The 72,089-nt window shown below is 38.0% G+C and overlaps 1 protein-coding gene across 4 annotated transcripts; it reads left to right on the top strand.

Moving 5' to 3' along the window:
- The first annotated feature begins 2,500 nt into the window (after positions 1 to 2,500).
- On the top strand, positions 2,501 to 59,048 carry HECTD2 (HECT domain E3 ubiquitin protein ligase 2). Of its 4 annotated transcripts, none has more exons than XM_084904325.1 (21): positions 2,501 to 2,687; positions 16,861 to 16,990; positions 26,354 to 26,489; positions 27,438 to 27,540; positions 28,119 to 28,208; positions 31,177 to 31,241; positions 34,256 to 34,301; positions 35,419 to 35,528; positions 37,765 to 37,913; positions 38,522 to 38,645; positions 40,995 to 41,091; positions 44,290 to 44,397; positions 45,281 to 45,413; positions 46,303 to 46,391; positions 50,945 to 51,103; positions 53,111 to 53,185; positions 53,704 to 53,791; positions 53,877 to 53,983; positions 55,303 to 55,418; positions 56,756 to 56,899; positions 58,805 to 59,048. In XM_084904325.1, exons 1-21 carry the CDS (start codon positions 2,541 to 2,543, stop codon positions 58,923 to 58,925), a joined length of 2,337 nt encoding a protein of 778 aa, XP_084760451.1. In that variant the 5' UTR covers positions 2,501 to 2,540; the 3' UTR covers positions 58,926 to 59,048. The 4 variants fall into 4 exon arrangements, 3 of the variants coding, with proteins under 3 accessions (XP_084760451.1, XP_084760452.1, XP_084760453.1); XM_084904326.1 differs by having other exon boundaries at positions 44,290 to 44,376; XR_014796813.1 differs by lacking the exons at positions 53,877 to 53,983; positions 58,805 to 59,048 and having other exon boundaries at positions 56,756 to 56,896.
- The last annotated feature ends 13,041 nt before the right edge of the window (positions 59,049 to 72,089 follow it).

A 72,089-nucleotide genomic window follows, 5' to 3' on the forward strand; every position in this document is an offset into this window, starting at 1 on the left:
CTGTATGTCCTGCTCTCTCTCCCATCTGGGCTGCCAGAAGCATGTTGGTGGTGGTTGGGAATGTGTTTCTCAAGCCCACTGGTTCCCCTGGAACCTTCACTGCAGCTTTCCAGGGCCCTGTCCTCTCCCCCTCCCCCCACTCAACCCCCACCTCAGAATGCAAGCCCACGAAGGAAGGATGGGGTGGTGCACTGAGAGCAAGCTATGTAATAAAAAGCAGAAGAAAACATCAACAAATTAAAATTTCTGACTTGCCTTATTCTGCCAATATTTAAGCATTTTTTCTATTGAATGTGACTGAGTGTACAGACATACACACTTCTATTTAGTCTCACACATGAAAAGAGAAAGCATAAGGCATGCAATTCTCATCCAAACATTTTAATCACAAATTTCTAAATCCAGTTGAAAACAATAGAAAAGGAACACTTTCCCCCTAGTATTCTATCAACCTTGCTTGGTAGCACAAAATATATTGAATTGTAGTTAAAATAAAAGCTTCCATTTGTAAAATAGCATTTAAGTTATTGCTGTACCAAAAGGTCATACTGACTTGCTAAAAGTATGAAATAAGTGTAGGTTTCTTTAGCAGGTCATACTGACTTGCTAAAAGTATGAAATAAGTATAGGTGTCTTTTTATAGGATAAGTATTTCAGAGGCTTAATAAGGAAAGAAAATACTGGAAAATAATTTTTTAAAAATATTTTAAGTCCTAACTGGTTTGGCTCAGGGGATAGAGTGTTGGCCTGCGGACTCAAGGGTCCCAGGTTCGATGCTGGTCAAGGGCATGTACCTTGGTTGCAGGCACATCCCCAGTTGGGAGTATGCAGGAGGCAGCTGGTCGATGTTTCTCTCTCATCGATGTTTCTAACTCTCTATCTCTCTCCCTTCCTCTCTGTAAAAAATCAATGAAATATATTTTTAAAATATTTTAAGAAGAATGCTTCAAAGTAATGTATTTATACATAATTTCCCTCCAAGCCTAATTAGCAATGAAATACTTTTTACTGACTATACAGCATGTACTCCATACCTTTTGCTAATATTTTAAAAAGATTACTGCAACTATATTAAAACTAGAAGGTCTTTTTCTAAATGAAAGTTATAATTTAATATTTATAAGGCAGTATTGAATATTATCGGTTATTGTTATATTCATTACATTTTTGCCTCAGATCTGCTTGTTACAAACTTTGGGTTTGAAAAACATGCAACTTCATCTCATGATGCACTGTAACTTAGTTAAGCTAATAAATGAAATATGTAAAAAAAAAAAATAGATAAACACCATCCCATCCTTCGGTTTCAGAGGTATTTTTGGTTCTTATATTTGCATTTGGGTATCCTTGATCTGAAAATTCAGTCATCCTCGAAACAAATAAGAAAGCCACAATCTAAAACCCCGAAGACCCGAATGCCCAGGAATTCCCTATTTTCAATAGGGGATACAGCATTTTCTAACTCTCCTTTCCTCTGGTCAGCAGGTGTCTCCGCCCCAGCTTCGCCCCCCACCCCACCCCCCTCAAACCCCCATTCCCAGAAAAGGAAAAGGAGGGGGCAATAAGAAAGGAAATTGTCTTGGTGGCTTGGTGGTGGGGATAACGGGTGTTTTCATTTCACGACTGAAAGCTTTCCTCTCCAGTTTTAAAGTTCTTAGCCATAGTAATGATCTGACATTTTATGGATTACGCAGCAGAGTTTGGGTCTGCCCATCTGTAACTTATAAAAGGAAAGGAACACGGAAGGGATAGAAGGATTGGAGGCAGTAAAAGGATGCAGGGAGAGAGCAAGATGCAGGCGTGGGAGCGGGAAGGGAGAGGCGGACTTGGCAGTGAAAGGGGTTAGGAAAGAACAGGAATGGAAAGTGTGGCCTGGCCCTGCGCTGGCGAAGGTGGAGCCTTTGACGTCTCACTCCCCCCTTCCTCGGGCTTTTTCTTCATAGATGGGGGTCCTCAGGACATCTAGAAAGGACCGGCCACATGGAGAAGAAAGGCTGTCTCCTGAGGATGCGCAGGCCTCTCTTGGGACGAGGAGGGGGCAGCAGGGGTGGCAGGGATCAGCAGCGGTCCGGGACAGCCTGGTGGGCGCAGGGGAGGGGAAGGCCCCAGCCCACACCCTGAGGGTCTGGGCGTCCCCAGCCGGGCGGTCCCCGCGCTACAGGCGCCCTTGGGCGCTCTCCATCCATCGCCAACCGAGTGAGACCCTCGGGTAGGGACCCTCCACGCCGCCTCGCCAACACTCCGCAAACGTGGCATCCTGGCGTAGGCGGCGCACCGCCACCCCCGGGGCCTGGGGCTGAGGGGGTGGGCGGGATGGCGCGGCTGGCGCCCCAGACTTCCGAGTCCGGAGCCCAGGCAGCGGGGGCGGCGCGGGGCTCGGGCGGCGGAGCGGCGGGCGCGCGGGGGCGGCGGGCGGGGCCTCGGGCGCGGGGCGGGGCGGCGGGGGCGGCGGGGAAGCGGGACCGGAGCCCTCTCGCGGCCGCGGCGGCAGCAGCGCCAGCCCAGCCGCAGCCCGGACTCGCTCCCGCCGCCGAGCCGACATGAGCGAGGCGGATCGGGATCGGGTGCCCTCGCCCGCCGCGCCGCCGGCGGTGGCGGCGGCGGATGAGAGGAAAGGGAAGAAGGAGAAGGAGCCGGAGCGCGAGAAGCTGCCGCCCATCGCGTCGGCGGGCGCCAGCGCGACTGCGGTAGGTGCCTGGCGGCGGCCCCGGGACACCCCGATGACGGGCATGGGGAGGGAGGACCAGGGCACCGGGGGCCGTGTCTCCTCGGGGATCCCCGGGCAGATGCGCCCAGGTCCCCTTCCTGGGGCCGAGTGCGAGTTATTGCCCCCATCTCTTGGCCAGCCGCACCTTCCACCCTCGGGAAATGGGGTGCCCGGGTCCGCGGGCCGTTCTCCGTTATTTTCTGGGTGGAAAGGTGCATTTTCTCTAAGGACCAGCACCTTGGAGTGGGCGTTATCTGTTGGATGTGCTAAGGTGCCAGGCAGGCGGGAGTGGGTTTTCCACTGAGCTGCCTGCCTGCCTACCTCTGAGAAGCGGAGATTTGCTCCTTTTCTTGGCTTTTCTTTCCTTCCTCCTCCCGACTGAAGGGCTGTGCGGCGAGTTTCCACTTCAGTGAGACAGACCTCCGCGCGGCTGTCAGGGAGGTGGGAGGCAGATGCCCGGGTGATGGTTTTCTTTTTCCTGCGGTGCAGACCTGTGGGGGGAGAGTGCGGAGGCCTTTTTAACCTGTCTGTTTAAACTGAAGTTGCCTAAACTCGGCAGAGATGATTTCCCAGCTGGATTTTCTTACGGTTTATGTGATGAGCGCTCTCAGGCTGCAAATGCATTTTGCCGGATGATGTAATGGCACAGCCCCCCTCCCCTGTTTTCACCCGTGGCTATGACTCTGTTACTTGGGAGCACACAAAAATATCTCTGATTTTTAAGATTTTTATTTGAAATCATATTTATACACTTTGAGAGTTTGCTTCGGTCCATTTAAAGATCAACACTTGTCATGCAGCTGCCAGGGACAAATAGGAAAAGTTTGGAGAGCAGGACACATTTTTTTAATTCCTCCTTGCAATTCGTTCCTTAAACCCTCCCTCTTTCGTGACTAAAAACTTAAAATAACTCATTCTTCTTTACAGTACTGGGAATGATGTTTTGATTTGGTAGGTTTTACAAACATGTCTAAGGGTCATGCTGACTGGAAATTGTTAGAATGAGCTCTTTACGTGAAAGCAGTGCAGCCAAGTGGGCAGTAATAAACGACACGTTTTAAAATGCAGGTCCAGCTGATCGGTAGATTGGAGTTGGTTAGGAATCACTTGGGGAAATGCTTTGAAGGAATATGTCACCCATCTGCCGGCAAACCCAGTTCCTTCTGTTAGTACCCCGGCTTCCAGAGCGGATCTAGGGAGTTATTAACTTGCAAATAGCTTGTGTTTCCACAGGAGCTGTTCCAAATTGATTAAAACAATGCATGCATGTGCTTTCAGAAACAGGTATCTGAATTGATGTAGGTCCTCAAGTGATCACCCTCCCCAAAATATTCATTTATCTCAGTTTAACTGAAAACTTGCCGGTTTGGAATAAAAACTTGGAGAAATTGATTCAGTGTGGATTCAGGTTACAGACTGTTATCTGAAACCCTGGGGCTTTGGGATTCAGAGTTTTTCAGATTCTAGAAAGGGAATGCAGTACATATATAATATCCAATATTCATCATAATCAAGCATATTAAGATAAGAGCTCTTCAGTGAAATATAAGTGTGTTTATGCTAAATGAAGTGAAGTCAGAGTATAAGTAGCTTAATATCAGTTCAGATCAGGTTGAATTGTCAGAGCTCAACTAAGGTCTCTCTTGTCACCAAATGAGTTACAAAAACCTTTTATTTTCAAGAGCTTATAGGATTTTGAAAATGTTAACAGATTATGGATTTGTACTACTAGTGAAACAAAAGAAGAGTTCAAGTTTTTTTAAAAAAAATTTTGACTTAAGCTCTGAAAAAGATAGACTAAATTAGGAAATAATCAGGATAAGTAGAAAAACTAGAGATTCTGAGGGCAATTTCTGGTACTTTACAAGGTCTTTCAGGGATGGTAGCATTTTTTTCCTTTTTTTTTTTTTTTTAATGCATTTAGAATTTATGGGTCTTTGAATTGACAAGTTTGCCATTAGCACCGATGTTTCGAATCATCACAGGAGGGAAAATGACTTTTCTCAGGTTTTGCAGCAAAAGTTACAGGAGCAAGGGGAAGATGAGGAATTTGATGAGGAGGAGGAAAAGGAAGAGGAGGAGGAGGAGGAGATGTGTGTATGTGTATATGTATTTGTCAAAGAGAGATTTCTAGAGCACGAATTCTGAGTTACAGCAGTGAAAAGCCTAAGTCAAGAAAAGATGTGCTTGGTCCTCTAGGGCGAGGGGCCAGGACAGCTGGGTTGGTGACCGAGTTCACCAGCAGGTGAGGAAGCCTGGGTGTAAGGGCAAGGAAAGGCAACTAGTGTCTGGTTTGGTTTTCAGCCTTCACATGATTAAACAAGAGCTTCTTGGAGTTTGCTTAGGAACCTGATTGCTATTAATAACTTTTTCTTTGAGTCATTTTATTTTTAAATATATACTTAAACTTTTAGAAATGTATGTTTTTATTGATTTCAGAGAGGAAGGGAGAGGTAGAGAGGGTTAGAAACATCAATGATGAGAGAGAATCATTGATCAGCTGCCTCCTGCAGGCCCCTTCTGGGGATCGAGTCTGCAACTCAGGCAAGTGCCCTTGACCAGAATCAAACCCGGGACCCTTCTGACACTTTATCCACTAAGCCAAACCAACTAGGGCTAAAAATATATTTTAATTGATTTCAGAGAGATAGAAACATCAATGATGAGAGAGAATAACTGATCTGCTGCCTCCTGCACACCCTCTACTAGGGAGCAAGCCCACAAACCTGACCAGGAATTGAACCATGACCTCGTGGTTTGTAGGTCAATACTCAACCACTGAGCCACACCGGCCGGGTTCTTTGAGACATTTTAGTGATTCTTTCTTTTTACTCCAGGTTAATAGCTCTGTTTATGTAGATTGTGTTTATGACTCAAATAATGTAGTCCTGAAGTACTAGCTTTTTCCCAAAAATTATGTCATGTTTTAATGAAAGTTTGGAAATAATTTAGAGTGGTAGTGCCCTAAAATAATTAGAAGGTCAGGTTGTGATGAGCCTAATTGAGCCTGAAGAGTTGAAATTTAAAAACAGGTGCAGGGGTGGGATTGATGGTATTGGCAAGAGGAGACCTAAAGTGATTGATCCTAAGATCACCAAAGTGTGAAGAAGTCCATTCTGGTCAGGAAGTACCTAACACAACAGTCTTAAAACTGATGGACCATAGAGTTACCTTGGTAGGATGTTAAAGTACTAATATACAGATCTTGTGCTAGAGTACCTTATTTCAACCTTTGATGCACAGTAAAATAACTAGGGGAATTTTTAAAGCCATATTTGTCCAGGCCCAAATGTAGGCCAATTATATCACTTTCCGGGCATGGGACTCAGGCATTTTTAAAATTTTTTCCAGGTGTTGCTAAGATGGAAAATTGACGCTTCATGTACTGAATTAGCAGCTCTATGAAATCTGTATTTTAAACAGATCTCCCCAAGTCTACATGGTTTGGGGAGCAGCATTTGGACTGGTGAAAGGTATGGAAGCACAGCAGAAATCAGGTGTGGTGGGGGAATGGCGAGAATTAAATCAGTCTGAGTTAGAGATTCCCAAGAGGCTCAAAATAGAGCCCTCACAGGACTGTCAGTGTCAGGGTTGGCCTTGCAGCTGTGGGGAGATGATGCCAGTCCACTGAGTGGAGAATATGGAATTTGAAGTAGTGCATGGGAATGAAGGTCTGATGGCGTAAATATTGAATCTACTGAGGTTGACAGCTTCGAGTGGAGCCAAATATTGTAAACTAGTTGCTGATGTAACACAGAAGTTAAAAATATTGGTGGATGGGAAATGAGAAAATGGTCAAAGGAGGAACAGAAATAATAGTGACAAGTGAGGATGAGTTTGTCTACTTCAACATTTACATCAGGTAAACAGGGAAGGGAGGTTTTCCACAGGATGGGGTAGCAAAGAATGAAGTCATTTTCAAGAAAGAGCTCAATTTTACTTAGGTCAGGAAGGTCAAGGGCAATGGAGGAAACCAGTTTGGGCTTTTAAAGTGAAGTTTCCCACATGAAGACCAGGAGATGTGTCAAGTATGTGGACGGTGAGGGGAAGAATTTGAGGGAAAGAAGAAGGGTGTGGAGAGGTATTGATGGGAAGTCGGTAATAAGAATGAGAAGTCTGTATATGTTGTGTTGGATATACATCAATGGGCTGTGGAGCCACTGTGCCAAAATGTGGCTACCAGTTACCATCTATTGTTCAGCTTCTGGGTAGATGTTACAGAAAACACAAAAAGAGGGGACGTTTTGTTTTCCTTTTCTTCTGTTTTTCAAAAAATGTTCAACTTCAGGGTGGGCAGGGCCAATACATGACATCACAAAGCAGTGTGTGAAAGCCATAGAAACAATCTGAGCCACAGAAACAGTTTGCAGTAGAGGAAATCAGAGAGAGGGCACTGTGCACAGCTGTGCAGAAAGGCCTGATGTAAAGGTAGTTATTAAGCTGCTGGCCATCAAAGGGTGATAGGACTCAGATGGGCAAAAGAAAGTGGGGAAAAGCAACCCAGTAGGGAAAGCCACATGAACAAGGCTTAAAGGGGAGAACTGGGGAGTGATAAAGCAAGCCCAATGGAAGCATGCTGGGACTGTGTGGGCGGTGGGTAGGACTGCATGGGGGCTGGAGCCAGATCACCAGGCAGAGAAATTTGGACATTTTTTTCCTGTGGTTAGTGGGAAGCCACTGGAGTTTCTTAAATAAAGGAACAGCATAATGAAACCAGTGGTAATGGTTGGTACTTAGACTGGAGGGGGGAGGAGGAAGGGTGTGAAAGAAAGAGCTTTGTAGTTAATTCCTGACTTAGTTGATGGGTACATCCACTAGGGTGGTAGCGATGTGATCAAGTGTGAAGGATAAAAGAATCTTTATGATGTGGAACCTAGCTAGATAACAGGAATGAAAGAGAAGGAAGCTTAATGAAAAGATGCTAGAGTTTCTAGATGAGTTCTGTTTGAGAAAAATGTTTACATAAAAAGGCAATCCAGCCAACATCACTACAAATAAACATATGTATGTGTGAACTTACATAAACCATTCCCATCTAGGTGTCTGAAACAATCTCATATATCGAAAATCTTATGCCTTTCGTCCATTATTTTCTAAACAGGCACGATGACAAAGACTGAAAGTTATAGGGGTGAAGGTGTTTTAAACAATTTAGTAAGCCATGGATATTGTAAAAATGTGTCATGTATGATATAAGAATATGCCATATTTTATTATAAAATCATATAAATATATATTATATATTTATTATATACTAGAGGCGTGATACACAAAGATTCTTGTAAGAATGGGCCTTCCTTTCCCTGGCTGCCGGCACCACCTTAGCTCTGGCCGGAGCCGTCTTTCCACTTTCCCACGCTGCCCAGAGGCCCTGAGCAGCTGGGTGGTGTGGAATGCCCCCTGCCACTTGGTGCCTGTGTATGCAAATTGACCTGCCATCTTTGTTGGGTTTATTTGCATACTCACTCCTGATGGGCAGGTGAGTATTGCGAAGGTATGGTCAATTAGCATGTTTCCCTTTTATTAGTATAGATTATAAAAAGTATATCATTCCTTACTACCCTATTCTGTGGAAAACCTCCCTTCCATGTTTATCCAATTTCAAAAATATTTCTCTGCTTTTTCTCCCATTTTTTCCTAGTATTATAGTTTACTCTTGGGTGAAGGGTCCTTTCTTGCATTGCAGAAATGTTAGACTCCTAAGCCTTATATGAATAACTAGATGTTCCTGAGTTAATATTTGTACCTTGGTGATATTTTGTAAGCACTCAGTAAACATTTGGGGAGGGGGGGTTTGAGTGTCTCTTAAAAATAATCACTGAGCCGAAACCGGTTTGGCTCAGTGGATAGAGCGTCGCCCTGCGGACTGAAAGGTCCCAGGTTCAATTCCGGTCAAGGGCATGTACCTTGTTTGCGGGCACATCTCCAGTAGGGGGTGTGCAAGAGGCAGCTGATTGATGATTCTTTCTCATCGATGTTTCTAGCTCTCTATCCCTCTCTCTTCCTCTCTGTAAAAAAATTAAAAAATATATATTTTTTTAAAAAATAATAATCACTGAAATTTTACTAATTCAGTTGAATTGCATTCCATCTGAAGTTTGAGCCTAGTCACTAAAGAAAACTATATTTCAAATTAGCTTGGTTTTGATCCAGATTTTTCTATTAAAGAACAAGAAATTGGTCAAGGAATGGTGACTACATCAAAATGTATGTTTTAAAAGTATTTTATCGCATATGGTAATCTATTGATGCAGTTTCTTCTTTTCCTGTTATAAATTAAGTGAATAAAACCTCTCATGCCACTTTGCCTTCCTGTTAAGTCCTGAAATTTCTGGGTTTCAGGACCAACATTTCTTTTATATCAACATTTATTTTCAGTTATCTATAAGATTGTTTGTATTGGGATGTTTTTGGTGTCAGAATTTTGTTTCAGAATCCACATCCTTATCTCAGCTTAGTCTCCTGTGAAAGATGTGGTTTCTATCACCTAAAGAAAGCAATTCCTCTTGGGCTGGCATTATTTAGATTGGGAGGGAAGTTCTCACCTTGAAAGTAGCTAACTTTTCACATCTTACTAGAAGGATGTAAAATAAAGCCCCAGCATCTTAATAGGGAACTGTGAAAACACATACAAAAAAGAAAAACAAAACAACTTGAGCCAGCAACAGGGCCTAAAAATAGTCTCCTTTATAGACTCTAAAGGAGACTTCTCATCTGATGTGGCCCCAACTGGTAGCTTAGGTAAGTTAGTTTAAAAAGTTGGTAAAGCAGAGTTTCTTATGTGCTTTTTATTTTAACCTAAAACATAAAAATATTTTTTCACCAATCTTTTAACACAATAACCTTTGGGTATCTCAGGAAGCCAGTCACTTCTTTAAGAATTGATTTGGGGGGGGGGGGGGGAGAGAGAGAGAGAGAGAGAGAGAGAGAGAGAGAGAGAGAGAGAGAGATTTGTTGTTCCATTTATTTATGCATTCATTTGTTGATTCTTGTATGTGCCTGACCGGGAATTGAATCCTCAACCTTGGTATATTGAGACTAGAGGCCCTGTACATGGAATTCATGCACAGGGCGAGGGAGGGGGTGTCCCTCACCCCAGCCTGCACCTTCTCCAATTTGAAACCCCTCAAGGGATGTCCGACTGTCCGTGTAGGCCCGATCCCACCAGGACATCCCTCTCACAATCCAGGACTGCTGGCTCCCAACTGCTCCCCTGCCTGCCTTCCTGATTGCCCCTGTTTCTGCCTGCCAGCCTGATCACCCCCTAACCACTCCCCTGCCAGCTTGATTGATGCCTAACTGCTCCCCTGCCAGCCTGATTGATGTCTTAATTGCTCCCCTGCCAGCCTGTTTGCCCCCAACTTCCCTCCTCTGCCAGCCTGGTCACCTCTAACTGCCCTCCCCTTCAGGGTTGATTGCCTCCAACTGCCCTCCTCTGCAGGCCTGGTGCCTCTCAACTGCCCTCCCCTGCTAGCCATCTTGTGGTGGCCATCTTGTGGTGGCCATCTTGTGTCCACATAGGGGCAGGACCTTTGACCACATGGAGGCAGCCATATTGTGTGTTGGAGTGATGGTGAATCTGCATATTACTCTTTTATTAGATAGGATGATGCTCTAATCCAGGGGTCTTCAAACTACGGCCCACATGCGGCCCGCAGAGGAGTCTGATCCGGCCCGCCAGGTTTTTTGGGCAGTGAGCGCAGCCGAGGTGTTACAGTAGGAATTAGTAGTTCATATAGTCCGGCCCTCCAGCTCTCTGAGGGACTGTGATCTGGCCCCCACTTTAAAAAGTTTGAGGACCCCTGCTCTAATCAACTGAGCTACTGGGACAGAGCCTACTCTTTTATAAAGTAGTTTTTCCGTGCATCCCAGATAGTCCCTGGACTCATTGGGATGGAAGCAAGTAACTTATTGCTAAAATATTCATCTTTGGATTTGAAAACTAAATTTCACTGAGGTGTGGCCAAAGTGTTCAGAATGCCATTGTCTCTATGTACATATCAGAAATTGCCAATGCAGGAAACTGAGTTCTTTTTCACTCAGACATCTTTTATTCTTTGTCTATAAAGTATTTTATACTATATTTAAATTTGTTACCTTTCCAGTGAATCTCTTGTTCCAAAATAATGCAGGAAATTGTGAATCAGAATATTTATTCTGTTCTTTTTTCCTAAGGGTATATGTTGGGTTGGATCTAGTTTAGGAAAATCTATCTAGATCAGCTCTGTCCAGTTACAGTAATGTGAACCACAAGTGTATTTTCTAATAGCCAGCCCTGGCCAATGTGGCTCAGTGTTGGAGCATGGTCCCATGCACCAAAGGGTCTTGGGTTTGATTCCTGGTCAAGGCATATACCTACGTTTTGGGGTTTGATGTTGGGAGGGGCAAGTATGGGAGTCAACTAATCAATGTTTTTCACATTATTGTTTCTCTCTCTCCCCTATCCTCTCTAAAAACCAATTTAAGGAAAAAAATGTAATAAATTTTTTTCTGGTAACCACATTAAGAGGAATAACAATAAAGAGGTAAAATGATTTTAATAATGTATTTTTTAATCCAACATATCCATAAATTTACCATTTCAACACTTGATTATTATAGATGCATAGTGAGGTATTTTACCTCTTTTTATACTAAGTCCTTGAACACTGTGTATTTTACACTTACTAGTTATCTCACTTTGCACTAGCACATTTCAAGTGTCACATGTGGCAAATGGCTACATTGCACAGTGCATATTTAAATCATATCTTCTTCCCAAGATTTCTTAGATTAATTCTTAGTCCTATTTACCCTTTATCCTTATTGTGGCAGTCCTCAAAGTGTGGCATTCCACATCCTATATAATAAAAGCCTAATATGCTAAGTTTCTGGTCGACTGGTCGGTCATTCAACCAAAGTGAAATGTGCTAATGATATGCTAAGGCTGCTCAACGCTTGCTATGATGCGCACTGACCACCAGGGGGCAGACAGTTGACCAGTCAATCAGTCGCTATCACATGCACTGAACAAGAGCGGGTAGATGCTCCAACTGGTAGGTTAGCTTCCGCTGGGGTCTGGCTGATCAGGACTGAGCAAGACCGGCCAGACATGCCCTGGAGCCCTCCTGTGGTCCCTACCCAGCTGGCCAACCTCCCATGTCTCTTCCCCAGCCCAGCTGTGCACTGGTGGGCTCCCTCAGCCTGGCCTGTGCCCTCTTGCAATCTGGGGGCCTTCAGGGGATGTTGGAGAGCTGGTTTTAGCCTGATCTTAAAGGGGAAGTGCCACTCAACCAGAAGCCAGGCTCAAGGCTAGCGAGCACAGCGGTGGTTGGCGTGACAGCTCGAAGAATGCCTGATTGCTGACTTCTGGGGGAAGCGGGCCTACCCCATCAGTTGGACATCCTCCAAGGGCTCACAGACTGCAAGAGGGCGCAGGCTGAGCTGAGGGACCCCTCCCTCCCGAGTGCATGAATTTTGTGCACCAGACCTCTAGTCCTTTTATAAATACTTGAGGTCAAACTACTTTTACAAAGATACAGAGAGGCTATTTGTCTTGTCTTATTCCTGCTCATTCTTTCAGGAGTTGACAGAGTAGTTTTCTAGAGGCTATATGACTCATGATATTGCAAAACTGAGTGCAGAAGCAGATGTAAGAATCCAGCTATCTTCTATTAAACCAGGTGTTAATAATTCTTCTGAAATTGAACATGTCCTGGTGACTCAATCCCCTTTGACACCTGGCATGCAGACAGCTGAGCCAGTGCAGTCCATCTCCCTATTCATTTGTTACATGCTGTCTCTTCAGTAAATAAAACCTCCAGTCTGACCGGTCTAAATAGCTAGACTGCAACAATAATTTTCCTTGTTATAATTTAAAATGCAAGCATTTCCAGCTTGTGTGCAAAACTAGTAGTTTAAAATATTATAATTAATGTATTTTGTAGACACAGAAATTCAATTTAAAATATCTTAATTCACAGACTCTAATATAATGAGATATTATGACTTTTAAAAGTTTCACTAGGGAACAGAACCAGCAATTGTTCCTATTTCAGATTATTAGAGAATGTGAACAGAGGCCTGGCCGGTGTGGCTTGAAGAGAAATGTTTTATCTCCTAAGGCAGTTTTTGAGGGTAGAAGATGAACAAAGTAAATTATACTAAAATTTTGAATATAATAGAGCTTGGTGTTCAATACAAAAGCTATTGTGGAAAACCATTAATTACCTTATTGGTGTCTGATAGAAAAATATAAAATTTAACTCAAATATAATCTGTTCCAAAGTAAAGGTTGAAAATAGGAACTCGTGTATCAAAATAAAACGTTATATAAGGCTGACAGTACTCAATTATGTGTTAGCAGGGGCAGAACTGGTACTCTAAGTATTTAATTTTTTGAAATTATATTATAATCTCACCTATATACTGTGTGATTATATTAGTCAGAAAGACCATTCAGGTCTATGTTAGGTACTTGTGAAATATGAACATGAAATTTTTCTGCTGTTTATTAAACTCGTGGTCAGCCCTTGCTTAGAGAGTCATTTACTATGCCTGGTTCAAATAGTTTGCGGTTTTTCCCTCAATTAATTCTTAGAGTGTTTTCCCCCCTGTGTCCCTTGTTTGTACTTATCTTCAGTCTATAAAAGCTGGTTGGGTATCTCGTTACCCTCTGTTCTTCAGCACATTCAGCCCTTACTTGTAGACTGCCCACATTCCAGGACTTCATGGGAGTGCTCTCCTGCTGAGAGCTGAAGAACACTTCCAAACCCCCAGGAAACCAGATGTAATAATTGTGGTAGATGCAATTCTTAGAAGACTTGTAATGTTCTCTAATGTTTAATTTAGTCTGAGGTTTGAGGTAATGTTAATACCAAATAACTTCTTGATTTTATTCTCTAATTTTTAATTATTCAGTTTACCGTTGCGCAACATACTGCCCTGCTTTTCCTCATGAAAGTCTTGGGTTATGTGTAAGATTTCTCTTGTGCAAGCTAGTATGGAGAACTGCCATTGTGAGGGTCTTCTTTTATTAATCTATAGTGCACTGTCAACCTAAGAAACTGCATAATTAATTTCATGCCATCTCAAGTATAAAGAGACAGTCACCTTACAAACAAGAGACTTATTGGGCCAAGGATTTTGTTTCATGTTGTCTAAGATTTTTTATTACAAGGAACAGGAAATCAGGCCATTTATGCCTCCTTTTGGGACAAAAAAGAGAGAGAGATTTAATGGAATGATGATGTGGATTGGGACCATAAAGCAATAGGAACAAAAACAGGCTGATCTCTGTGCTTCTGCTAGTCTCTCACTCTTGGTTGATCACTTATTCCCATGTCCCTCCATCTAAAATTTAGAAGAAGAAAAAAACCTCTTCTGACATCCCAGGAAGTATCAGTGTCCTTTGTGCCGGGCTCCCTATGTGTGGCCCACAGAGGACGCCTTTCAGTTGAGTGCCTATCTGCTCCAGCCCATGGCCACTGCTGCACAGAGGACAGCAGTGATGCTATGGGGACCAGAGAAGCAAACACTGCACTTGGCAACTGTGTCTCTTCCCTCAAACCTTTGTACCTTCCAGCCACTGGCCATTCTCTCCTTCCATAAAGCTTCTGTACAGAGCAACCCTGCTCAATGCTTTTGTCTTCTAAGGTCCCATTCATTTGTCCATCCATTTCATAATAGTTTCTGACACCCCATCACCCTGAACCTGTTGACTGTCCCCATGATTTCATAGTTGCTCATTCTTGAGACCTAACCACTCTTCATCTTGTGACACTATTGACCACTTTTTTCTTAAAACTTTATCCTTTCCTAGTTTTTAGTACCATGCCTTCTTGAATATCTTATCTCTTTGGCCATTCATTCTTAATCTTATCAGCCCAGATTATACATCCCCATATTTCTCATGGTTCTGACCTTGTATTCGTTTTGCATAACAGTTGCTACACAGTAGCATAATGATGATCCTATCAATTAGAAATATATCATTATTTTGGTGGGAGAAGCATGCTTTTGCCTAGTGAGCATTAGTTCCTTTTCTAGCCATTTATAAATCATCATATATAATAAAAGCCTAATATGCAAATTGACCAAACGGTGGAATGACAGGTTGCTATGATACGCACTGACCACCAAGGGGCAGACATTCAATGCAGAGCTGCCCCCTGATGGTCACTACGCTCCCACAGGGGGAGCTCTGCTCACCCAGAAGCCAGGCTCATGGTTGGCAAGTACAGCTGTGGTGGCGGGAGCTTCTCCTGCCTCTGCTGCAGGCGGGCAATAAGGTGTGAGGGGTTCTGACTGCAAAAGCCCCAAGCTGTGAGAGTAATGTCCTGAGGGGTCCTGGACTGCAAGAGGGCTCAGGCCGGGATGAGGGACACCCCCACTCCCCACCAGTGCATGAATCTCGTGTACCGGGCCTCTAATATTTATATAAACTAGTCTAGAATTTTCTCCAAGTTTTTACATATTCTTAAATTATATGCCTTCTTTATGGTGAGATGTCAAAATATGTCTAGTCTTCTGAAATCTGAAATAAAGCATCTTACTTTGTTTATTCCTTTTTAAAAAAAAATGTATGGATAGGTTCTCTGATTCTCATTATTACTTTACATTCAGACCTGAACTAGCTATTACCATTTTGCCAGCTTTGGCCCAGGCTGCTGCTGTTGTCTTCATTCTCTGTTACTACTGTCTCAGTTCAGACTTCATTTCTTCCGATAGGTCTGGTCTAGCTTCTTGTATTAACTCCTCTTCAGTCTATTCCCTACACCCCTGCCAGAGTGGTTTTTCTAAGGTATGGATATGATTATGTCATGCCCTGCCTCTAAGTTCTTACTGATTTTTCTCTGTCCCCTTCCAGGGTAAATCTGTATTCCACAGCCTATCAATAAAAGCTCCAGGATAAAGTCCCTGCCTACCTTTCCAGTCTCATCTCACTGAGCCATTCTCTGTTCCGTATTCTATATTCTAACTACATTGCTTTCTAAATATTATACTATTACTGCTCAGCTTTAAGTAACTAACACCCATGACAGTTATCAATGAAGAAAACATCCTTGATATATTAAGTTATTGTGGATATTTATAGCTGTTAACAAAGGGATTACTGAGGGGCCATTCACTGACCTCATTTTTCCAAATGTGTTATTTTTATTAAATAGTGTGTATAAATGAAGTCTGCATTGAATCAAATTTGGTATTTGTTTCCACTATTATTTAAGATGTTCTGATAGAACAAAACATACAAATGAGCAATGGCCCAGTAGTTAAAAATCCTTACTTAAGTATTCCAATATTTATATCAAGGAAAGATTTCCTTTTTCAAATATATAGTTTATTTTGGTTTTTTTTTTCTAATTAACATACTAATTCTGTGAACTTGAGCATATTGCTTCAATTTATCAAGATTATGCAAATAATGTTATTTACCAAGTTTATCTTTTTACCTGAACTTTTAAAATTGCATCAGCCGAAACCCATTTGGCTTAATGAATAGAGCATGGCTTTTGGACTGAAAGGTCCCGGGTTTGGTACCTGTCAAGGGCATATACCTTGGTTGTGAGCACATCCCCAGTATGGGGTATGCAAAAGGCAGCTGATCGATGATTCTCTCTCATTGATGTCTCTAACTCTCTATCCCTCTCTCTTCCTCTCTGTAAAAAATCAATATGTTTGGGTTGTTTTTTTTTTTTTTTTTAATAAAATAAGATAAAATTGTATCAATGGACAAGAAAACCTTCAATGAATTGACCTGTGAAGTATGGCTTGCGTGTTAACTATTGAAAATATTTGTGGAGGTCAGAAAAACTGTTACCTAAATACAAAGTTAAAATAGCAGTTAACATAAATGGAGTGTGTACTTTGTGCTAATTATTTTATACGCATTTTCTCAGTTTATCTTCAGAATAACCCTGAGAAAAGTACTATTATTATCCCTATTTCTAAACTTTATTAATTTATAAGCATCTCATTTTATACCTAAATTTTCATTTTATACCTAAAACAATTTGGTGCCAGAAAAGGTAAGTCAATGATATATACATGTTTTGTCTATCTATCCCATATCATCAGAATAAAATCTCTATTATAAATGTTTATGATTTCTGTAATGAAATAAATATAGCTAGTAGGAATTTTGATGCAATGTTACCTTTTTTGGTTTTTAGGGTTTGGACAGAGGATCCAAAGGCCAAATTTCAACTTTCAGCAGTTCTGTTTCAACTGTCAGCCAGAAGCAAGAAGCTGCTGAAAACAGAAATTCACCCACACACCCTGTTTTCCCTAACATCAAGAACGGTAAAATAAATAAACAAATTTTGTAATTATTATTATTCATAGTATACATAATCTGAGTACCCTGGATGATAGTATACTTTTAAACTATTGAAAGAATAGTTTTTAATTACCCAGCATTGTTCTGATAGGTCTAGGTAATTAATACAATGAAAAAAAGATATAAACTGTGTAAATATTTACAGAAAGGAGCAAAATCATTACTTTTGAGTGGTTGTTATATAGAATAAGAGAGTGAAATACAAAGCTTATGAATAATAAGAAAGTTTGATAAGGAAGCCAGACACAATGCAAATATATAAAAACTCAACAGATTTCCTTTATTTGAGCAGTAATCAATTAGAAGACTTGACAGAAATCATATTGAATACTTCAAAATAAACCTAAAAGAAAGGAAAAATTTAACATAAATATTACAGCAATGTCAGGTACACCCAATGTGCTCTCTATGTTTAGTAAATTTTTCAATAGTTTTTTTTGGGGGGGAAACTTAGGAAAATTATGCACAATTTGATCTATCAGAATAAATATCTGGGAGGATGCAAGAAAAAACGAGGGGGGAGCTCAACCGTCCATCGAACCATATAGTATAGAGCTTTGCTACTGATGACACCATCACTAAGATAGCCAACCAGATGGAAATAGATCATAAAGATTGTTAAGCACAAATTGTATTGAATTATTTTAAAACTAAAATGAGGTCGCCGAAACCGGTTTGACTCAGTGGATAGAGCGTCGGCCTGCGGACTCAAGGATCCCAGGTTTGATTCCGGCCAAGGGCATGTACCTTGGTTGCAGGCACATCCCCAGTAGGGGGTGTGCAGGAGGCAGCTGGTGGATGTCTCTCTCTCATTGATGTTTCTAACTCTCTATCCCTCTCCTTTCCCCTCTGTAAGAAATCAATAAAATATTTTTTTTTAAATGAAATGAGGTCAATGGGCTAAGCTGTTGAAAAAAATAACTTTAGATTAAAAAAATACATATATACTAGAACACAGGACATTGTTTTTATAATAAAATTCTTGGGATGACAACAATGCCAACAGCCATAAAACAAAAAATTGGTAAGTGTGAAAACATACGAAAATTTAAAACTTCTATAGGAATTTTAAAATTTTCATGAAGTTAGTCCGGCCAGTGTGCTCAGTGGTTAAGCGTCTACTCACGAGGTCACAGTTCAATTCCCAGTCAAGGCACATGCCTGAGTTTTGGGCTCAATCCCCAATAAGAGGTGTGCGGGAGGCAGCTGGTCAACGACTCTCTCTCATCACTGTTATTTCTATCGCACTTTCTCTCTTCCTCTCTGAAGTCGGTAAAAATACATATATTTTTTAAAGTCATAATTTAAGTTCAAGCATTTCAGTCAGTGAAAAACATATTCTTGACTCATAAAGATCATGAATATATCTGTAAAATGAGCATTCCATTAGAAAAAAAGTCAAAGGGTAGGAACAGAATAATCAAAGCAGGAAATACGGACAGTTCATATATATGTGCAAGGATGCTCAGTCTCACCAGTATTTAAAGAAGTACAAATTAAAACAAGGATTCATAGTTCCCAACTCATTTGCAGAGAATGAAAGTATTTATATCTGTATTATTGTCTGAAGAGCATGAAAATTGGCACTTTTATGAGTGGATGGCTTAAGAATGGATAAAAACCTTTCTGGAAGGCAAATTATTGACCTTATAGCCCTGCATGACGTAAAGTGCAGTTTAAAATGTTCATATACTCACTGACTCCGTAATTCCATTTCTAGGAATTTATTTTAAGGAAATAGCATAACATGGAAAGAATGTACATTATTTATAATAGTTATATTTAAAGCAATCTAAGTGAATGGGCTAACTAAATTATGGTAATCCGTACTGTAAACACTATGCTTCTATCAAGAAAAATGTGGTATGTATATGAAGTATCAAGGAGAAATGCTTTCAGTACATTGTAAAATGAAAAATGCAAATTATACATTAACAGGTGGAATATGACTCCAATTTTTTCAAGATTTTGAGCATATAAAAGAGGTAACAGAAACCATTCCATTAGTGGCTTCCTCAGAAAAAGTGGGATTGTGTGCATATTATTAATATGTTCTATTTCTATGTACAACTCTGTATTGTTTTATCACAGAAAATGTATCTCAAGACAAAACAAATCTGCAAAAAGTTTAAATGTCCCTCACACCTGAGCAGAACAAAACAAACCTAGAAATGATTAAGGACATATTGTAGTTTCCGGTAAACTGGCTGTATCCATAAACTGCATGTGGTGTTGATTACTTCTGCACAGGTTTTTTGTTGACACCTCAAGTTGGTACTGAACCTATTCTACACTCTTTCAGGGTAGTATTTACATTATCCCATAACCTTCTTTGTGTGGACTTTTGGTTCAGATTTCCTAGCCCCTGATTCCACACTGATTCCTATAATCTGTTCTGTCTGTACTGGTATCTTGGTATCTGAACACAACTTGCTAACTTGTATGCCCACACGCTGCCTGCCACCTCCTTGGGTGGAAGTATTTTTAAAAATATATATTTTACTTATTTTTTACAGAGAGGAAGAGAGAGGAATAGAAAGTTAGAAACATCGAAGAGAGAGAAACATCAATAAGCTGCCTCTTACATACTTCCTACTTGGGATGTGCCCGCAATCAAGGTACATGCCCTTGACTGGGATCGAACCTGGGACCTTTCAGTCTGCAGGCCGACACTCTTTCCACTGAGCCAAACCAGTTTCGGTGGAAGTATTGACTGAATATGTCCACTTACTTGAGCTCCCACCACATGTGGGCTTTCCTCTCCACTCTCATCTGCACCAGTCTTGTGGAGTGTTGACGCAGCCCCAACAGAAACTGGAGTGTTTGTACCTGCCAGTCTAGAGGAATAGATCTCTTAGCAGACTTTCTTTACCGTCTTGGAGCTCCTAGCTGTTCTGTCCGGATGCCACCTGAATTCTGGTGAGGCATGTGGTTAGTATGTCAGGGCTACTGCAGAAAGAATTCTTTCACTGAAAGGGAATTAGACTAAGTCTTCCAATGTAAACATGTTTATAATCCCTTGATCTTTTGGGAAGCCTCTCTTACTTGCCAGTAGCGTTCTCTCAATGATGCATCATTCCTGGCAGTTAGTACAGCTTTCTTCTCTCTTCTCTGATAGCAAGACCTGTGCCGGTATTTTCTAACAGCTTGTCGCCCAGTCTGATCTTCAAGTGGGATGAGAGAAGCTGCAAAAGCCCAGCGTGGGCTCGCCCAGCAGCTGAGGGATGCCTTTCCTCCTGTAGACTGCATGACGTGGTATGCCTGTGGAGTTGGCTGTCCTTTTCAAGATCAGCAAGTGTGGGAGTTTTACCTACTATAACAGCTGCCGGGATGATACATCTTTAGAGAAGTAATCTACATGAGAAGTGATGGGGGAAGGGGGTAGCACTAATTTCTCTCTTACTCTTTTGCATCCTCCTTTCTAAAGTGATTATGCCCCTTTCAGACTTATTTAAAACTTCTTTAAACAGCACAGAACATCTTTAAAAGAAATGAATCCATTTCTCCCCAAATCTTTAAAAATACTTTTGCACTCCTAGGTCATTCAGTAAAGAGTAGACACGAACTCTGACATTCATGTCAGGGGCCCGGCTCCTCTCCCCACTCAGTCTACCTCGTGAGCTGACTCTAAAAGAGCCCTGCATGACATAGAGTGCAGTTCACACACTCTGCAGAAAGGCCTCTGGTGACCTCTGCCACGCTGAAATAGCCAAGGGAGGACAGAGTGGTCTTCGGCTCAAACGGTGATCGGATCTGTGATTGGGGCCTTCGCAGGTGAAGTACCACAAAGTTTCACAGTTTCTCCAAGAGCAACTTGAGAGGCAGGTGGGGAAGCAAGCTGTTAGAAGAGAGCCTGCACAGGATGTGCCATCTGGGGAAAGAACGGGACTTGCAATACAGCAGTTGCTTTCAGATTCCTGTCCAAGACCTCACATGACCCCATCTCCAGGTCTCCCTGGAGAATGAATGGATTTGGGACTAAATCTCTTAGATCCTTCCCTAGGTCAGAGTGAGTACCTTGCACATGGCTTTGCTTACCCCAGGCCCTGGGAGAGATGTACCTATCAAGAACTCCGAATACCTTGCTGCATTTTGTTATTTACTTGTCTGTCTCTTTACCGGTCTGTAAGTGCCCTAAGCTTTTCTTTTGAAGAGGGAAAGGGCCATCCTTTTTAATTTTTTATATTAAAGTTAATTATTTTGAATAAGTAACACATTTATGTGTTTCAAAAATCAAAACCATAAAAATAGGTGTTTCAGATGGCTCACTTTCATGCTCTTCTCTGCTGTCTTTTGTATTCTTTCCTGTGTTTTTTGTAAAAATGAGAACATGTAAATATATACTCTCATTTTCCACCTTTTCTTAATGAAACAGTAACTACATACACATTGTCCAGCACCTTGTTTTTGCGGGATTTTTTAGTTATTGTATCCTGGATATCTTTCCATATCAGGATATAAGGAGCTTCCTTATTCTTTTTTACAACCATATTGCATTAACACATTAAAACTTATTTAATAAGATCTTATTAAAAGAAATTAGTTGTGTTCATTCTTTTGCTATTGTAAACAATGCCACAATGAATGACTCTATACATGTCATTTTGTTCACATACAGTTATATCTATTAGATATTCCTACAAGTCGGATTGTTGGGTTTGAAAGTAAATGCATTTACATCTACTTGAGTTTTGAATTCACCTGTGTAGCTCCAGGATCCAGATCCCCTGGTACATGGAGTCTTTACTTAGTACTATAAATTACTTATTCGGTGAGGAAGTATATGGGAGGCACTTTTTCTGGGTTTCTGGTCATTTTGCCCTGTTGGAATGTCAAACCCATCTAAGGCTATAATTAATTCTCTAAGTTATGCCAGAGTAAGGCATCTATTCATCAGAGATGACCTTCTATGAAGAGGACTTTGGATATTTTCATAACTAGACCCATACAAGAACATTTCACCTATGCTTTTGTTGTGGTTTTGCAAACACATCATTTAGCTTAGTAAAAATTATATCTCCCCAAACCAGTGAATGTACCGTTTTATTTGGCTCTGATGGCTAACATGCTGTGAGTCAGAGTCTTATCCCCCTCTTCCTTCCTTTCTCTCTCCCACCTCAATTTTATTTCTTTCCAAATGTTCAGAAAACCCATGCTATAGAGTGATATAAACATCAACTGTGATGAGTAATCCACTCTGGTCTCCCCGGCTTCAGTTCCCTGCCACTAGTAAGTAGTCAAAAGCAAAACCAAAGTATTGAACTACCTACTCCCAGTAACTGGCACTGTGACCTGAGACAAACTTAATTCTTGTGAGCCTTCATTTACAGAAAGAGGAAATGGGGCAATAAGAGTTATAAAATACCTTCTATAATTTAGAGGATTAATTTTCCAACATACTGATTTTTTTTCTCCCTGTTAAGTTTTGTTTTGACATTTCTTAATTCACTAGTGCCTACTTCCATGTAAAGGTAGGGCTCAGTTTTGCTACTTGTTTTTATTTTATTTATTTTTTATTTTAAAATTTTTTTATTAAATTATTATCTTTGTACATATACCATTGCCCCCCACAGACATGCCTCCCTCCCCAGAGTTTTGTGTCCATTGGTTGTACTTATATGCATGTATACAAGTCCTTCAGTTGATCTCTTATCTACCCCAGATGCTACTTGTTTTTAGACATGATGGAAGGCTTCACATTACTTGATAGTGGGAATAACATGGGTTTTGTAACGTAACAGAGTGGTTTGAATCCTGGCTCTGCTATAACTTACCAGCTGTATGTAACCTCTCTGTGCCAGTTTTCCCATCTATAAAATAGGCTATTGAGGAGCGACCTCATAAGGTGTAAAGATACATGAGAAACAGCATTTGTAAGTGTTGGGTTCCCTGCCTTATGGAGTTTAGTAAACGTGAGCAGCTGTGTTGTGGGGAAAGGAGTGTAATGGGCGGAGCCGCTGTGGGTGAACACGTTCATGCAGCCCCACTTCCTTGAGGTGGCCCTTGAAGTCTCCAGAACTTTGGGAACAACTGATTTAAGTCATCTCTTTCAAAATGTCAAAATTGATACCTAAGCAGTTTCAATGGCTTGTGAACGTTGTGAAAGTTAGTAACTGTCTAGTAGTAGGACCTTGTCCCTACTGGTGTTTTCTCCATTATTATCAATTACAAATTATTTGAAAAGAAACTTAGGGTGTAGCACTTTGCAACAGTGTGTCACCAGCAGCAAACCTTTTCCATCAGCCTCTCCCCTCCAGCAGTAGGGGAATAAGGAACCCCAAGGCCCAGGTTCCTCCTACAAAACACCCAACCTACACAGACTCCTGTTTCCCTCGGAAAATGCTGCTGCCATTTGTCTGGCTGGCCAGGAACAATCTTCCATCTCTTAATCATAGGGCCAATTTCAAATGTCTGTCTTCATTTTGGTGGCTACAGTTACGGAAAGCCACGTTACTAGTTTTCAATGAGAGTCAGCCTATGATAGCACCTTGAAAACACTGAGCTGGCAAAATATGCCTGATAATCTCATGCCCTTCTACATAGTTGTATTATGATCTTTACATTTTTAAAAATATACTGCCAGCCTCCACCATGACTTTGACTCTTCTTGCACTGGCTTCAAGTGTTTTACTGAATGTCTCTAAGCAACCAACTAAAATTGGCAACACTATTAAAAGAAAGGGGAAATGATTACTGCTTATCCTTTTAGCACAGAGCGTTCCCAGCTATTGGCTGAATGAAACCTAAATGACAGGTTTTCACTGATAAGTATATTTTTGCCTTTTTCAGTGTATTACAGTATTCTGCACTGCAGAAAAAGCTCCATCTGATAGAACAAAGATTCGCCTGTTCTATTTATAATATCAGTTTGAGATTTAATTAATCTTATCACCACAGTTATTGATTTTCTCTCTTGAATTAGACTATAATAACCATCTGGGAGAACAAGCTGAAAGCCTGTCTCTGGAGACAATGCCTTGATATTCGGGAACATGAGAGCAGCTGCAAGCTTTTATACCTCCTTTTTTAATAGCTGAATGTCACATCCTGTAGTTTGGCTCTCATTCACTAATGTGAGCAAAGGATTCTGCTTTTATTTCTGACTCAAGTTCCATTAACATAGTACGCTACATTTCACATTACTCTTCAGTCCACATTACCTTTGGAACTAAAAATAACGCCCAACTGGGCCTCTGGTTCAGACCTCATCCTGTAATTCTCTTGGCCTTGGCATTACTAGTTCTCCTACGTAAGAATCTCACCACTCTTGGCTTTGCCAAAATCCAGTTCTCTTCCTAATTAAATTGCACTCTTCCACCTCAGCATGGTCTTAATAAAAATTACTGGGTATAGAAATGTGCATATATGTTCTGTGAGTGAATAAGTTAATTTATTTTTGAAATCAGAGTCTGTTTGTATCTAATAGTGGGTGTTTGCAGCCAGGTTGGGAAAGGTGTGTGTGGGAAGGAGCAGGAAAGAATGCTATCTGGTGAAGAGGAAGAGAAACTGTAGGAACCTCAAAAGGTAATAGTAACAATACTGGTTGGTGTTGGAGAGAGGAGACTATGTATCATCTATTTCTTTCCCATTAGGAAAGTTTTCTGAACATAAGAAATCAGTTGTTGAGATAACCTAATTTTACTTTGCTACTAAACTGAGCTTCTGTCCAATTTGTACTTAAAGTACAAATTATTAGAAGTTGGATATTTCCATATGTAGTAAAGAATATAAAAACCAGTTATAGACCTGAATGAAATAAGTTTAGTCACGTGTTTTATATTGTCAGCATCACTGCTCTCCTAAAGCTGATGAGCAGTGTTTCTCGGTGTGACCCTCAGACCAGCAGCATCGGCAGCATCTGGGAACATGTTAGAAATGCCCCAACCAGAGCTACTCAATCACACACTTTGGGGAAGGACCTCATAATCTGTGTTTTAACAGGCTCTCCAGGTGATTCTGTTACACAGTAAGTTCACAAACCATTACTGTTGAGTATAAGAAAATGTACTATCTTCTGTACTACCTTCTAATATGAAATTTACTTTATTATAGACCTTAACACTAATGAAATGTATCATAGTCTGCTGAGGTCAGTGGCAGACCCCAAGGATAGGTGCTTGTTTGGGAGAGTGGATAAGAGAGGCAGGAAGACAGCAGAGCTATGTTAGCGTAGCAATAAGTGATACGGCTGTTTGCTTACTTGAAAATATATCCTGATTATATTAAAGGAAAATTAAATTCCTTATTGTATAATTTAGAGTCTATAAGATACTAATCTATTCTATTGGCTTGGAAATATTAATACTTGAGAAAATATAATAACCAATATAAAATGCTTAGAGGATGGGCTCAACAGCACAATGAAAGAACAGGAATTAATGAGATGGAATATAGAGCAATGCAAATTACCCAGTCTAAACAACAGAGAGAAAATAGACTGGAAAGAAAAAAAAAATTGTTCAAGAGACCTGTGGGACTATAACAAAAGATTACATCCTTGTCATAGGAGTCTTGGAAGGAGAGAAAAAAGAGCATAGGCTGAAAAGTACTCAAATGAAGGCTTCCTACATTTGTCCAAGAGACATAAGCCTAGAGGTTCAAGAAGCTGAGCAAACCGTGCACAGGCCAGAGGTCTTCAAACTATGGCCCGCGGGCCACATGCGGCCCGCCAGGTTTTTTGGGCAGTGAGCGCAGCCGAGGTGTTACAGTAGGAATTAGTAGTTCATATAGTCCGGCCCTCCAGCTCTCTGAGGGACCGTGATCTGGCCCCCACTTTAAAAAGTTTGAGGACCCCTGGGATAAACCCAACAAAATCCACATTAGGACATATAATTAAATCTCTAAAAGTAAAGAGAAAAAAAATGTTGAAAAGCAGCCAGAGAAACATGACAACCTACCTAGAAAGGGGAAAATCATTCGGATAACAGCAGATTTATCATGGTAACCATGGAGACCAGAAGGAATTGCTGAGAATGCAAATAAATGATTTGGGCATATTCAAAGAACTAAGAAACACTTAAAACACCGAATCTCACTGAAATATTCCCTGAAAGACAACTTTTGGGGAAAGAGCAGGGGAAAGAAACTGTTTTACATCTGTAGATAACTTTTAATGTAAGATACAGCCCAATATCTGGAATGGGTGAAGTTGGGGTAGGGCAATAGACATACTGTAAGTGCCCTTCCCTATGGTAGGACTTTCTGTCATATGACCCCAAGGTGAATGCAACACAAAATAATTCATTTGTTTTCTGTTCATGTTAAGTTTATAATGTGGAGAAATTTTTATGATTAAATTACACTGAATACTTTTTTATGCTTCACAGCGACAGACCCACCACCAGTTTGCCTTGATGTTAGACAGAAGCAGCGTATCTCTACAGACGCATCATCGGAAATAAAGGCCGCAGTTCCTCCAGAGTCTGCCCTTCCTGTCCAGCCCAGAACTATGAAAGACTTTCAGTAAGCTGCAGCTCACTATTATATTAGACATATAGTTATCTGCATATCAGTACTTTATATCATTTAATAGGTTTGTGTGAGCAATTGATCTTGTGGATCATGATAAGGTATTAGCCAAGAGTGTAGTCACAGAAGACTAGATGTCTCAAGAGGAAGGTGAAAACAAATATGTAAGAAACAGGAGGGGTAGATGTCGTCGCAACAAAAGAAACACTAAATGAGAGAATATGAGTCAAAACAGGCAAAGCAGAAGACAAAGGTAGTAATAAAATAATAGAATGTTTCATTTTTTAAAAGTAAGATTTTGTATGCTAGGTAACACATGAACTATTAAAGCTATGTCACTACTAAAAAAATTCAACTGAATATTTGAAGGAGCAAAGGAATAATGAGAAAGTAGAGACAATATAAACAATCTCTCTCAAGACGTTAGGCTCTGAAGTGAAGAGTGTTATAATACTTGTATAATAAGCATGTCAAGAATGAACTTTTCAAAAAGCAAGTAAATGGGAAAACTAAAGCCAGATTAATATCTCAATCTAGCCAAAACCGGTTTGGCTCAATGGATAGAGAGTCGGCTTGGGGACTGAAGTGCCCCAGGTTCGATTCCGGTCAAGGGCATGTTACCTTGGTTGCGGGCATTTCCCTAGTAGGGGGTGTGCAAGAGGCAGCTGATTGATGACTCTCTCTCATAGATGTTTTTAGCTCTCTATCTCTCTCCCTTCCTCTCTGTACAAAATCAATAAAATATATATCTTTTTAAAATATCTCAATCTAATTAAGGATTACCGATCCATAAATCATATTTACATTAACTGGAACATGTTTCTGTATTCAGCTTCATTATATCAAGTTGCATGTTTGGTGACATTTATGTGTAAAGAAGTAATGCTATTTTATCTGAATAATATTTCCTTCTATTATAGTTAGTGTATGTTTTCATTTTAGGGAAGATGTAGAAAAATCTAAGTCGTCAGGAGATTGGAAAGCAGTACATGATTTTTATCTAACAACATTTGATTCTTTCCCAGAACTAAATGCTGCATTTAAGGTAATAATACATAAAACACATTTTCCATTTTAAATTTAAAAAAATAGACAACTTTACCCCTTTTTTCTACCTAATATTGACTTAAACTGTTTAAAAAATATACATGTATTAATTTCTGAAATTACTTGTATCACAAATATTACTTAAGTGATATCTTAATTTGTATTAAATGTTAATATTTGTTTCCATTCTTTCAGTTTTAAGTTAAAATGATTCTTATATATTCATTTTTTTGGGGGGGAGGATTACTTCTTTTTTTCATTTTTTCATTAAGGTATTATATGTGCACATATCTTACCATTGCTCCCCCCACCCCACTCCCATACATGCCCTCACCGCCCAGAGTTTTGCGTCCATTGGTTATGCTTATATGCATGCACACAAGTCTTTCAGCTGATCTCTTATCTCCCCCACCTCTCCCTTCATTTTTTATTTTAGCAGTTTTGCCCTGAATGTTCTTTATTATCATACTAGGAAATATTAAAAATTATGAAGGAACTATAATATTATGATTCAAATATGACTAAGAACAGTCCTTAAAATTTTATATACACTTAATTCTTTAATTGAATTTGCAGAAAGATACTACCACCTCATTTAATACCATTGAAGACTCTGGGATTAATGCTAAATTTGTGAATGCTGTATATGATACCTTACTTAATACTGTAAGTATTATTTATGAACATATGCAAGTAGTATAATTCTTTGTCTCTTCTGTATTTCAAAAGCAGCTACACAAATATTGTAAAAATAACTCTGGAGTAATTTTATTGTAAATTTAGTTGGAATTCTCAGAAAGTTAAATTGTTTTTATTTTTACAACTAAATGAGAATTAAGCAGAAAATGCATTTATGTCCAGTCCTTGTATTAGGGAGGCTTACTAACGTAAAATTGTGCTTCACTTAAGCAAAAGGATGTCAGTTATTGGATTGTATAGGCACTGAATTGAACCTCAGATGAGTGGTTTTCAAACTTTATCATATATCAGAGTCACAGGAAGGGTTTCTTAAAATGCAGACTTTCAGATTCAGAATGTCCGGGTTAGAGCCCAAGAATCTGTGTTCCTAACAAGTTCCCAGGATATGTTGATGATCCTGATCCAGGGATCACATTTAGAGAATCCCACGCTATAGATCAGTATGTGAGGAACTGACATCCTTTCAATCCATGAGCATGGTATATCCCTCCAATTATTTAAATCTTATTTAAATTTCTCTTGGTAATACTTAAGCTTTCTGAGTAAAGGTCTTACATATCTTATGACATTTATTTCTAGGTACTTGATTTTTTTTTTATCCTATTGTAATTTCATTTTCTAATTGTTACTATATGGAAATAACTTCATATATTTATCTTCATTTACCATGCTAAATTTATTCATTAATTCTCACAGTACATCAGATTTATGTGGATACTCTCTGTAGACAATCAAGTTGTTTGTGAAAAATGAGTTTTATTTCTTTCCAATCCTTGTATCTATGTATGCATGCATAGTTGTATTTGCCTTTTTATATAATTTTAAATAAAATAAGTTATAGCAGACATTCTTGCTTATTGCTAACCTCAGTACTTCACAATTAAATATATGAAAGGGTACTTAATAACATTTGTCATTAGAGAAATGAAGATAAGATTATATATCCAGTCAAAATTAGTAAAAAATAAAAATTTAAAAAAAATTAAGAATCTTACCAAGAATAGGCAATATTGTGGAGCACTTAGAACTTCTGTAGCCTGATTGGGTAAGTATAAACAAACACTTTGGAAAACTGCTGGGCATTATTGCTAACACATTTTGCTTATGCATACATTGTGACCCAAAAGTTTCACTCCTGGGACACTTCTCTGACTTTTTCTGACTTGGAATAATATTAGTATTTTATAGGCATTTAAAAAATTAAAAATATACAACATGAGGGAAAAATCCTTTAAAATGTAATATAAACAGAAAAAAAAACCACCTAGCTATACTTTGAATATTATAATCATGCCTTTAAAAAACTAAGCCAAGTAACTTTTATACACAGTATTGTATATATCTTCAGCCTACAGATTTTTTTAAAATATGTAAACAAATTTTTAGTTTTTCTTAGTTTTTGGCATTAAGACATAATAATGAACTCATGGATTTTAATAGGTGGATATGGATGTGTGTGTGTGTGTGTGTGTGTGTGTGTGTGTGTGTACATGTGTGTGTTTCCTAACCCTATTCTCTGAAAGGGCCTAGAAGTAGTAACATCCAGTAGCAATGAGCACTTTAGTATGCATGGTTTCTACCAGAGCTCCCTGAAAAAAATGGCTAATTCCAGGACTGAGAAAGGGAAAATACAAGATGAACCTATCAATTTTTCACCATTAAAACTATGTTGACTCAAGGATTTTTGTAGATGTTCTTTACCAAATTGAGGAAATTTCCCTCCATTCCTAGTTTGCTGAGGCTTTATCATGAATTGGTGTTAGACTTTATCAAATGCTTTCAATGCTATTGATATGATATGATATTTTCTTCTTCAGCTTATTGATGTGATGAGTTACATTAATTGATTTTCAAGTGTTGAGCCAGCCTTGCATACCTGGAATAAATCCCACTTGATTATGGTGTATAATTATTTATATACATTGTTGGATTTGATTTGCTAATACTTTGTTGAGGATTTTTACATATGTGTTCAGAAGAGATATTGATCTGTAATTTTTTTCTTGTAATATCTTTAAGTTGGTATTAGGATAATGCTGACATCATAGAATAAGTTAGGAAGTATTTTCTCTTCTGTTTTTGGAAGAAATTGTAAAGAATTGGTATCCTTCCTTTCTTAAATTTTCAGTAGAACTCACCAGTTAAATCTTCTGGGCCTGGTTGTTTGTTTTGCGAAGTTATCAGTCATTAATTCAGTTTCTTTAATAAATATAGGTCCATTCAAATTATCGCTGTCTCTCTGTGTGACCTCTGGGAGATTGTATCTCCCAAAGACTAGGTCTATTTTATCTAGGTTTTAAACTGTGGGCACAGAGTTGTTCACAATATTTCTCTGATATCCTTTCAGTGTCCAGGTATCAGTAGTGATGATCCTGCTTTCAGTTCTGATATGAGTAATTACTCTCTTTAATCTTCCTTTCTTGGTTAGTCTGGCTAAAGGTTCATCAACTTTATTTTTTCCAAAAACTAGTATTTGGTTTTATTGCTTTTTCTCTATTAGTTCCTGTTTTTAATTATATTGATTTCTCTTCTAACCTTTATTATGTATTTTCTTCTGATTGCTTGGACTTGATTTCCAGTTTTAATTTCCCAAGATTGACAGCTTAAATCACTTATTTTAGATCTTTTTGTCTTATACATTCATTCACTACTTTTGCTGTATCCCACAAATTTCAATAAGTTATATTTTCATTTTCTTACACAGCTAAACAAGTTTACAATATGACCCAGAAGTCGTGCCCTAGTTGTCTACCCAAATGATTCAAAACGTATGTCCACCCAAAAACCTCACACAAATTTTATAGCAACCTTATTCAAAATTGCTGAAAATTGGAAGTAACCCAGATATCCTTTAATAGGTGAATGGATAAACAATGTTTAAAAAGTCACTCTAGTAGCTAATCCTAATTATTTTATGGTTTTCTTTTGCCTACAGCCTCAAGACATTCAGAAGACAGTATTAAAGGGAATCATTAACAGCTTGTTACGAGAATGGAAAGGGTAATTGTAATTAATACCTAGCTAGTCAGTACAGATGGTTAGTTTATACATCTCATTCATCATATGTTATATAAGTATGTATTTTACCCTGAGTCAATTTTAGTTGTAATAAAAACAAAGATGAGAAAGAAGTTATAAACAATTTACAACAAAGTTTTTAAACTTGAGATTTGTGACTTCCCAGGAGGGTCTATGGGCGGGCTTCAAAAGATCTCTGAATCCTTTAACATCGTATGTAAAATTTGTTGCGTACAGACATGAGTGCTATATAAATATGGGATGAGTAGGTACCTGTAATGTAGGATGAAATAATATGGGCATTAAATTTAGCCTTGGACTTTTTCATAGCCAAAGCAAAATTTTTTTTATTTTTAATATAAGGAAATGTAAGTTTAACAGCTAAAATGTTTTTTCTTAGAACCAAATATAGAATCATTATTTAAGGAGTGATGGGCAATGCAATTGATAATGTTTTGAACTAAGAATATGTAGAATATAAAAAATATGCTTTCAAAAGTACATATTTAAATTGATATTGTTTAAACAGCACTGTGATTTCAATAATAGCTTCTATAAAGCCATAAGAATACCATAATATTATAATTTACATGTTTATATTAAGCCCAGTCTAAACATATTACCAAACTAGAATTCTTAAATATAATGTCAAATGTACCTTATATATTTTAAAAACATTGTTCAAAATTTAATAAATTTTCAAAGAGATGCCTAGTTATTATAGAAAATTTTTAAAAGCCAGAGTAGTGTAAAAAAAAAAGCAAAAATATTTACATTTTGCTATTTTTGTCTAGTCCTCTTTAAAATAATTAAAATAATAATATATAATTTCATATGATTTTTTAACTTAAAGTGTTTTTCCTAATTTATCATTCTACTAATATATTTGCATTTTCCTTGAATTTTGTATTTTTGGTTGAACACATAATGCTTCATTAAAAATGAAGAGAAAATTAGACTGTAAAGAGCATTTGTAGGAGAATGAGAAAGTACAGTGGTCTGAAACTGCTGGGATCTCAGTCCCCTCTAATAAGCTTCCCCTCTCTGCTCTTGAAAGGAGTGTCCAATACAGATTAAAATGACAATGTGATAGGACTCATGTTTCAGAGGAATGTGTGTTCAGTACCTAAAAATCTTGTTTTATTTTGGATTTATTATAACAACAACAAAATATAGTTTATTGACTATTATGGGCTAAGTACCCTCCTAACAATTTTACATGTGTTTCTCATTGAATCTTTACTACAATTCTATAAAATAGGTAATATGATTATTTTCATTTTACAGTTGAGAAAATTTGCCGAGAAAATTGCCCAAAATAACCCAGTAAGTCAGGATTAGAAGCCAGGCAGTTTGTCAAAGAGCCTGTGATCTTAACCACAATTTCTATAGCCCAAACTGTATACTGTACTGAAATACTAGTGCATAGGCCAGAGAACTGGAAATCACAATGGTGCAGCTATAAAATGGGAAAAAGTAGGACTCTCCTATCACCAGAAATTTTAATATTTATGAATTGCCTTGTGTGTTTTAAAATATTTTCAAATATAATTTCTAAAACATTAGTCCATTGAGAAAATAGTCTGAAAATTATGTAGAATATTAGACAGAAATGGTTTCTATTTGACTTAAACCTAAAATAATATAAATCATTATTTCGTTGAGATAATTCTCCTACAAAGAAATATTACTAATTTTAAAATGTTATATATGCAAGCATATACATATTTATTTCTAATTTTTATTTATATATATATATATATATATATATATATATATATGAAATACATAGTTATATTTCAGATTATGTGGCTTTAATTTTGAAAAGGTCATCTAGTACATTTTGGGCAATGATTTATATTTTCATACTTAATTTATAACTATAACAGAAAAGTAAATCATTATTTCATCATTTTATTTTCTTAAAGGAAATTTAAGGAGACACTTGGAGGTGAACCATTTTCCCCCCAACATTGAATTTTGAAAAATTTCAAATTACAGAAAAGTTAAAGATAGTGAAAACTCATTCACCATCACCTGAATTCACGAGTTGTTCACTTTTTGCCACATTTGCTTTTAACTTTTTCTCCCTCTGTATGAAATGTGTTTTTAGTAAATGGAAGGCATCGTGATACTTTGCCCCTAATTACTTCAGCATGTATTTCCTAATCACATTTTTCTCTGTGACCATAATACACTTAATATTCATTTAATAACTCTCTAAAATACAGTCCATATTTAAATTTCCATAATTGGCTCAAAAGTGTTCTTTAATATCTGGGTTTTATTTTTCAATCCAGGATCCAATCAAGGATCATTAATTGCATCTAGTTATCACATAGGGGAACCATTTGTAATGCAAGAAGTTACTTACTTCTGAGTGTTTGTCAGTGTATTTAATAGATCTTGAGAGGGTAAGTAACAGTCAGCAGCTTGGGGAATAAAAACTTGGTCAAATTTGATCATGTGGAAATCCAGATTAGCATGGCACAGGTTAAAAATTAGTTGCTTTTCAGAGATATTCAAAATAAGATTCTTTTCATTAGAAATATACTAGATGTATTCAAAGTGTGATTTGACCTGCAGACACTTCTACATCTTTCACTTCAGTAACAGAACTGTACTCACAAGCCTATTTTTTCAATGCATAAATACTTTTGATATCTCAGTTATCCTTTATTAAAACAAAAACATAAGTATTCTAAAATTGTTAATTATTTTCCAAACTCTAAACTGTTTCTAGAGTTAATCGTGATATTTACCTCATAAAATATAATAGAAAGTTAACTCTGTTTTTAGTTATCTTTAAATCAGCCTAGAATAGGCACACAGGAACCTATATTCTCAGCATATTAGAGATATGTTACTGTCTCAATAATAACATATATTTACTTAAGTCTAGTTTTTGGCTTTTATCAACTAATTCTCACAGAAATATTAATGGATCATTTTTTATTATATACTGTAATCTCTAATCAATTATGTTTCTTTTTCAGTCCACGGACAAAAGATGATCTTAGAGCATATTTTATACTTTTACAGGTAAGAAAGCAAATTAGTTATCTAATTTAACCCTCAGTCTATGCATGTATATAGGTGAAATTGTATCAAATATTAAGTATTCTTTTGAGCAACATTATTGACACTTTTGGATTGTAGTTACTTGTAGTTATAAGGAAAAAAGCTACAAAAAGAAACAATGGGAAGTTAATTTATCTTTGGGATTAAATTTTTAATTCTTGCCTTCCTGCTGTGGTATTGGGCACAAACAGAAAGGAAGAACATCTTCCCGCTCCAATTAATCTCCTTTCGTATAACTAGAATGGGCTCCAAAACTTTCTTTTATTTTCTAAGTAGTAAGTTTCCAACTTCTCTATGAATTTTCAATAAATGCTTGAGCTAGAATATGAATAGAAAAATCAAAGTAGTTTATATTTGCAAAACAAAGATGAAGAACTTATTTCTTCTTGAGAGCTACAGATTCACAGATAGAAAAAATAAGGTCCAGACAAATGAAAAGTAATTTTTAGTTTTTACTATTTTTAAGGAAGAATTATATTATTTCCATAGTTAGCAAACTGCATCTGTATCATTCTTTACAATTTGCAAAATGTGCAAATATGTTACTACCTCATTTAAAGGCAAGAAAAAAGTTAATTAAATAAGATAGTGTTTAGTTCATTACTAGTCCAATAAGAGGAAATATGCAGGGTAAAGATAGAGAAGTGGGAAGAGAGGAAAAAAGAAAAGTGTGTGGGGGAGGAATAGACAAGAAGTAATTGAGAGACGTAAGGAAAGAAAATGGGGAGAAAGGCAAAACTGGGGGCGGGGGGATATATATGTTGAGATAGTGAATGCTAGAAAACAACATGAAGCTCAAGTTTTTGAGGACATATATTAGCAAAAAGCTCTGCTCACTCAGACTCAGGTCTGTCTCAATTCTGAAGCTCGTGATCTTTCCATTGTATCACAGTGGAACTGTACCAAATCTCTGCTAATTAAATAATTAAACAAATAGATTACTGTTTTAAAGGATTTCACCTAGTATTTCATACCTTCAAGTCTCATCTTCTGAATTTACCACTTAGCTCATTAAGCTTAGTGTCTTTTTTACATGTTAACAGTATTTTAACACAATTACTTTTAATATCTTTTTTAGAATCCTCAGTTTAATAACACATCTACATACGTCATCTATGCCCACTTGCTAAGACAGATAGCTGCCTTAGTGGAAGCTGACCATTATTTCTTAATCCACTGGGTTAAAAAGTAAGTCCTTCTATGATATTAAGAACTTCCATAATCTTGGAGTTTAAAGTTTGCTATGAGTTAAATATATTTATACTTATACTTCACAGTGCCTCAAAAGGCAATTATATACATATATATATATAGTACTACATAGAAGGTAATTAAAAATCTGTTTCTAATGTTGGTAACCATTTTGCTTGTACAAGATGTGGTTGAGATTTCTGTCCACTGCTCTTGCTTTTTATACAGTGCATTTCTATCACTGGTTTTTCAAACATCTCATAGATGGTGCCTGGATTTGCTCAGACATTAGTATTTTAATTTGTGTCTTTTTATTTCCTGTCTCTGTATCAATATAAATGCCACCATTATTTACATGGTGTTTTTCCTTCCCCAAAAGCATCTTTATAAAATGTAGATTAGCCATCAATATCAATTTATGAAGGTACCATACTTTTTTCATAGTATACTCCAACCAATACTTTTCTTCATAATTGATAACAATTATAGATACAAAATATTTTCAAAATTAATTTTAAAATATAGTTGATTCTCATTCATAGTAGTATCCTATATAATAAAAGCCTAATATGCTAAGTGTCCAGTCTTCTGGTCAGCTGTTCAACAAAATCAAAGTGTAAGATGCTAATGATATGCTAAGGCCACTCAACCACTCGCTATGACATGCACTGACCATCAGGGGGCAGACACTTCACCCAGTAGGTTAGCTTGCTGCTGGGGTCTGAGACCAAGCCAGACAGGCCAGATATGCCCTGGAGCCCTCCCGTGGACCCTCCCTTGCAGACCAACCTCCCACTTCCCTCCTTGTCCCCAATCGTGCACCAGTGGGGTCCCTCAGCCTGGCCTGCAGCCTCTTGCAATCTGGGACCCCTCGGGGATCTTGGAGAACTGGTTTCGGCCTAATCCCTCAGGCCAAGCCAAGGGACCCCACTGGTGCATGAATTCGTGCACTGGATCTCTATGTTCTATAAATGTACTGCAAACAGTGAATTAGTGAATACTAAACTATTGCCCCTAAAGGAAACACAGCATTAGACTCCTGCGAGCTATAAGGTCAACATTTTCATCAGCTGATGACTACAAAACCTTGCTTTACCTGTACTTCTATCTAATAACATCTTATCCTATATAATAAAGAGCTCATATGCAAATGGTCATCACACCCTCACGCCAGGGCACCTGAGGATGTGACCCCCACCCCGGGGCCGTGGGACCTGAGGCCAGGTTGGGGGAATTGAGGCTGCGCTGCCCTCGCACCCCCACCCCAGCCCAGCGGATCTTGACGGGTGGGGCCGGCCATGTCTGGGCCTCACACAATTTTGAGGCACATGCTGGTGGGCAGGGTCTTGACTCTGAGTCCCACAGCATGCCCCTGGCTGACAGGAGGGAAATTTTCATATACATTTTACTAATTTTCTTTCATCTTTGACACTTCTATTATAGAGAAAGGGCAAATAGCAATATTAAAATATTTCCTCTAATCAATTCCCTTTTAATGTGCACAAATTTCATGCCCCAGACCACTAGTTTAAGATAAATCATTGTTTCATTAACATTGAATTTACAACCAACAGCACTATGATTCATGTCTGAACAAATGTTATCTAATACAAGTGTATTCTCTGTATGGCATACAACATCCTTGTACTTAGGAAGACTAGACAAAACTTTAACTCTACATTTGGGGGCCATTTTAAAACAGCAAAATCACTAACAAAAAGCACAAAAATGTGGAAAATGTGACACTATGCAGACTGCTTACAGCATGAGAGCTAGAATAAGACAGTGTTTCTTTTTCAGCATCAGCTGAGAATGTGCACATTGGGCAACTAAAATTTTTTGCCACTGTTTGCACATCTACAAGTGACAGTGAAAGAGCCACATTATCAATGTGGGGGTTACAATTAATTTTAGCAAGTAGGTGAATTTGCACATACCGAATAATAGAATTGGCTGTTAAAAGCCTTTACACACCTGAGTTTGGGGCATAAAATGAAATGTTTTTTGCTAATACTAACTTTATAGTAATATTAATGTTTATTTCTTATTCAATTAAAAAGTAATAATCCAGGTGAGATTTTCCATCTTTTTAAATGTTTGGCAATTTAAAAATAGAATTTGGGGGAATATTCTAAAAGTTTATGCATATATAATGCACTTTACTATCTAATGAATATATTGCCAAAATAGACAATGTGAATTCTGATTGGAATTATTTCAAAATCTTTACCAGATTATCCCAGAAGAGGTTCAAACAATTGGTAGAGCAATTGCTGCAGTTTATTTCTTTACGACTGTTTCCGGCAAAGCCTGAAGAATTTCCACCCCTAACAAAATGTTCCTGGTGGATCCCATCAGCATCTAAAGTGCTGGCTTTACTTAGTAGGTTTTGTTCTTCTATCTTCTTTACTTTTCTTTTGTTAAATATTAGAGACATTTTCATAAGGATCTCTAAGTACTATGGAAGGCATTCTTACATTTTAAAGCATTTCTTTGAAGTGGGAAGTTGTAATTTACTTTCTGTTTTGAAAATGGAGTTCACGGTTAATTAACAGGCAGGAGCAAGCTTTATGCCTTTTATTGGGCAGTATTCTGTGTTATGACTATCAACTGCAAATACTCAGCTAAGTAGTGACTCCTAAGAACACAAGAACTTCCATGAATTCCTGAAGGATGCTAAATAGAGAACATACGGGGGTAAGGGGAGGGAGCTGGGGGGGGTGGGGGAGAGGACAGAAAGAGTAGAGGCCCACCTGGGTGCTACTTTTACAATACTAATACAATCCCCGCCACAAGTTCTTTTGGGGAAAAAATTTATTGGCTCTATTTATCACAATTATAAAACTACTTTTTCCATTGGAAGCTACAATTGCTTAAAATAGGAATAGGTAAAGACTACTTGGTAGACATTAAAATATTATGATTATTATTATTAGAGTAAATTATGTGCATTTTGGAAAAGATCATTATGTTAGAGTTTATCTTTACAGATACTGCAAACAATTTGGTCCACCCTCCCCTTATTCCTTATACCGATTTCTATAATTCTACCCTGGATCACATTGACCTCATGGAGGAATACCACACCTGGCAGAGCTTTGGAAATTCCCACAGGTACAGTCAGAAGCTCATGTGGTTACTTACCTAAATGAAATACTATTCAAAATAATGACTGGGTTTTAAGTTTGTGTAAATAACTTTATTAAATCTACCCATACCTTTACATATAAACTTGTAAATGTAGTTTAATTATTCAGCCTTGAAATACTATATTTGTGAAAGCATTTTATTTTTCTGTTATGTTTTGAATTCATATGCATGTTAATTTGTTTTTGGTTTGATTAATAACATCTTTTTAAGAAGGGAAAGGTCCTATCTAAATATGCAATTTCTTGTAGCTTCTTATTCTAGATGCTATTGTCTAGGACAGGGATTAACAAACTTTGTCTATAAAGTGCTAGTACTGGATGGTAAATATTTTTTGCTCTTTGGGCTATACAATCTCTGGTCTGTTGCAGCACAAAAAGACAGCTTTAGACAATATGAAAATGAATGCGGGTGTCTGTGTCCTACAACTCTTCATTCACAAGCACAGGCCATAGGCCATCTTTGTCCCATGGGCCATAGGTGCCAGTGCCAGATCTAACACAGCGATTATACACATGTGCACGTACACACATACACTCTTTTTCTTCCTTACTCTGTAGGGAAAATGGTTGACCTTTACAAACAGTATTTAAAAAATTGATGTTAGAGAAAGATCTTTACCACAAATGATTACAATGGTATATAGATTTTCAAAACACATGACCAAATTCTGTAATATACTGCCCCTTATATCCACACTTACTGTTTGAATTAAACCAGCAAGACAATCCCAAACAATTTGTTCCCAGACCAGAAGATATACTGGAGAGTTCATAGAGACTGACTCAAGAGATAGGGGATGGATGTAAGTAGCCTCAAACTGCAGACTAGTTCATAAACTGGTTCAAGCTTCCAGGGATTCTTTCAACAAGAATTGGCCTAAAACATAAAATGGCCCTCAGGACACATTTCAGTCCATATATGAACACTCGGAACTGAATAAGAATTCCATTTCTGGGGACCTCTGTCAGTCTGATGAATACTTTCTTGGGAAAGTTTATTTTACAAAGAAAGTTTTTTTCTCCCACTTTAATATAATTATAACGTAGATAAAACCACAAACCAACCCCAAGAGTTACTGTGTGCATTTTAGTGACAGCTTTTAATACAGAGCACCTCTAACCACTGTACCACAGTGTACCAAGAATGAATTAGACTTTTGATCCTGTGATCCCTCCAGCCCTTGGGAAGCCAGCCTGGGCCTGGGATGGGATCTGGAGCCCAAGGCCAGGTCACCCCTGGCCATGAGCAGCCTCAGCTGTTTATCTATTATCTCATTCACATAGTATCATTCTTCTAAGTGCCAAGACTAGGGAAAAATCTCAATCTTTTTGTTTTAAAGTACATCCTGCTAAGTTCATTTCACTTATCCTACTAAGTTCATTACACTCATTTCTTAATATTTAGTTAGCACTTAGTGATTCAAAATCATTACACATTAGTACTGAACAACTCTTACTATTTTTAACAATTTCGATCCAGGGGGAAGCTATTTCGTTTTCAGTTCACACTAGCGCTACCTCCTGTGTCCCCATAGTGCCTTCAGGATGCCTTGCCTGACTGCACTTGGATGGATTCCAATGAAAACTGATGGATGCATTGCAGCCACTTCTGATGGAGTCTAACTCCTGAAGTGTCAGTACTGCCAAGCTAGTTCTCTCCAAACACCTTTCTTTGGCTGTGGCTTTTTACATAGCATAGAATGAACTCTGACCCCCCCCCCCCCCAAAAAAAAAAAAATGTTGTTTTCATTACCTCTGATCACAATGTTGTACCTTTACAAGCACGTATCATTTCATATTACTCTATCATTAAGTGCAGTACTAACAGTAACATACTTTTATTGGTCTTAAATTTATTACTCTGCTTGTTATTACTATAATTATATAAGATTTCCTCATTTCTAAAGCTCTCACATCAGAAATATCCATTTAATAATGGATTTTTATAATTATTTTCTGTACTTGAACTTTCTGTCCTAATCCTCCTTCATCAACACTCTGCCTCTTGGTTCTGGGGTTGGCCTTATTTTTCACAGGTAATGATGTACAGGTGACTGTACATAAACTGGAATTACTATGTAACAATGTAAGTAGTTAGCACATATTTCATTAGATGTAGCTTCCTCCCGAAAATAAAGATACTGCACCCCTGGGATTAAGAGAAATTATGTACTTGAGATCATTTTGTAAATGATAAGACATCATTCAAAAGTAAAGTGTTATATTGTTAGAAGGGATACCTTACATTCCCTTAGTAAAATTTTGCTTAAAAAAATACACAATTTTGCTTTTTCTGTTTCCACTTGTTGGGCAGGTTTTCCTTCTGTCAGTACCCATTCGTTATTTCTATAGCTGCAAAAAAAATCATTATTCAGAGAGACTCAGAACAGCAGATGATAAGCATCGCAAGGGTAAGCCAGCTACGTATGCATATTTATGCTGACTATAATCAACATAGTAAATAACTTAATAAGTCAAATGTCTTATGAATTGTTCTAGCATAATTAGGAAATGTTAAAAGTAAATTCACATTATATTCCGCCCAGAAGTGTTTAAACCTGTTCATAATGCAGGAAAAAAGATACCCCTCACCAACTCCTGTTATAAATATAGCAGGAATAGTAAATGTGTCTCATAAATCCAAAGTACTAGGAACTTGTTGGACATTATCTTGTAGATACCATATTCCAGCTTCAGTAACGAGCAGAGAGCTCTGGTGAAAATTACAGTGAGGGCAAGGAGTGTCCGTAAGAGCAAACCATTGAAATGTTTTCTTGGTTTTATGAAAATCAAATAGAAACAACCAAAAAAAAAAAAAAAAATAGAAGATGTAATAAAACATGTATTCTTAGAAAACTGATATGTCCAAAGAAGGTAAGATATGTTTTATGGTTTCTTAGGAAACCAAAGTGCATGAGGCCCATAGAAACTAGGGGGCATCTGTCAAGGTGGCTTTAGTCGAGTTATGGAGCAGCACTGAGTTTGTCTCTGGCCTGCCCTCACCACTCCCTGCCACTCGTGTTTCAGCGCAGCACAATCAAGTGATATACTTAGTTAGTAGGTGTCAGATTAAGTGAGCTTTTTTTTAATTAGAGCTTTTAGACTAGACACTTAAATGCTCACGTATTTTGAGTAACTGGTTTTGGAACATGATTACTTACAACTTGAAAAATTAGAGGAAAGGTTGACTGCAGTCTTTTTAAAATAAAAAGACACAGAGTAAAAAAAAAAAAAATTTAAAAATGCTTTCCATGTCTTGTCCAAGAATACAAAAAGAATGCTAAAGCATAAATTATGTTACTTCCAAATTGCATACAAAATAAGAATTGTTTATTCTTCAGTAATTCAGTTCCCAGAAAGTAAGTACTTTTTTGCTATCACAGAGCTGGACAAGAGATTTGAGGGACTGGTAACATCCCACAGTCAGTTTACACCAAGTATGAGGATATTAGAAGAAATGTTATTGACTATGTGCAAGAACATAGCCACACTACTCCCTTCCCCCCGCCCCCCCCAAAAAAATCCAATAGGTATATTTAGCACAGAATTCTTTTTTTTATATATACATTTTGTTGATTTTTTTTATAGAGAGGAAGAGAGAGGCATAGAGAGTTAGAAACATCGATGAGAGAGAAACATCCATCAGCTGCCTCTTGCACACCCCCTACTGGGGATATGCCCGCAACCAATGTACATGCCCTTGACCAGAATCAAACCTGGGACCTTTCAGTCCTCAGGCCGATGCTCTGAGCCAAACCGGTTTCGGCCATTTTGACGTTTTTTATTAGTTGCATTTAAGCAATTTCATGCACCTTTTTAGTATTTTGTTTTTACATTTTATATCTAAAATGTCACTATTACTTCTTTCATTTGAAGCACTTTTTATTAAATACTAGAGGCCTGTGCATGAAATTCCTGAACTGGGGGTGGGGGGTGGGAGGGAAGGTGTCCCTCAGTAAAGCCTACGCCCTCTCGTAGTCTGGGACCCCTTGCTCCTTACCACCCACCTGCTTGCTGCTCCTTACCGCTTGGCTCGCTGTTCCTTAGCGCTGCTGCTGCAGAGGCAGGAGAGGCTCCCGCCACCGCCACCGCTGCCACACTCGCCAGCTTTGAACCCGATTTCTGGCTGAGCAGCACTCTCCCTGTGGGAGTGCACTGACCACCAGGGGGTAGCTCCTGCATTGAGTGTCTGCCCCCTGGTGGTCAGTGTACATCATTAGCGACCGGTCATTCTGGCTGTTCCACTGTAATGGTCATTTAGGCTTTTATTATATAGATGAATTCCTGATGGGAGGAATAGTCACTGAGCCTTGTCATGTTCAATTATCATCCTAGTATAATGTGTAGGGGGGTCATTTCCAGTATGATGGCTTCCCAGGAGGTATAGACTGGGAATAAAAGGTAGAAAAGGGTAGTTTGAGCATAAATAGTGGGACCCAGAGAAGAGAAAAACTACTGAAAGCCTTTAGTAGTAGAAATTGGAGAAATGAAGAAGGGTCTGAATTAGAATGCTTTATTATAGTAACCTACTAAATCGTAAGAGTAGGATTAATCATAGAGATTTGGGGATATTAAAATTTTATCTACTGAAGCAAATTGCTGCATATATTTAAAATGTCTGAAATTAAAGTCTTTAATCTGCATAATTAATTTAGTTTGCTACTAAAGATGAGGTAGTCTGAAAAAGATTTAGAGAAATTAAGTATGCAAATATGTAGACTTTATATGCTAGAGAGTATTTTATATAGTCCTTATATTTTTTTAATGTATTGTTTTCTACATACTCAGTGCTTGTATTTTGAAAGAACAAAAAATAGATATTTTCAGTCACCCATGTTTCATCACCCAGACATAACTTTTAACATTTTGGTAAATGTTCTTTTGATATTTTTTATCTATATTTTCTAGTAGGGGCAAAAATTGTATCCACAATTTTGTTCCCTGCTTTTTTTCAGTTGTGCCTTCCTTAAACATCTTCCACTTACATAGTTTTTATGACCATCATTTTTGATAGCTGTATTATATTCTATTAGATAGATAACAAATTTAGTATATTTCTAAAGTTTTGCTTTTATAGTAATGCTATGATGACCATCTCACGGTATGAAACATTTTCTGTTTTTTATAATTCCTAGAAGAGGAATTACTGGGACAAAGATTATGAACATTATTAATGTTTCTGATAAATACTGGCAAACTACTTTCTAAAAGTAGACTAATTATGCTTTGAGAGTAATTCAGTATCTTAAAAAACCTTAAGCCAAGTTTATCATCCGAAGTATATGTTTCAAATGTTCCCACACTATGCTTTGTATTTATTAAACAGAAAGCTTTGCTATTAAAGAGATATGTGGAAACTAAAACATAGCACACTTTGCTGGTGAATTATTTTTGGTCCTCCATTTTGGATCCCCTTTGGTTACCATTGTTTCAAAACAAAATAATAGAGCATTTTCATAAATCAAAATTCTTACAACTGAGTTTATAAAATTATTTATTTGAGATATGATATAAAGAATAATAGAAGTGATTTTTACTAAAGTTTAAATGTTTTAAGTGAAATTACAATTTAAGTAAAAGTGAAAATGTTTGCTTTCTTTTTCAATTAGCAAAGTCTGGTGGATAAAGTATCTCGAAGACAGAGACCTGATATGAATATGTTGTTTCTAAATATGAAAGTAAGGAGGACACATCTGGTTAGTGATTCTCTTGATGAGGTATAGATCATTTATTCAAAATGGTTTCATTGATTAAAGCTTTAAGTACATTTTATAATTCTAAAGGTTTAATAAACTATCTTATTTCTCTATGCTAGTAAATGTGCTTCCTTATATTTTAATACCATAATTAAAGTCAGTTCTGTATTCACAATTAATCCCATTTTCATATATTTATTAAGAGTTTGTTAATTCCCCAGAAAGGGATTTTATATAGAACAACTATATGTATAACCATGTAACCTAGACTGTAGATCTACCTTACTGGTTGGGTGTGTAACATGTCATTTTAACTTTGCCAAGCCTCAAATTATTCATCTAATAAAATTAGGAGTCCAATCTATAGGGCATATTTGGTCAATTAAGGGTCAAACCTACTTTGATTTTATGTACTATGTATTATAGAGCTTCATGCACGTACAATTCTTAGCCAGATCTGCATGTAGCTATTTTAAGTTAAAGGCTGGTTTAGTTATGTGATTTTTTTTTTTTGAAGTTTAGTATTGAAGGCAAGTTAAAGAAATGAATTATTTTATATTATAATCTGCTAAATTAGAATCTTGGAGACAATATGAACCTGGGAGACAAAGTACCCGACCTTCTCTAATTCTGTTTCTTGAGCTATACAACAAACTTAATAATACCTAGTTCACAGTGTCTGACAGATTCACTAGATGGATGATGGATAATCGATGGAGGATGGATGGATGGATGGATGGATGGATGGATGGATGAGTGGGTGGATAAATGGTGGATGAGTGGGTGGATGAGTGTTTTGTGACACCGTAAATAAAATTCTGACTAACACATTTCCCAAATTTTAAAAAGTTAATTTCCTTTTTCTGCCATTTGTTCTACTCTACTATATACTTTCTTCAAATAGTTAACCCGGAAAAGAGCAGACTTGAAAAAGAAGTTGAAAGTTACATTTGTAGGGGAAGCTGGTTTGGATATGGGTGGTTTGACTAAAGAATGGTTCCTTCTTCTGATTCGCCAAATTTTTCATCCAGATTATGGTGAGTATTTAATTTTTATGAATAGTATTTCTTCATAATTAGATTTGATTATGGCCCTCTTATTTTTATTCTACCTTATGGTTTTACAGATTTTTTTTGTCAACCATAAATCTTGAATAATTTTTTAAGGACTGTTATTTAAATTTTAAAAATTGACCAAATCGGTATCAAAATTTTATTTTATTGGGAATCCTACACAAAATAAAGACTTGAAAGTATATATTTGCAAGGGCGCATCCACTTCCTTTCCAAATAAGCAAAATGCATGAGAATTTGTCATTGAAATAAATAACATTTGAAATCTTAAAAACTAGTTTGCTCTTCTACACTAATATTTAAAGCCTCTCTAATTAAACAATGAGACATTTTAATGAGTAAGAATTCATTAATTTTTAAGACAGACAATCATTTGAAATTTAAATTTAGGTTTTATTTCGAGAAAACACATATCTAATCATTTTTCTTCAGAGAGTTTTAAGTGTTTATTTTTCTTTATTTTGTAATATATGTGTGTGTGTGTGTGTGTGTGTGTGTGTGTGTGTGTGTATAAAATCTTTCTGGTAATGGGAATTAGAGATAACATGGATAAATTGAAATCTCTACATAATCCTCAAAATTAATTTTGATCATAACCAATAACTTATAAAACTAGAGTTTTTATAAGGAAAATCAACTGATTTTCTGTCTTTTTACCCCATGTTTCAGGATACCAATGAACAGTAAAATGCTCATGCATGCTCTCTATACATATATTTGATATATTTTTAATATGAGAGATTGTTTGTATTACTAACTTTTTTGTTTCTAACCAATGAAATATATATATATATATTTACCTCTCTGATTTTTAAATCAGTCACACTAATGAAATCATGTTTCTTTTTTTCAGGCATGTTTACATATCACAAAGATTCACACTGCCATTGGTTTAGCAGCTTTAAATGTGATAACTATTCTGAATTCCGATTGGTTGGAATTGTATCCTTTAAACTTTCCACTAGGAGGTGCTAGGAGACTAGAGATTTTTAAAATATTTTTATCTGAATATTAGAAAACTGTTCTCAAGCATTTATTCAAATTAAGCATGCTTATCAACTTTACTGATAGATTTTCAATAATCTTTATTATTTGTAATATCACAGCTACATGTCAGATTTAATTAATTGAAAGGAATGACTAAATTTTTATATTTACTTGAAAACCTTATCTCAAAATAAAAATATTTTATATTTCATATATTATCTAATTTGTCAGAAAATTAAGACTTTTAAAAATCAAAGTATATTCTGTTCATGATGAAATGTTTTTGTTCTAAGTACAAATTGAAACAACTAACAGAAAAATAGTTTATTTCACTCAGTTTACCAAATCAAAATTGTGTAAATTAAATCTAGGTCTTTAATCTACCCCTCAAATCCTAAAGTATTAATAAAAATTAAAAATATTGGTGATATTCAAAGTATATGGCATTACTTTAAGAATTGTTAAAGTTATATAAATCCCTGTGCCATTCTCTGACTAGAGAAGGCATCTCGTATTAGGTGGAAATTGGACAAGATACCTTTATATTAGCTTTTTTAATCTAAGAAGCATAATTGTGAAAGGATAGAAGAATAAATAAATGAGCAAGCACTGGAAATACATATGTTAAAAGAGGAAAATAGCTGAAACCGGTTTGGTTCAGTGGTAGAGCGTCGGTCTGGGGGCTGAAAGGTCCCAGGTTCAATTCCGGTCAAGGGCATGTACATTGGTTGTGGTCACATCCCTGGTAGGGGGTGTGCAAGAGGCAGCTGGTCGATGTTTCTTCCTCATCGACGTTTCTAGCTCTCTATCTCTCTCTCCCCTTTCCTCTCTGTAAAATATCAATAAAATATGTTTGTTTTTTTTTAAAGAGGAAAATATTATCCACCTTTAAGAAGTTTTTCATTTACATGGGCAGATGACCAACATGCAAGATAGTCAGTTCTCATAGTCCAATGACCACTTGACATTAATTGCTAAGGAGTTCTGAAGAGAAAAAGATTAAATATAGTCCTTCCACAGAAGGTAGACATTTAAAGATGGAGCCATTCTATCTGATTAACACAGGTCTGTAAAAGAATAAGACAGCCCGACTGCATAGCTTAGTGTTTGAACGTCAACCTATAACCAGGAGGTCACGGTTCGATTCCTGATCAGGGCATATGCCCAGGTTGTGGTCTTGGTCCCCAGTATGGGGTGTGCAGGAGGCAACCAATTAATGATTCTCTCTCATCACTGATGTTTCTCTCTCTTTCTCTCTCTCTCTCTCTCTCTCTCTCTCTCTCTCTCTCTCTCTCTCTCTCTCTCTCTCTCTCTCTCCCCCCCCCCCTTCTCTAAAATCAATTTTTTAAAAAGTTTTACAGACATGCTAGTAAGGTAGAAGAATGACTAGAACAAAAGGCTGTGTTGTGCTGCGCCTGTTACAGTGCAATGTGTAGGTCCAATTGATTGAAGCAGAGGGCGCCCTGGGTGTTATGCAAGACAGCTTCAGAAGGAGAGTTAAGAGCTGCCTTCCTCTCTGAAATCAATGAAACATATATTTCTTAAAAAGAGCTATCTTACGGAGAGCTTTTAATATCTTTGTTGCATTTGTTGGAATAAATCCTGAGAAACCTATATGGAAATTGAGAAACTGAATGTATATAGAAATTAAGAAACCTTAGGAAAGAGGGTTCTAGAAACAAAACTACACACTGAAATGGTAACTCAATTTGCAATTTTGTGTATATTGTCATGTCTAAACGTCCAAGGTGCCAAGTTCCACAATAGAGAACACTTAACAATTCTCAGACTTTTGTTTCTATTGTATTTACAGTAATCATTTGTTAATATTTCAACTTCACTGAAAGCCTGAGTCATTGGTGCTTCTCATTACACTATGAGCTGTTTGGATTTCCTGATACATGTTTGTCACACTTTACATTCTCATCACAGCTTACATTTGAGTGATATTTTGATTTTGCAATATTTGTATTGCAGTATTAGACTTTACTGAACCATCATATTTTTAGAATGTTATACTAGTACATACAATCATTAATTTGCTTGTTTTCTTTTTTAATGTTTTTTTTAATAAATTGATTATTTTAGAGATAGAGGAGGGAAAGGGAGAGAGAGAGAGATGAAAATATCAATTGGCTGCCTCCTGCATGCCTCCCATTGGGGACTGAACTACACCCTAAGCCTGTGCCCTGAGCAGGAAACGAACCAGTGACTTCTTGGTGCATGGGTCATTGCTCTACCACTGAGCCACACCAGCCAGGCACTAATTGTTTTCTTTACAATAGACATTAGTTTCTATTCAGTCATTACCCAAAAGAGCATATTAAGCATATTTACTTATGTTGCATACTTCAAGTTAAACAGTTACAGTAAGTTCTCACTTAACACTGTCAATAGGCTCTATGACTTTAAGTGAAATGACACATAATGAAACCAATTTTACCATAGGCTAATTGATATAAACAAGAGTTAAGTTCCTGCAGCATCTGATCAGCATTACAATGAAACAACACTGATTGAAACAATGTTATTCAAGGACCTGCCATAAATCTAAAATTATTCTAACCACTACATCTCATTGTTAATGTGTATTTATTTCACACAAAAATAATCTGTAGAAAATAAGACTGATGCCTTAAAAGCATTAGAACATAGAGGAAAAATGTGAAACAATAGTGGATTGTGATCATGTAAGTGGTGGATCATGAAGATGAGGAGAACTTCTAGTAAACATTAAGAATAGGCATAATGATTGAGAAAATGTAGTTAGTTCTAATACTTCATTTTTAAATATGTTAAGGCTTTGGCATTTACATGAGAAACCTATAATAAAAAAAATTTGAAGACTGCATGATGATATAACAATTTTTTTAAAATATGATGCTTATATCACAAGGGCCATTGGAACTCAGAGTGTAGTACAGTGCAGGCTTTTCAAACTCTGTTTATAGCACATGACACCTCATCCCCATTCCTGCTTCAACCAGAGCACATTGTTTTAGTGTGAATGCAAGTTTCCTATAGCAAATCCTGTAAGGCTACTTCCTCATCTGTTAAATTATAATTAAAAGAACATTTTAAAATGAAAAGTGCATATAACTTGTCTCTAAAGTGTTGAATACTCATAAATATAACTACAGTAGTATTACGGTTATTGCCATTATTGCTATATCACAATTAAAGACATATATTAGGACTTCTTTTCAGTATCTGTCCCTTGCATACACTGCTCAGTCTGTTACTTTGGTTACCAATAAAATAGCATATCTGTTCCTTAAATTATTAACCTCATTCTGTCTTAGCAAATTGAAATACAGGCTATCTTCTAATTTTTTAATTGTTCACAGTAATTTGTCCAGCCCATACAATAAGATTTCCTTTTGAGCCTACAAAAAGAATAACTTCTGTTTAATAACTTGATATAATAATCTTTGATAGTTGAAATAGGAAATTTGTTATAAAATCCTATTTCAGTAAATGGATGTTACATTCTGCCATATAACTGATAAAATACAGTTGGCCAAGAGGCTCAGTGATTAAGCATTGACCTATAAACTAGGAGGTCACAGTTTGATTCCCGGTCAAGGCATAAGCCCAGATTGCAGTCTTGATCCCCAGTAGGGAATGTGCAGGAGGCAGTGATTCTCATCATTGATGTTTCTATCTCTCCCTTCCTCTATGAAATCAATTAAGAATATTTTTAACATATAATTGGGCAAAGTTTATATATATATAACATCTGTAGGTTTTAACTTTAACCCTTTGAGTAAACTTCAAGTATTAAAGGCCTTTCAGATATTACCATAGGAGAGTAATTGTCCTATTAGCTAATCAACAGTATGTATGTCTCTGTGTGTGTATCCATATGTTTATTCAACTCAGGTCTCTTTAGTCTGTATTTAATTTTAAAATAGATAAAATGGTCACCAAAATTAGTAGTATGTTCTTCAGTGAGTTCTAAATAAATTGCTGCTACTACTTATAAAGTCACTATCTTTGTTTAAATTTAGAAAATGATTCTTATATATTAATTTTTGGATATGTGTGAAACTGTTATCTGTTGTGATCTTAAACTTTTCTAAGGAAATCATAAATACTATCAACTAATTCCCTCCTTTTTACATGACTTGGTAATCAAAGAATTATGTGGGGAAATAAATGAAAGGAAAGGAGTATGTGGCAGTTCATTAAAAAGTCAGTATTAGCCCTAGCTGGTTTGACTCAATAGAACTGAAGGGTCCCAGGTTTGCCGGCCAAGGGCACAGGCCTGGGTTGTGGGCTCAATCCCCAGTATAGGGCATGCAGAAGGCAGCCAATCAATGATTCTCATCACTGATGTTTCTATCTCTCCCTCTCCTTTCCTCTCTGAAATCAGTATTTAAAAAAAAAAAAAAAAAGAAGTCAGTATTAGATCTGAAAGAAATATACAAGAAACAGATTGATGCATAATTTAAAACTCATTTGCTGTCATGGATTTTATGTTAATACTTAACATTTAGTATGCATAGCTTATGGGACTAGCTGTTTATAACAGCATTACACTGGATATTCGTTTCCCCCCCTGCTGTTACAAGAAATTATTGAGCCCTCCCATCGTTCCTAGTGATCAAAATACACCAGTGGGCATCTGCAGTGTCACCACTGATGACTTAAGTCAAATTATGCCTGTAAGTATAAAGCTACTAGCATCGTATTCCTTAATGTTAGCATCCTCTACTTGCATAGTCTTTCTCCTTCTAATGCTATTCTTATCTTTAAATATGGTTTCTCTCTACTTTTGTAACCCATCTCCTTTTTATCTAGATTTCTCCTTTCTTGTGGAGACACTTTGCAGCACTCTTCAGCTCCTATGCCATAGACAACAGGCTTTGAAGTCAGAGATGCAGAGATTTGAATCCAAGCTCTGCCACTTATTAGCTCTGTGAACTTAGCTAAGTTGTTTCAAGCTTCTGAGCTCTAGTTTCCTTATATGAATAATGAGATAGTAAAACTCATGTATTTGGGGGATTGCAGGAGATAAGGAAGCACTTATTAATGATTACTTCTATGGATCCTTAAGATGATACTGTGCAGTATTGTTAACCGTGTACGCAACAACAACTCTTAAGACAATACAACATGAACTTCATGGGGCTGTCTCATAATATTCCTCAGTTCAAAATTTAGATTTCTGGTCAAATTTAATCTAAGGTAAAAATTTAGTAGAAAAACAGATAGTATGCACATCCTCCTGACAATCCCTTATATTTTTTTACTGCTTGCAAAATAGAGCAGGCTCTGATTAAGAGATATCTTCTATAGTCTTGTCTCTGCAACTACTGTACTTGGCTGTGATCCTGGATGAGTCACTTAATTTTCTTATCTATAAAACAATGGAAATAAACTAATCTCTGAGTTACTGTCTCATTTTATATTTTTGGGATTTTTTTGCCCCACTTATTTAGTTTTTGCCAAATCTTTTACTGATAAATTTCATAATTTTATTAGTGATTTTTGTCACTAAATTGCTCAATTCTATGATTAAAGCTATTTTAATTTGATTCAGTTAGACCCAGTTTTTTATATTTTTAATAAAATATGGATATTTTATAAATGACTAAATACCAATATGTTGTTTTATATTATGGAGCTGAAAATTTCCCTGAGCCTATATTCTTTTAGTAGCTCTTTAATAACAAATCCAGATTGTGCCTATACTATGAGATTGACTATTGAAAAAACTGTTTCTGTACATGCATCAATAATGATTGAAAGCAAACAGGAAAATTGCTGCTATGTTAGGATGGTGAAATGTGGGAATTTTTAAAAATGTTTTATAAATTGATTATTCATTTATTAATTTTAAAAGTACCTATTAAAATTGGCACCTAATTTCCATTTCATAGATGGTAAAAATATACCCTAAAATTTTAACTGCTTTTTTATTCAATTCTTTATCATATGTATTTGTATACCCTGTTTTCAAGAAGAGGGAATAGGAAATTGAAGAGAAACATATAGTAGATAAGCTTCTTAATATAAAGACATCTGTGACTACAGGACTAAAAGAAAGTAATCAAAATATTCCTCAATGGAGACTTCAATATGGTTTTAATAAATGCGGTAATTTTCCATGACCATGTTAATGAATATTCCACTGCTTTTCTGAGAGGTGAGCTATGACTTAGAGCAACAGAATTGTCCAGAAAAAAAAATAAGAAATCTTCCCAACAGTCTTATGAGAATTACACTGGAGGGTTTATGTTGAAAACAGAGGAGAGGCAGCATAACCTAGAATTAGTATGTGTACTATTGTATCTTTTTTGCTTCTGCTAAGCTATTCTCAAATATGCTGTATTAAATAAGACCAGGGTATTCAAACTGTGCAAAAGTACTATTCTGTAACTTCACACAGTTTATTTAATTATACATTTACAAAAATCATTTTGAATGTTTAACTGAAGGGTAATAAATATTTTAGAGCTAGTGTATTAGAGGTGAGGGTCTAAGATTGACAGTATTGATAAAGACAGTTCTCAACAAAAATTGGGGTTTGAAAATACAAAGGCTGAGGTAAAAAGGTCTACAGTCCTGAATGTAGCAGATCTGAGTATATGAAAGTTTATCTGCTCTATCTCACATGTAGGTAAGACCATTTGGTTTAAAACCACAGATAATACATTTCTTTTTTATAGGAGCTGGCCCGAGGATTAAGTGAACTCCTGTCATATGAGGGCAATGTTGAGGAAGATTTCTACTCAACATTCCAGGTACAAGTAGCTTTCTGTTAACCATGTATTTCATATATGAAAAGTGCCATTTGTTATGAAAAACCCATTATTAGAAAAGTTGAAGAGGGTTAGTCAACACATACCAATAATATCTCCTATCACAGAAGATCTTAACCTGATGAAGTAGACAATGAAGACACAGGTGAAGGAGCAATCGATGAAAGTGCTTAAAAAAATTCATCAAAACTCATTTCCACTCTGGAACCTACCAATAATTGGAAAATAGAAATTAAAGTAAACCATATATCGATAGCTCCAAAACACTTAAATGGCCACAGGTGTTTTGTGAATATCAGTAAAGTGTTCAACATTCAATAGAGGGGGTTAAATTAAAGACTTTTTTACCTGGCAATGCATGTGATTTGTACTAAGATGGAGGAAAAATTGCTTTTTAAATTTACTCCAAACTCTCATAAATTTTTAAATTTTACAAAGCTGTTCACTAAAGCCTGTTATATCAACCATACCAATAAATTTCTTATGGACTCTCCCATCAGGTTTTTCAGGAAGAATTTGGAATAATTAAGTCCTATAATTTAAAGCCAGGTGGTGAAAAAATTCCAGTTACCAATCAAAATAGAAAAGGTAAGTTACATATCTTTTCTTAATTCAAATACATTACTGTTTACCTTTTACTTTTACTATGTAACGATGGAAAATTGCTTTTCAGAATATGTACAGCTTTATATTGACTTTCTTCTCAACAAATCCATCTATAAGCAGTTCGCTGCATTTTATTATGGATTTCATAGTGTGTGTGCTTCAAATGCCCTTATGGTGAGTTTAAATCTTTAAATTATGCTTTCAGGTAGGTTTTACAGTGTGATAATAACTGAAAAATAATTCCTTATATATTTTAGTAGATAAGCTTTTAAAATAGAAAATGTTTTCTACTTCTTAAAGGTTGAGCTAGAAATAAAAATTGTTCTCCCATTTCAGCCTTAACCCTCTGAAGGGAAAAAGGACCAGTCAGCTCCATTTTTCTCCCCTTGTGCTATGTCTTATCCTATGTCTTTTAGGGCTTTAAAAAATTCCCCCAAGCGGAGTGGATGAAGAAGTCCTGTGGGCTCAAGGTCTTAACACTGAGGGGCAAAGCACAGAAAACAGTTAACACATAAGCTCGGGGGCTAAAGCCACCTCTTATTGACTAAGGAACATATTTATAACTGCTTCCTGTTGCTTCAAGAATTCCTTGACAACTGAGTTGTCTTTTACCCAGAAAAAGTAGTTTGTCTCCAGAGTCACAATGGGCAGATAAGTCATGTTTGCCTTATCTGAGGCATGTGAACATGGGGCAGCCTCTATCTAGAACTCAATGTTGAAAATATAAGATAAAAGCACTGTTTTCTAAAGAACTGGTGCTCTTCACCCCAGCTATCCATGGCACACGCTATCACCCACTTTTATTTTCCCTCAGGTTTATTATGAGAGTTTGGAGTAAGGTCTTTCATTTGAATTACTTTCATAGGAGAGAGCTAGTTTCACAGTAACCTTTGTCACATGTATTGTTGAAAGGACCTTTGAAAACTGAGTTTTGTCTGTGACACACTGGTAATTGTGGGGGTGGAGGGAGGAGAAAAGGAATTAAATGGCATAGCATGGTTTTCCTTTTTCAGTTTTAATCTCCTTAAGTGGAAGACAATATGTAGGTAATAAAACCAGTGAGTAACACAAACAGACTGTATGTAACCAAGTACCTAAACTCTACAGTGCACACATCCGGTGCATTACTGGAAGGGATGTGGAGGTATTGGAAGGAGGCAGGCAGCTCAGTAAAGGCTGAGACAGTTTCAAGCTGGGTTTGAGGGAAGAACTGTAATTTGGATTCATGTTTGTTTTTGTCATCTGCTTGTTTTTCTGGCAAACTGCAATTAATGTTTGCAAAAGGAAGAGAGAGCCTTAGTAGTCTGACAAGATTTATGAAACTTTTGAAAGCAAAAATATCTTACCTCAGTAGGGAAATTATAAATGGATAGTTTTTAAATGATTTACTGTAAGTCATGATTTTTGTAGTTTGATTCTGTGAAAATAGTTCCAATTTCACTTTTTAAAGTTATCACATTTTATTGTCATGTTTGGTAAATAATTATTGGCAGCTGCTTCGCCCAGAAGAGGTTGAAATCCTGGTGTGCGGAAGCCCTGAACTGGACATGCATGCTCTGCAGAGAAGTACTCAGTATGACGGCTACGAGAAAACCGACTCGACTATAAGGTAGCGAGGCTGCAGAAGAGGGGATGAAAGACAAGGTGGTTTCGTTTACTTGTGTAACTTACAATCTCAGGATCAAGTCAGTCAGCTGAGCTACTGTGGAGTTCCACATTGCCTTATTTAATTTCTGAGGAGGGAGTAATATAAATAAGTTTCTACAAAAGTATAGAAATTTTACTTTTCAAAAATTGACTTTGGTTCTAGAATTGCAGGGATACTACACATCTAAGTAGGGTTTTAATAGCAAATGTGTTGAAAAATAAGAAAAATTATGTGGGAGAAAACTGGCTGTTGTCCTATCCACTCTTGGGCCACTTTTATAATTTTATAAAAATTTATTTTTATAATAAAGTTAGTCAAAAACCGAATTCTATGTAATAAAAGGGTAATACCCAAATGGACTGAACATTGGGATGACAGGTCACTATGACACACACTGACCACAGGGGCAGATGCTCAACGCAGGAGCTGCCCCATGGTGGTCAGTGCACTCCCCCACAGCGGGGAGTTCTGCTCAGCCATAGTTGGGCTCATAGCGTTTCTCGTTCCTCGGCAGCACTAAGGATGTTTGACTGCGGCTTAGGCCTACTCCCCATGGGCCTAGGCCTGTGGTCGGCAAACTGTGGCTCATAAGCCATATGTGGCTCTTTGGCCCCTTGAGTGTGGCTTTTCCACAAAATACCACTGCCTGGGCCAGTCAATTTTTTTAAAAAGTGGCATTAGAAGAAGTTTAAGTTTTTAAAATTTGGCTCTCAAAAGAAATTTCAATCATTGTACTGTTGATATTTGGCTCTGTTGACTGAATATGCCAACCACAGGCCTAGGCCATCATTCAGGCATCCCCTGAGGGCTCTTGGACTGTGAAAGGGTGCAAGCCGGGCTGAGGGGAGACACCCCATCCCCCCAACCCCCCAGCCCGCAGCCCCCTGTGCACGGGCCTCTAGTTCATATATAGAAGCTTGTCATTCCTTAATTTCATAGTAAGAGTACTATGTATGTTTAGGGAAGTTTTGTTTTCTTAGAGCTTACTTTTATGGTACTTTATTCCAGCAATTTTCAACCTTTTTCATGCCATGCCACACATAAACTAGTTACTAAAATTCTAGTTTTTTGCTGATCTAAAAAAAAAAAAATAGGTATAATTTTGATTCATTCACACTGGTTAGCTATTGTGTTGGCTGTTGTCATTTCTTTATTGGACAGTCTAGGGGAAAAGAGGTCATACCCCTAGCTGAATAAGTATTGCATATTTTAAAAATTCTTGCAGCACATTGGCTGAAAATTGCTGCTTTCTTCTGATCCTCAAGACATTAATATAAATTTCCTTTGCTGTTCTCCAGATACTTTTGGGATGTTGTGCTTGGATTTCCTCTTGATCTTCAAAAGAAGTTGCTACATTTTACTACAGGAAGTGACAGAGTCCCTGTAGGAGGAATGGCTGATTTGAATTTTAAAATCTCAAAGAACGAAACTTCTACTAATTGGTAAAATTTCCAGATTAAAGTTCTATTTTTAATCTATAAGTTTTGCTAATAATGTTTATAATTAGAGGATTCTTTCATTCTGAAGTCATCTTCATAGAAAAATCTTGGGAGTAAACATGGCCTTTAAATGAGAGAGACTGTGGCTTCAGGCCCTCTATTAATTTTCAAACATACCAATACTAACTGATAATAACCCCTTTACAATAACTTTTTGCTTTGCTAAATCTACTGCCTTATGATCTCTTATAGGACTAGCTTGCTTTTAGTAGTACAGTGCCTAACCCTCGTTTTTATCTAAAGGTGTTTTTAAGATGGGGGGTTGGCTATTATTAGTAGTACTAGAGATCCTCTAGTACTAGAAGTACCTCTAGTATTAATCCTCTTTCTTTTTAGTCTAATGCTCTTTGCATATGAAACTTTTGATGATTATGATGGCTTTAAATTATCCTAATATATAAAAAGCCAGGGACCATCACAACCGAAACAACCGAACAGGTGACCAAACAGCAGCCTGCGTGAGGCGGCAAGGCCATCGGGGGGTTACTGAGGGCCAACCAAACGACTGAACAGCAGGCTGTGTGGGGCAACCAGGGTGGCAGGGAGGGCGGTTAGGGGCAATTAGGCAGGCAGGCAGGTGAACATTTAGGAGCTTGTGGTCCTGAATTGTGAGAGGAATCCCGATCGGGCCTAAACCAGCAGTCAGACATCCCTCGAGGGGTCCAGGATTGGAGAGGGTGCAGGCTGGGCTGAGGGGACCTCCCCCCATGCACAAAGTTCATGCACTGGGCCTCCAGTTTTCTTTTTTTTCTTTTTTCTTTTTGTTTTTTAAATATATTTTATTGATTTTTTACAGAGAGGAAGAGAGAGGGACAGAGAGTTAGAAACATCGATGAGAGAGAATCATCGATCAGCTGCCTCTTGCACACCCCCTTCTGTGGATGTGCCCACAACCAAGGTACATGCCCTTGACCGGAATCGAACCCGGGACCTTTCAGTCCGCAGGCCGATGCTCTATCCACTGAGCCAAACCGGTTTTGGCTGGGCCTCCAGTTTTCTAATAATGTTGATCTACTTCTTTTCCTAACCTGTAATTTCTAAAGCTGATTTGAATAGCCACTACTTTGATTATAATCATTTTTCCTGCTGCCCTATATATTTCCTGAGTTCTCTCAGTTCTTCTTTTCATTCTTGAACTGGATTTTGTCCTTTCCCACTGCTATCACTGACAAATATTCTGATGGTGTGGAGTTCATAAATACTGAAGGAAAGAGTCTAAGAAACCTTTAGAAATCTTGAAGATGACAATGTCATCAAGTAGAGGTTGGGGGAGCTGATCACAAGGTGTCAGAGAATGAATATTACATGTGCATTGAGGACAGCAACAATAAAAGTATGGATAGCAAGTGTCTCAAAAAATTTCTGTTGTTGTTTCTTCTTACATTCAAGATTGAAATAATAGTAATAGTCATACTATCTTCTATTCTGCTAGGTGTTTTATATAGATAGCTCTTTTAATCTTTGAAACAACCTAATTGGATAGTTTACAAAATCATGATGATGAGAAAACTGAGATTTGGAAACATGAAGCCATTTGAACAAATGACAGCTAGGAAGTGAGGGAGACAGTATTCAAATTCAGATTTGTCTGAATCCAAAAATAATGCTTCCAGAATGAAAGTCTGATGAGACCAGAGATGCCGACTGTCTTGTCTATAAACCTAGTCCCATTTCTGGAAGTGTGTCTGACACATAGTAGGTCCTTATTAAGTATTTGTTCACTAAAGGAAATAATGAGTCATCTCTTGGGAAAGTGAGATATTTGAATGGTATTTTGAATGTTGCTCAGCAGGCATTCTGCGTATGTTTTAAGGTTTAGCATCTTTTAAAATATTTTTGTTTTCCTAGGTTGCCTGTGGCTCATACCTGCTTCAATCAACTTTGTCTTCCCCCCTACAAGAGCAAAAAGGACCTGAAACAGAAATTGATCATTGGAATTTCAAATTCAGAAGGTTTTGGACTTGAGTAACCTAGAAGACTTGAAACATATTTTATATGTAGCATTTACTTCCCTCTTATTGTGCCTTTAACCTTTCATGTTTTTGTCTCAAAACACCTTGACAGCGATCACCAACTTTAAAATACTGATTTTTTTTAAAAAAATAAAATATAAATATGTTAGTGGAGGCATAATTTTCTAAAAACACAGACCTTGATTGAGTGGGGGAAGGACAAGATGGCGGAAATAGGTGGGTTCAGTCATTCTTTTTTATAGCACTTTATCATTCTCCATACGTAGTTTGTCGCAAGTATTCCACTGGGGAGCAACGTGCCATAAAGAAAGCACCCATGGGATGGCACAGTGGGACCTAGTGGCAGATTGTATGCTGCAGGATACAGTAGCAACACAGATAGCTGCATTATCATTCATGTAAGGCATGTAGCCATATTTTCATATAGAGGTAAACAAAAGTATAACTGCAAATGCAATATACAGGGTTTTTTGATATACTGACTTTCATCTTAATAAGATTCAACTGTTGCTGAAAAGCATGTAAATAACTCCATAATAGCCTGAGAATAATGGGATTTTGATAGTGCCATTTATTGCTAAAGATTTATTTTTACAAAGTAAATTCAGGGTTTTAGATGTGTATACAGCTTTTACAAATCAATAAAGATGATTGTACAAGAGTGTAACTATTTTCAGATTAATTGGATTCGGGTTATATTCTTTTAATTAATGTTAGTCTGCATGCACTTTGGCACTAGTTACTTTAAGTATAATGTAATATTTGTATAATAATGATTTCTTCTTAAGGGATGGGATATTAGAACAGAAATCAGATGACTAATCATTGATAAATTAAGTCAGTTACAAGCACAAAAGAAAATAACTGTTTGATATATACTTTGATTGACTTACAAGGCTTATTTCTAATATTTTTTGATCACCAGTTATACTGCAACACTAATTTTTAGAAAAGCTTAGGACAAAATATTTGACAAAAGTGAATAATATAATAACAACATTTGTGTTAAAATGATGTACTTTGTATAAAAAATCAAGTTCAACATTTTGACCAAAATGTTTTGTTTTTCACTGGATTGTGAATATAGGGAATTCAAAAGTACCCTTTTTGGAGTTTCTAATAAAGGAGCATGTAAAAAGAAACTGTATTTTAAGTCAGACAGTAAATGGTTTTCTTAATTTATAGCAAATGAAGCAGTTTTATTAGCATGCTACAAGTATTTCCTAATCAAGACTTCTCTATTATTCTTGGATAGTTTTATTTCAGAAAACTCTGGAGATATATTTGCAATAATAATGAAGCCAGCATTTAGTACCAGCATCTAGTTCTCACGCAAATAATACCTTCCCACAATTTTTTCTGAGCTACGTTATTTTCTTACTGCTATGCTTCCTACACCCAACCAGCAGAATTCTTTCAGGGTGGAGGAACTCATCAGTTTGTTTTTCTGCAGTTCTGAAGCCAACCCATGAATCTTTAAGGAAAGGGAGTTACTCCTTGGTTTATTATTCTCTTGGGAACATACGTGACTCTGCTTTTTCATTTGGATATACTGTTTAAAGATTTTCTTAAAATTCTTGGAAAGCCTAAGGGAGTTAAAGGCATGTTGGTTTTATTTTATTTGCTCTGCTTTTAATCCATATGCAAATAAAACTGCTTCCCTATTACACTGCTTGAACTAGAAAGCAAGATGTTTAATGTAGGTTACTACTAACTAATAAGCACAAAAGAATCATGTATAAGAAATCAGACTTAAGTGTTTTAAGTAAAATGTAAACAAAGTTTTTTTTTGTAGAGATGGAAAATTGTACTGGCTTGGTCTGCATGTTTAGTGATGTGCTTGTTTATTGATAGTTATGTCACTTTTAAATAAGAAGTACACAATCAGCCAGACTTTTAAATGACAAAGTCCATAAATAATTGGAAAATTTTTGTTGTTTGTTTAGTTAAAATGTATAACCATGTATCACCTAATTGCACATTGCCTTTATTTATTTATGCTGTTTTTGGTTTACAGTGTAATAATACCTCATTTTTTTAAGAAAATTACCACTACTGTTCTATTTCGTTAATTTAAACAGCTAAAAATTCATATAGTTGCTTTTTATATACACTGTTAATGAATTCTTGATTTTTGTATCTGCCACAGTAACTTAAAGCATTACAATATTTACAAAATGTCCTGTCCTTTTTTAATCTTTAATTAGTCATATTTTTGTCTGTATGATCAGAAGTTTTTAACGGTTCCTGTTTTTTGTATAAATCTGTATTATATTAAGTTGTTAACTTCTGAATAAAAATTTTCAAGTATTAAAGTTATACAATCAATCAAATTCCAGTTTATTTTTTAAATATTAGGCAATTAACTAAAACCATAAGTTTAAAATATCTTATAAATGCCAACTATTCTCTTCATTATACTGTCTCTTAAATTACTACTTAGGAAAACTGCTAATATAGATAGCTTCAAAAATATGTTGTTATTGACACCAAATATAACCAATTCTTTAACATTTTTATTCTGAAACAATGTAAATCCTGTGTTCGGATGGTCACGCAAATATTCCACCAAATAAATAATGCCATGGAGGCGACCCAGAAATTAACTACCCCCAGAAATTTACTAAGTATGGCATTCCAGTAGCAACTTAAGAGCTTAAGTATTTCTCCCCAAAACTATTAGTCCCCCCCCCTTTTTTATTTTAATTGCTCACATTTCCTATGCTTAAGAAAAAAGAGAGGAGAATGTAGAAAAAAATGTCATTAGTGGAAAAAGTCAGGTAGCTCTATGTAAGAGAGATTAAGGTGGGTTGTTTTCACAGGGAAGGTGCAAGATCAATTTACCCAAATGGCCACACAAACTTTTAGTCCAACTTAGTTGGTAAGAATTGAGCTATGGCCTTAGCTGGTTTGGCTCAGTGGACAGAGCATCGGCCTTGGACTGAAGGATCCCAGGTTCGATTCCAGTTGAGGGTACATGACTGGGTTGTGGGCTCGATCTGCAGTAGGGGACGTGCAAAAGGCAGCCAATCAATGGTTCTCTCATCGTTGATGTTTCTCATTATTGATGTTCCTATCTCCCTCTCCCTCTCTGAATTCAATAAAAATATATTATTTAAAAATAAAAGAACTGAGCTTTGGAGCTAGACTGCCTGGGCTTGGATCTACTGTTTCCTTGGGCAAGTTACTTAATCTCCCTGTGCCTCAATTATCAAGTGAAAATAATGTGTAAAATGGAACTAATAAACCTACCTATTTCATTTAAAGGACTGTTGGGAGGATTAAATGAGCATGTGAAAAGAAAAGCCCTTACACAATGATTGGTGTAGAGTAAGCAATATATTGTAATAAATGCAGGAATCATGGTGCTAATGTGATACCTTCTTACAACCACTGCTTCTGAGGCTAGGGTGTTTTTGACTATCAGATATTAGGTGCAACTACAGATAACAACACAAAGTGCTTTGAGGCATTGAAATTGTGTTAGAATATTTCTGACTCTAAACAGTTCTTTAGAATTTATCCATATAGATGTCTCACTAGGCAAGGGTTTTTAATACTATTTTACAGATTGTGTAACAAGATGTAATATTAAAATTAAAAAATAAAAGAGCAGCTTATTTTTAATGAAACATTTTTAGAGAAAATTTTCAGAGAGTAACAATAAAACCATATTCCCACTTTCAGAGCTAACAAATGTTAACATTAAAAATAAATTATGACAGATGGAGTAGAAGCCCCTTTTTGTGTGCTTCTCAATCCCAATATATTTTCTCTATTTTCCCCATTAAACTGCATTTGGTGTGATTACAAATGTCTCTGTAATCACCACACAGTATCTTTATAGTTGCATATCTAATATCATACTCTACCTTTATAAACTTTTTATACTCAATATTGTCTTTTCTAGATTTATCCCTATACAGTTAGATATAATTCCCCCATTTTAATGGCAGATTAGAATCCTATTAAATGAATATACCATAGTTTGTTGAATCATCCCACATAGGGTTCATTATGGTTATTGAATTTATATGTTTCAATTATAGAAAATTCTTCAGCCATTTTTTTTCTTTGAATATTGCTTTTCCCTGTTCTACCTAATCTCCTGTTAAACTTATGTTGGACCACCTCATCAACCATTCCATCTCTCTCTATGCCTAATCTGTTGATTAACAGAGAGTGGTTGTTTTGTTTTGTTTTTCAGTGGCTGTATTTTTCATGTCCTAGAAATTCTTTTGGTTCCTTTTCAAGTCCATCTGCTCTTCTTTCATACTATTCTTTCTTATAGTTTTCTCCTTTAATAATTTCCAGTCTGGCCGAAACCAGTTTGGCTCAGTGGATAGAGCGTCGGCTTGGGGACTGAAGAGACCCGGGTTCGATTCCGGTCAAGGGCGTGTACCTTTGTTGCGGGCATATCCCCAGTAGGGGGTGTGCAGGAGGCAGCTGATCAATGACTCTCTCTCATCGATGTTTCTAACTATCTTTCTCCCTTCCTCTCTGTACAAAATCAATAAAATATATTTAAATAAATAAATAATTTCCAGTCTGCTTGTTTGATACTCTCTTTTGGATTGTTCTACTCTCTTCAGTTCTTGACATCCTAATTCTTTATACAGTCATCTACTGCCTCGCACAATGATTTGTTTTCTTATGTACTTGTAATTTTGTATTTTTGCTTTTTTATTTTTGTGTCCTAAATAGTAGAAATGCCTTACCAGAGTTTCATGTTGTTCTCAACCAAGGCCCTACAGTTTCCCACACCAATTTTGATGTTCACTTCTTGGATTATAGTCCCTTTTCCACTTGTGTAACTTTGTGTCCCCTCAAATATGGTGGCACAGGTTAGGGCTTATGAGTAGGGTTTTTCTATCCCCATTTCATAGACATAGCAATCCTTTTAAACTGTTGCTTTAAGAAGCCGGATCAGTTTTGGCTCCTCACCTTGAATTAGGCCTAAGGTATGGCTGTTGAACTCATGTGGGCATTAAAATCCATTAGAGGGTTCATCACCCTCATAAACTACCTAATCCTGCTTATTACTTTTGGCTTTTTATTTCTTTCTCATTTCCCTTAAATGATGACTTCCCTTCCTTTCAATCTTGGCCATTGACATTTTAAGATTTTTGTAGAGATATGTTGTCTAAAATGTATAAGAGTTAATAGTAAATGACCTCTTCCATTTTAGCACAGCCTGTACAAGAATGCCTTGACTCTTTTCCCCAATCCTATATAATAAAGAGCTAATATGTTAATTAGACCAAATGACATGCCTGATGACCTTCCAGACGAAGCCAGGGCTGCAAGGGCCAGTGGAGGTTGTGAGGACCAGCCAAGGCTAAAGGGGCTGCGAGGGCCGGCCGAGGCTGCAAGGGGCTACAAGGGTTGGCTGAGGCTGCGAGGGCCGGCCGAGGGGTGGTGAGGGGCTGCGAGGGCTAGCCAGTGCTGAGAGGGCTGGCCAGGGGTGCAAGGGCTGGCCGAGGTAGCCAGTGCTGCAAGAGATGAGCCTCTTGCGTGCATTTTGTGCATCAGGCCTCTAATCCAATATATAAAATTTTTGAGTACATTGTTCTCTATAGATTATTTGCACCAGTGTTCACTAATTTGTTAATTTAACATTTGTTTATTGAGTTCCTATTATATATTTTTAAATACATTTTTATTGATTTTGGAAAGGAGAGGGAGAGAGAGAGATAGAAATATCAATGATGAGAGGGAATCATTGATTGGCTGCCTCCTGCACACCACACACTATACTGACTGGAAACTGAATCATGACCTCCTGGTTCATAGGTCAATGCTGAGCAATGCCAGCTAGGCTAAGTTCCTATCCTACCCTATCTAATAGAGTGATATGCAAATTGACTGTCACTCCAACACACAAGATGGCTGCCCCCATGTGGTCAAAGATGGCTGCCCCCATGTGGACACAAGATGGCTGCCACAAGATGGCTGGCAGGGGAGGGCAGTTGTGGGTGATCAGGCCAGCAGGGTAGGTCAGTTGCGAGGGACCAGGCCTGCAAGGGAGGGCAGTTAAGGGTGACCAGGCCTGCAGGGGAGGGCAGTTGGGGGTGACCAGGCCTGCAGGGGAGGGCAGTTGGGGGAACCAGCTGGCAGGGGAGGGCAATTGGGGGTACCAGGCCTGCAGTTGGGGGGAACCAGCTGGCAGAGGAGGGCAGTTGGGGGGGCGGGGGGGAACCAGGCCTGCAGGGAAGGGCAGTTAGGGGGGACCAGGCTGGCAGGGGAAGGCAGTTAGGGACAATCAGGCTGGCAGGGGAACAGTTAGGTATCCATCAGGAAGGCAGGCAGGTGAGCAGTTGGGAGCCAGCAGTCCTCGATTGTGAGAGGGATGTCCTTCAGCCCATTTAAATAGGCAGTTGAACATTCCTCAAGGGGTTCCAGATTGGAAAGGGCGCAGGCTGGGCTGAGGGACAACCCCTCACCCCATGCATGAATTTCATGCACTGAGCCTCATACTATAAACTGGGGGCTGATCTTCAGCTCCATACATCACTTGCTTATTCTTTACAGATGTTAAGAAGCAGATATAATGTTGAATACTTATGTTATGAAGCACTAAAATGTGAACCTCAGCAAGAAAATATTCCCAGGATTTCCATGACAATTATACAACTCAATGTTTTCATGCCATTTAGATATTACAACTCTGAATGCATGGGTATGCATACAATAGGAGCATTAGTCACCACTGAGTTAAGCAGCTAGGTTTGTCTACAACCTGACTTAAATTTTCCTATGCGCACATACAAACAAAAAAATTACAATAGAAAGCCAGAATTATCTCAGTGGGGTTTCTCAAGGAGCACAATCTTGTGCTATGTTACCACTTGTATATAGGCCACCTCTCCTTATAAGACTCAATATGCCTTCCTGACTTGTCTGTTTCTGTCATTGGCAATCTTACTCTCCTGATTTGCTTGGCTTGTAGATATAAATCTTTTTATTTTTCCTTCTCTTCATAGCGACCGGTCGTTTTGCTGGTCCATCAATTTGCATATTGCCCTCTTATTATATAAGATGTTCTTATTCTGTGCCTTCTTGTGTTATCTTAAGATATATCTCTTATCTGACCACCTTCAAGTCCAAAGCCTAGCATTTGTTCCACTTTTATTTTGCATATTCCCTAATACCAACTTCCAAAAGGTCTTCTGACACACCCTACTCAGTCCCATCCCTGCTCAGCCTAATGCTCCTAAGGTGCTCTTCCTGCTCCCCTTCAACCAACACCTCCCTCATTTCTATCCCAATCCAGCTCAGGTCCTCTGCTCTCCACAACCTTTCTGGAACAAAATTTTGTCTCTGCAACCAAACCTCGCCCTGAACCATCACGGCCACACTGCCCCTAAACAAAAAAAGCCAACTGGAAGACAAATTTTCCTCTTCTTCATAGCTATCCACCTTCTTTTCTCAAGTGGCACTTAGTATTTTCAAACCTGTGTATGGTTCAATGTGTGCATATCAATAGCTTGAGAACAGGTATTTCCCTGTGTTCCCACCTAGCAACTAGCACAGTACGGGGTCAGTAAACTCAGATAAAATCCTACCTGACTTGTTGACTTGACTGGGCAGGTGAAGCATTCATCAAATCAGTGGAGTGGACCAGAAACCTGCATGAGTAAACAGTTTCATCTTTAGCAGCCTATTGCCCTGACTCACACAAACCTGCTCACCTGCTGGCTGTCAAGACCTCAGTGTCTTACCGGTCTACCCACCTAACTATCATAGTTACCTATAAATTATTGGAACAATGGAATGATTCCATTGATGGGGAAATCTTGCTCCTCTTCCTACATACCAACATTGAACCTTGAAAAAAGGCTTTTGATTCACCTCTCTCCTCAGGGAGTGTCAGAATGAGAACTTGCTCTCTGACTGCTGCCCCCAAGGGTAGGGCAGCTGCTTTTTTATTGATACAAGCCTGGTAGCAATGGGCCACGTTTCATAGGATCTATGAACAGAAAAGCTGCCCGAGCCTTGCTCTTCTCTCTAGTTCTCCCAGAATTTCTGGCCTACTTGAGCCTAAATACAGTAGGCACGTGATCTTTGGTTTCCTCTGGTCAATGGTCACCTCCCAGAGACCCACCATTCTCTAGCTCCTCCATTGTCTCTGGGAGGTAAGTGCGAACAGGAGGTAAGTGAGGGAAGACTAAGTTGAAGTTACAAATAGATTCCCCAAACTCAGTGGCTTTATGTAATAGTTCATCTCTCACTCACTTAATAGTTCCAGGTAGAGAGGTTCAGGTCAACAGGGCCGCTCTCCACTGTCATGATGCCCAGGCTCCTTCCATCTGTGATTCCACCAATCCCTAGGGCTTCTTTGATGTTTGTATCCAGCAGGCTGCAGGAGAAAGCATGATGGATTACCTAGGTTTTCATGGGCCAAAGCTGAAAACAGCACAGAGCACACTGCTCCTGCTTATACTGCACTGCAGAGAACCCAGACTGGATTCTCAGGAAGCAGATGCAGACATGAAGTTTGGGAGGTGCTGGAAATTTATTAGGAATCATTACCTGTAAAAGGATGGGGGAGGAAACAGAATTGGGCAAAGGGAGAACTCAAGCTGTCACACAGTCCTGACAGAACAATGGTGAACCCAATGGGGAGCTCTGGAGCAAAGGGAGCCTGTCAGAGTCTTCCTCTACTGGACCAGAATGGCCAGGCTTCCCTGACCTGCTTCAGGCAGTCAGGCAGAACACAGCCATACCTTGGAAGGGTGTGACATTGGGCGAGGTGGCTTTCTGCAGCTGAGGGCTGCCCTGAAGGAGCTGACAGCCAGAGACTGTCTACTAACTGTACCTCCTGCACCAGGGCAGCAAGACCTTCCTTGAATGAGGGTCTGGAGGCACACCTGCATATCTACCGTACCTGAACACACCTAACTGCAAGAGAATCTGGAGAAAACAGTCCACCTCTGGGCCAAAGGAGAGAGAGAAGCAGTGTGGTGACAGCTAGCAGTCAGGGATGTTGTCGACATGACTGACAAATTGATTTTACAAAGGAGCCTGCATGTGGGCATTAAAGGACATAACAGATAGTCTGACCTCCGTTTAGCCAGGTGTGTTTACCCCATCTTCTAGAACCTGAGGGGGATGGCCTGACAGACACAGGAACCTACCCCTGGCAATAATGTCCATCAAGTGCCCGGACTAAAGGTATCTGGTCGATGTGACTCCCATCAGCAGCTTTTATTGCTGAATTGGGCTTCTTTGAGAGCATGAACAGTCCAGCTCATCTGTGCCCCAAGGAAAAGGGGGATATGAAACAGCCTGAAAACAAAGGTACTTCATGTGTCCCTACTTAGCAGCTGCCCTTAATTATGCCTGGGCCCATCAGCCTTTACCTCTGAGGTGCTGAGGACCTACAGTCACTTTCTGGGTCCAAGACAGACATCTGGAGACCTAGAAAAGAATCCCCCACCTTGTACCAAGTGACCTACTTTTCTCTTTTGACCATCACTTCTGAGGCTCCAATGGTCAAAAAAAGGTGGGAAACTCTCTGCTTGTCACAGCTAAGGACACAGCCACCTGGCCCTCCTCTTTAACCTCACACATGAAATCATTGGGAAATTTCAAACCAAGCATAAGTCCTGACCAGCCAGGTAGCTCCTGATCATTTGGAACCACAGAAAACCAGGACTGGGTACCATCCCACCTCCCTGGCAGACTGCTTACAAAGATGGGTGAAGGTCAGGAAGGTTGCAAACGTGGGTGAATGGGCAAGTCTGGGCCCATCTCCTCCTCCTTTCACTTCTCAGTGAAGCCCAAAGCTTGGTATTCCCTTTTAGGGAACAGAGGATCCATCACAGACCCATCTCAGTCCTGAGAATCCCCTAGCCTAATCCATGACCTCACAGAGCCTCCAGAATGCAACCATTCAATGGGGTGCAAATAGCAAGTCCACCTACTGTTGGCCTTTTAAACCTTGGGTCTGTGGACCTTCAGAATCCATGCCCTTCCCCCTGGCAATCAATGGGCTCCCCTCTGTTATTTTTGTTTTTTATTTTTATAACCTATAATGACTTCTGCAAGCTGATTCTAGCTTACCCAAGGGCCATGTTATACTGAATACTGGGTTAGTTTCTGGACATCTGCAACTACAAATGTGTCATGATCTTAGACAGTATTTGTGTTTGAATCCAAGAGAGACCAAGGCATTTCAGCATGCAAAGACACATGAATGAAGATGGTGTAGTTATTAATGCTGTAACAAATCACCACAAATTTAGAGACTTAAACAACCTGAAGTTATTATCTTACAGTTCTGGAGATCAGATAATCCAGGATAATCTTCAATTTCAAGATCTTTAGCTTAATCATACCTGCAACATCCCACTCACCATATAAGGTTGCATATTCACAGGTTCTTGTGATAAGACATGGACGTCTTTGGGGGCCACTATTCTGTCTACCACACACAGTTTTCCATTAGTTCAAACAGTCCAATGGCAGACAACATGGGCATAATAACAGGGAATGGTCAACAGGGCAAAGTGAGTCTTTTCCATTTATTCACTAATTTCCTATAACAATACATCTATCATTCCTGTGGTTCTTTAATTTAACTATATCTGAAGTATTTCAAAAATAATTTGATATTCTTTTCCTAAATATAGCAGAAATAATATTGAAAATAAAAGGAAATAAGCTTTACAATCTTCACTAGTGGCCCTGTGCACTCGTGCACATTAAAAGGGGATTCATTAGAGGAAATACTTTAATATTGCTATTTGCCCTTTCTCTGTAATAGAAGTGTCAGAGATGAAAGAAAAATTAGTAGAATGTAAATGAAAACCTCCTGTCAAAGTCTGGGTCATGCCGCTGGACCCAAAGTCAAGTCCCGGCCCACCCTCTGTGCCTCAAAATCCTGTGAGACCCAGTCCCAGCCAGTCCCAACCCCGTCAAGTCCTACCCAGTGGGGGAGGGGGGGCGCAGCCTCAGAGCCCCCGTCAAGCCCCGCAGGGTGGGAGGCAAAGCCTCAGTCCCTCAGGTCCCTCAGTCCCTTAGCGGTTCCTCAGAGCATCCTCAGGTCCCCCAGCCCAGCGCCAGGTGGGTGGGGGGGTGCAGTCTGAGGTCCCGTGAGGACAGGAGGTCACAGGCCCAGTGCCATGCAGCCTCAGGTCCCTGCTGATTGCTCCTTAAGGCTCATTACAGGAACTCGGCCTCTGCTGTGGGTACAGTCAGGGTGTTACGAAAACCCTGACTCCTCTGGGGGCACTGCCACCTTTGTGATGGTCAATTTGCATATTCCCTCTTTATTAGATAGGATGGTTTCTTCCCTTTTCTAGTCCCCCCAGTGCATTAAGATCTCTTCGTGTTGAAAGGAATCAAATAGATGGACTCGTACACAAAAAGCAACCTTCAGAGCAGCATGTTTAATATGATCCCATTTCCATAAAATAACAGATGCATGTTTGTTGCCACATAAGAAATACCCACAAGAATATAAACCAAACTAATAACAGTGTTATCTTGGGGACTCTGGGCAGCAGGCAGGAGGCAGCAATAGGAATCTAGATATTTTCACTTTCTAAATCATAAATTCTGTAATGTTTAATTATACTTTTATTATACATTAGATATTATATTGTTATACAATTGTTTTTTGTATATATTTTGTTTTATATGTTAAATATTTTATGTAAATATTATATAACATATATAAACATATTTATAACCATAAAAAAATAGGACTGCTTATTTATGTTAAAAACGAAAAGGCTCTTCTAAAATATAGCTTTTCCTGGAGAATACAATCAACCAAAACTTTAGGATTCTGCCCAATCAATGTGAGCCTTAGGCTTTACCTCTGAGTGCTACCTATTCCCTCCTATCCATTTCCTCCTTAGAAAACTTAGATCTGCCCCCTACCATTGCAATCACAGGAAATGTAGGTCAGGTAATAAGTAACCAGGGCTTATTTTCTTTGGGAAATAGTACACTCAAGCAAAATAAGCCAGTTCCCACTTTCTAGGGCAGAATCCTAGAGCTTTGTCCAGGGGAGGGACCCTGAGGTCACTGAAAGCAAGCCCCTCGTTGTACCCAGAACTAGGTCACCAGCTTGTAAGCAGAAGCGCTGGGATTCAAGCCAGGTCTGTGGGACTCCTGAACCATGTTCTTGCCCCTTGATCGCCCCTGGCCAACTACTGAACATGATCTTTCCTGGGGCTCCAAACTGGGCTCCAGAGAGCTGGCAGGGCCCGGGTATGCAGTAATGGCTCCACTCATACCCCACTTGGCCTTGACCTGGGACACTAGTGACCATGGGGAATGATTTCGAGCATGTCACCCAAATAATTAGCCCTGAGATAGGCATGTCACAAACAGATCAATGGTTTTGGGGGGTGGAGTGGGCTCTGGGCAGCTACTGCAAAGCAGCACCACCTGCATTAACACTGCAGTCTTGGCAATTTCTTAAATAGCCTTTGGCTCTACATGTGGTTGTATAACCAGGCCATTCTCTAGACTCTAGTGTCTAGAGTGAACGACTGACGGACCCCAGAATGGTTCTGGCCAATGAGAATATCAGTGCAGACAAATGGGAATGGCTTCCAAAAATTATTGGGAATGTTTACATCACCCACCCAGCTTCAGGAGCTGGAAGAGTCTCAGTGCAGAAAAGCCTGAGGTCTACGCAGAGGAGAGGACAGGACAGGAGGTCACAGGATACAGCAGCATGTGCCCCAGGGCTCACCAAGGAGCAGGAATCTAGGCAGAAAGGCAGCCTACATGGCAACCAGCCTGGAAATGCTGCCTGGGGTTTTCTTACCAGTCCGTGCTGGTGCTGGTGTGGGGGGAAGGAGGAAGGGGAGAGGGAGAGGAGGAGAGAGAGACTGCATATGAGAGCACACTGCGTATGAGACCACACTGCATACGAGAGCACACTGCGTTTAAGTGTGTGTGTGATAAGTGGTCCACCACCGAGAATATAGGGTGAATGAGGAAGCCCTATCTTCCAAATGGAGGCATTTCATTCCGTCTGAGTTCCTATGTTCAAGGCCTGGGCACTATAGGGAGGTGATTTTTGTACCACTAAAGCTTGATTTGTTAAAAGACTTGCTTCTTTCTTGCCTCTCTCACTGTAACCAATTATGACAGCCTGGCTACAAGGGACGCCAGAGCCCACACAACCTGAAACCTTC

This window comes from Pipistrellus hanaki (assembly GCF_964339955.1).
Source record: "Pipistrellus hanaki genome assembly, chromosome: 14".
In the NCBI taxonomy this organism is placed as follows: Eukaryota; Metazoa; Chordata; class Mammalia; order Chiroptera; family Vespertilionidae; genus Pipistrellus; species Pipistrellus hanaki.

Excerpts from the sequence above, each read along its gene's own strand:
- HECTD2 (XM_084904325.1), top strand. The coding sequence starts at position 2,541 with ATGAGCGAGGCGGATCGGGATCGGGTGCCCTCGCCCGCCGCGCCGCCG. Across the intron at positions 26,490-27,437 it reads AGAACTATGAAAGACTTTCA|GGAAGATGTAGAAAAATCTA; the intron begins GTAAGCTGCAGC and ends TTTTCATTTTAG. Across the intron at positions 51,104-53,110 it reads ACTTAAGTCAAATTATGCCT|GAGCTGGCCCGAGGATTAAG; the intron begins GTAAGTATAAAG and ends TCTTTTTTATAG.